The sequence below is a fragment of the Helianthus annuus genome, chromosome 2 (genome assembly GCF_002127325.2).
Source record: "Helianthus annuus cultivar XRQ/B chromosome 2, HanXRQr2.0-SUNRISE, whole genome shotgun sequence".
In the NCBI taxonomy this organism is placed as follows: Eukaryota; Viridiplantae; Streptophyta; class Magnoliopsida; order Asterales; family Asteraceae; genus Helianthus; species Helianthus annuus.
In genome coordinates this window covers 8,339,014-8,411,102 of record NC_035434.2, presented here as the reverse complement: position 1 = coordinate 8,411,102, position 72,089 = coordinate 8,339,014, and the positions used below count along the sequence as shown (strand labels likewise).

Genomic DNA, 72,089 nt, shown 5'->3' with positions numbered 1-72,089 from the left:
GCCTGATACCTCAGGCGGGCCGCCTGGACCTCATGTCTGCAGGAAGCTTGAACAGTCGCGACCAGCTTCGTTTCTGGGCGGGATTCTTTGGTTTAAACCGAGTTTTAGCACTAGTTAACCCCCCAAATCAACCCTAATCACTCTCCTATAAGTACCCAAGGTCCTCCAAGCACTTGGACACTTTCAACACACTCAAACCTCTCCTAAACACTCTCAAGTTCCAGCAAGAATCTGCATTTTCGGACTGATTCATACTCTTGCACTAAACTTGGTATAACTTGCTCATTTCTTAATGAAATTACTTGATTCTTCTTCCTACTTGCTTGGTTAATCATGGAGTTTGATTCCTTGACTTCTCCTTGGAGAAATCAGACCTGGAATTGCTCTGAAATTGACCAAAAACTTTCTGTTTTGTTACATACTTGTTTAAACTTCATCCAACTTGTGTCTAACACATCTCACACCAAGGTCCTAATGCTTACAACCCCTCTTATGGTTGGTTAAGCTTAAAAACATGGTTGATACACTTAAATCAGAGGATTAAACCTCATAAACTTTCTGTTTTGTTAGGGTATTTAACCCACAAGTCATGTCAAGCTTAGACTTTGATGAATGAGTGATTGTGGAACAACTTGGGTTGTTCCAACATAAAATCCTCACATGATTTGATGATTTCTTTTAGTTTAGATTATTTACATACTTGTATTAACCCTAGTTCGTGACCCTCCTTGGTTGTCTTTACATCAAGTGAAGTGGTGAACATTCAAGGGGTCCCTAAATGGAAGCATGTTCTTCCTACCCCATACATGACATTCATGAATAACTCGAGGTGCCTAAACGAAGATCTTAATCTTCTACCTCCTACTTGAATTATTGAACTTAATAATATGTAATACTTAACTTAAATATATATATATACTCATTCGAACCTTTAATATTGAACTTGTGTTTATATGTTAAGGTAGTAGAATACCATCTAAGACTTAACACTCCAAGTATGATTCTAATGGGCATACTACCCATGAAATACAATATAACCCTAGTGGTTACGTAGTGTCATATAAGAGTGTAAGTTAAAGATGATTGTTTTGATATCATACTTTATGTTATGTTAAACTCCAAATTTATAATCTTCCGTTGTACGCCAAACTCACACACCTACGTTTCCTTGGGTAGAAGGACTAGGTGCTCCAACTTAATCCATCCACCAAACTCGCTCACGGGATTTCAAGTGGGAAAGCTTGCAACCACCGTGAGTATACTCGATCCCTTTTTCCCCTTTACACTTTGGGATGCAACATGTATAATTATGCAAACGTCTTTAAACTAAACTAAACATACTCAATCCTTGTACAAACATGAAACTAATGTGCTTTACTTATGATTCTTGTATGCTCTATTTGAACGATTTGGAACGTATATGCTCATTAACTTTGCTAGCCCACCTTAACAATTATAGCGCTATAGGATTTACGCACCGCCCGTTAAACTTGGGGTATTGTTAAGTTAAACATTTACCATCCCGCTATCAATTGGGATTAGGCTATTTTATGCGTTGGATTCTTGGGTTTGATCATAGTGTACGCCAAAATTGCATACTAGTAATTCACATATTATGAATCATGTTGGATTTGAGCCTTTTATTCTATTATGCTATGTAAACAAACTTGTATACTCGCTCATTGCCTTTGCATTGAAACTCTATTTTAATACATGTTGCAGGTTGATTAATGAAGTATGGATGATTGATGAAACAAGTTTAGGGTGGACTAGATACACACCTTTAATCTATCTATCTTTTGATGTTATGTTGAAATTTGAACAATGTTGTTATTTCCATTTTATATGTTGTATGACAATTTAGCAATTGAAATGAAATTTGAGTTTAATTAAATATTGTCACATAGTGTTATGAAGTCTCTAGCAATCTATACACACTTCGTCTCATCCCGATGTTTTCGCCATCGGTTGGGGTGTGACAGTAACTTACACTAAGGGTAATATTGTCAAAAAAAAAACTCATGCACATGTCACTCACATATCAAAACCATGCACATGCAAGTCATATGCATATTCCACCATCTTTTTTAACTCTCATAACTTTTCTAAACATGATTATTTTTTTTAAATTACACCATAAAATCGAGTGTTTTATTATCTTTCCAATGAGTATACTATTGCTATACTTTTAAAATTAAAAAAATGACATGAACTGGGTGTTCAAATAAAAACGATATAAAACACCAAATTCAGAAAAACGCCATAAAAATACCTAGTTGAAAACGCAATAAAACACACAGTTCAGAAAAAGACCATGAAAAACTCAGTTGAAAACGCCATAAAAACACTCAGTTCAGAAAAACGCCATGAAAATACTCCGTTAAAAACGCCATAAAACACATAGTTCAGAAAAAAAACCCCCACGAAAACCCAGTTGAAAACTCTATAAAAACACCCACTTTAGAAAAACGTCATAAAAACACCCATTTCAGAAAAAACGCCATAAAAACCCAGTTGAAAACGCCATAAAGAAACAAAGTTCAAAACGCCATAAAAAACCCAATTCATTTTTTTTTGAAAAATATATCAATAGTATACTCGTTGGAAAGATAAAAAAACGCTGAGTTTTATAGTGTAATTTTTTTAGAAAAATAATCGCGTATAAAAAAGTTATTGACGTTTAAATATGATGGGGAAATGTCATGTGATTAGTATGTGCACAATTGTTTGGATATTCCAATTTTACCCCTCCTGGTAGTTCTAAGGTTCCCATTATTTACAAAAATGTCACCGCATCATCTTAGCCACAAATCACAAAGATCGTATGACTGAAAATCGTTCTCACCACTTCTAGTTGTTTTCTCTTAAACCCACTTCTATATATATAAACAATTAAGCTTTTATATCTTTTACTTTTTTAATATCAATAAAAAGACAAAGCAGATATATGGAAATTAATAATAGATGATTGAATACTTATATATGTAAAAGTACCGAAATACCCTTATTTTTAACTAGATTTTTGTGTTACCAAATCAGAGTAAAGTAGCAAACTTGCAATAAAATGTAAATCTAATGCAACATTTTGGTCATTTTCAAATCATTGGAGCAAAAACGCTTAAACTGTCAAATCACATAGAGCAAAAAAGAGGTTTGCTATTTTTTTAATTCTAAATTTTGTTACCAAATAATTTTGAGTATAGTTTGTTTTTCTCTTGTAACTTTTAAGATAACTAGCAGGATGCCCTCGTGATGTGGCGGGAGCGACATATCGCATTGCGATACTCGTTTATGGTAGTTTTCTTATTCATATAATATTTATTGTAGCATTATTCTGATAGATATACATCAAAAGCGAAGTGATCGGATAATCCATTTCATTATGTTGTACATGATTCGGTTAGTTCGGTTATTATCCTCAACCGAAACCAAAACCAAAGTCATCGGTTAGTCTATTTTATTAATCAATCGGTTTTCGGTTAATCACCTCGGTTTATTTAGATTAATTGACGGTTTTTGACTTAGTTCATTTAATTTTAGTTAATAGCAAAAACCAAACATGGGCTAAAACTTTTGCTTAGAAATATATGAAAGTTGAGGTATAAATACGTGAAATAGAGATACACAATATGAAATATATGAGATATGCTATGTACGCGTGTATAATCATGAATAATATGATATTGGAAGACAAGGAAAAGCAATATGCCAAAACTATGTACTGGAAGCAGTTCAGGAATATCCCCAAGCAACAATGGAAGACAGCGTGAAGAATGCACATGAAATGCGGTCTGAAACCGCACATACTGCGTTAGCGGTTGATTTGGTTCAACACACATGGTCGGTTCGGTATATTCCAAACGAGGGTAAGGAAGAAGCGGATGACGAGGAAGACAAAAATGACGAGAATGACGAAAGCGAAGACGAATATTAAGATGAGTAGTATTATGTGTTTGTGTTTTATTATTTATGTAATTTTTATCTAATTAATAAAATATTATTAGTTTTAATTTGAAAGAAAAAATAATAATTGGGTAATGATTGGTTGGAGCATTACGGGGCATTATACCACTACAGCCGTTTTAAGATAATGCCCCATAACGTCCATATGCTGATTGAACCGTCACATGACGCAAAACGCCCAAGGATGAGGACATTATCTTGCCCTCCCACTACACGTGGCCTAAAACATCTGCTCTAAAAAGTACGTGCCTCTGTCAAGTGGCTAACCTAGCCCTACATTGAAGGTTAGACCACCGGGTATGGGGCACGTCGCCGGCCCGTCCCCCTCGTCGTGGGTCGTCCCACACCGTCCCCTGGGGGCCGTCGCGGCTTCTCCGTCCTCTCCGAGACGTTGGAGACGGACCAAAGGGTTTGAAAATTGTGGCCCCCCTTCATTAATTATTCAGGTTTCTTTCTCTCCCCTTGAATAGTTTCTAAGGGGATGGTCCTCCTTCCGTAGTGATGTGACGCCTATGTAGCGGGTAGTCTCTTTGGAGACTATCCAAACCATACCCCATGATCTTAAACTAATTCATGATTTGTTAGTTTTCTAATCATTAAAAAAGAGAGGTTGTCCTAACATTTTGTCGGCAAAGGGTCTTGTCTATCTATATATTGGTATTAATGATTAAAGTTTCCCCTTCCACCCAACATTTCATATTTCATGGGAATAATGGAATACCAATCATAAAAGGAAGAATTAAGCATTTGCTAACTAGTTATGAATTCAAATACAACACTTATATACACTAGTCAATCTCATTTTAATGGTTTTACGTTTTTAATTGGTTGATATCTTTGTTAGATGCTTAGATGTGATGCTACGAAGCATATACATATCCTAAAATAACAAAATACGATGTCTCATTCGGATTTTTTTTCTTAAAATCACTAAAAATATCATGTTAGATGTTACTTGGTTACTAAAATCGGAAATGATGTATAAGTGTTTTTGTTTTACGTGTAATTAATGTTTGCTTACTAAAATAATAAAATAAACATAATAATTATTTTTATTTGGTATCATTTACCCAACCATTAGTCACGGAACCTCATTCTACTAGTTTTAGGGCACTAAAGGCATTTCCTTTGGGATGCATCATGCATGTAGATATTCGTGTGAGTAAGATATGCGTATTTTTTAACCGGCTAATACACAATCTCTAATTCTACTCGATTCTAAATCTACACATTTGTCCACTATAGGACTTCAACCCTAAAAGAAACGGGGAGAGATACCTTACATACATATCATGATACCGCTAAAACACATGCCCTTTAGTGAATACAATGCACACACATATGTATATATGCATATGGACAACGATCGAGACACGCACACACAAAAGGAAAAGTACTACAACCTCTTATCAACTTGTAACTTTATATATATATAATTTTATCGTATTTTTGTCTATTTGTGTCACTAGTTAGAGGATCTAACAGGGAATCAATGATGATGTTGGTTTCAACTTTTATAGTGAGCCATGAGCATCCACACGTATACTGTATACGTACATAAGTATATATACATATGGTTGTCGATTTGCGTCACTAGTTAGAGGATCTAAAAGAGAATCCATGATGATGTTGTTTTCAACTTTGAAGCATATTTTTTCCCACCATTGGATGCAACAATCTCTCCAAATCTATCTTGATCAACCCTTTGCTTTTGTTTGAAGGAGGATATTCTCTTTCATGTTTGGGCCACAAATTGATGTTGTCGGCATGTGTGTCGTTCACTTGGGGAGGGTCCTCCTACAAGGTGAAGACAAAAAGGACCCGATTTGTTTATATTCTTTGTGATGTAAAGATATAGCTTGATCCCCTCCTAGACTCCTTGTCCTTGACCACATGACCATTTTATATTATTTTGGTTTTAAGCCATAATTTTTTTAATGTTAATCCCGAAATTAATCTTAAAAGATCACAAAAAAAAAAAAAAAACGTATGTAGGGGGTTTTTAAAATCATTATAATTGTTTTTATGGTATACTGGATTTTGCTTATAGTTTTAAGATACAGTGTTTTATATGAATTCCGAGTATGTCGTTGTGATGTGCTTATTTTTATCTACTTCTAGATATAAACTTTGTTCAAAACCGAGTTATGAATAGTAAAATAGAAGTTAGGTAAGCACAAGTGTACATGCCATCAATACTACGTCACAGTTTAGTTTTTTTCTTTTATAAAATAACGTGTTTACCGTTTTCATTATTTTAGTAATAAAATATAACGTCTTATAAATTTTGATCTAAAGGGTCATATATATTTAATTTTTTGTTCTTTGCCATGAGAAACTAACTGATACCGTCTGAAAAACATCAGTACCGATATCGCATTTATTTTTTTATGGTTCTCTTAACATGGCTTATTTTAGTAATATAATATAATATAACGTTTATGATATCAAATACACCGTTGCAACGTATTTATTTTTATCTACGATTCGAGATATGGTTGATTTTTTTTCTTTACCATGAAAACTAAACAGATGTCGTCTGAACAACATGTGTACCAGTACCGCATTCTTTTTAAGCTATATTGATTGCTGGTATGATAACAGCAAGTAATGAATCTAATCGATACCGGCCAAACAACATTGGTGTCGGTACCAACATTTGTTTTTATAGTTTTTGATCGATGTAAAACATGTGTCAATATCCTCTCAGGCATATCTCTTTCAGTTATTATACCGAGCGACGGTATCAAACCAGTATAGTAAAAACCGAACTGATAACGTAATAAACCAAATTAATACTGACCGAAACCTCGCTGCAAAGCGTGAGAATTCCCACTTGTTTAATTTATTAAATATATAATAATGACTATCATAGACCAAACTATTTAATAAACAACTAATGTATATATTCATTTTTACGTTTACTAAATTCCGAAGTCAAAACATATTAAGTAATATTTAAAAAAGTCAAAACATACTTTATAAGGACTATTTAAATAAAACCCAAAGAAGCAAACGATTCTTTTTTTTTTTAAAAGTAAACTAAAAAAAAAAAATAAATAAAAAATAAAAAAAAAGAAGCAAACGATTCTATGTGAGTACAACTAGAGCGATTATGCTATTTTACAACATCCTAACATGTTTTTGAACATGTATATTTTAAACACAATAAATACTTCATGATTGATCTAAAGTTGTTTCATAAATGAGTGACTATAATAAAACAAAAAGTTAAGACATGATATATATTGCATAATAATATTGTTATTTAGAGAATAGATAACACACAAGTTCTTAGAGATATGTAAAACGCGGATAAAAATAGTGTGAGGGTCTAACTCAATACAACCCAACACATAATGTTTTAACCCGTACAAAAAAAAAACCCCTTTTTAGATTCTGTTAATGGATTTATTATCCAAAAAAAGATGCATTTAACTTATTCAACCAACAAGGACACTATTATGATCATTCACATCAACAAATCCATTCCTCCGTGCACACAATCGAACAAGCGAAAGCGCCTTATTGAAGTGTATCGCCTTGGTGCCAAGATATTCACTCCATGTAACGGGCCGATAAAGAGGAGGATGGCAACTATCGGTTAGTTTTGATAATGGTGAAATTCGAACATTAGATGGTGGCCCATAAAGATAAGCAACCGAGAGACGGTGTTGGGTCCTGTTAACCATGGCCCGATGGAGTACACTCGAATACAACCCGTTAGATAGTATGTGGAGCAAGTCACCCACATTTACCACAAGTGCACCTCGTATTGGTGGGACCGTCACCCACCCGGTTCCTTCTCTTTGAACCTGCAGCCCACTTGTGTTATTTTGATGCAAGATTGTTAAAAGGGTCGAGTCCGTATGAGCCGCCAAACCCATGGCTCGGTCCGGGTCCGGACATGCTGGGTAGGAGTTTAATTGTAACACAGGACATGCTTCTTTTAGCTCTCCTGTTGGGCCAGCCCATTTAATGTCTCCTTTTGTTATACCCAATGATCCAAGTATTAGCCACATTAGTTTATTGACTAATGTGTTCATCTCCTTCTTGTACTCTTCTATGACCTCACTGAAAATGATTAAAATAGAGCAATATTAGTTAGCGACGTATGTTTAGGCCCGTTTACTTATACGTGTGTGGGTTCGGGTTATGTTTTGTATCTAACTGGTCAAATGAGCCGGGCCAGAGGAAATAACAAAGAATGAAACGACTCAAACAGGTCAAACATGTTTGAAAGTTATCTCAAGTATTACCCAATTCCATACAAACTTCCTACATTGTTCTATGAAAAAAAAAAGTTGGATTATTTTGTTGATATTAAAGTTTCTTATAATAATTTTTAAGCACATAAAATACAAGAAAAGTGGATGGAAAAAAAAAAATGTGAGTAACACATCTATACACACGTGCATGAAATCTTAGGCCTATATAGAATAGTGGTAACTTTTGTGTACACTCTTTTCAAGAAAATAAATAAATATTATTTTGTATTAATATTTAATAGGTGGGTTGTCAATACCACCGTGATTTCAAGGTGGTTTTGCTAGTTACTATAGTACTAGGTAATTACTACATCCCCCCACCCCTCCCACACACACCCCTGACTTACCTAGTTCAACATGTAATAAGCAAAACCACCTAGAAATCAAGGTGGCATTGTTAAACCACATACAAATACCAAAAATTTCACTCAAACTCGTACTAAAAAAAAAGAACCCGTTTTGATCTGTTACCAAAACATTTGACCAACCCGTTTGGCCACCTCTAGTGACTTTATTTCCTCACAAACCCTAATATTCTTACCAAAAGTGTGTGTAACCATGGGGCCAAAGTTTTTGAGCATGTTCATATGGCGAACCTATGATGGTAAAACCCTCCGACCACATAAGTTTAGGGAAAAACGACGATATCCGAGCAACACCATAGCCCGAAACACCATCCACGGGCCGGGCTGCTTGTAGCTTTTGTTGAATAGGGAGAGAGAACAGCTTTCTTCCAGAAGCTTCCATTTCATCAAGAACCATCATAGGAACCCCATGGTTCATGACTTGAAACACACCCCATGTTTTGCATGCATGGCCAACTTGCATCATGGCATTAGGGTCTTCAAGATTGATCACTGGAACTGGCTCAGAACTGCACGAGGTTGGGCTATCGTCGTCTACCGAGGACCATGCGTACGAATCGGGTAGTTCCTTCATTGAGTTTAGGTCTAAATGATTCTCATATTTAAGTAGTTTCATAGACATGTTGATGAGATGAGAGTTTGTTTAGAAGATAGGGTATTGATATGGTGGAAAGTTGATGTGTATGGTGTATATATAAGGGGTTGAGGGTAAAGGTGATGAATATGGTGGGGTATATATTGTTCATGGGTTTATGGTAATTGTTAATATGAGTCACATCGAGTTGGTCCTGCCGTCGAAAACTTTTATACATAATTTAGAAAAATAATATGGAAAACAACATGATCATGTAGTTATATGTGGTGGTAGTTATACGGCCGTAAACATAGAGAATAATATTCTTATGTGTTAAGTTGACTAAAGAAACATTATGTATTATATAAGTAGGTTAACACGAATATAAGGGGGCGTTTGGTTCGTGGAATGGAATGGAATGGAATTAGGAAGTTTTTCTTTGTAAAATTGATCTTGGTTGAGGGAGGGAGGAATTTGAAATCCTTCACTCTAATGATATTTGTGACTATTTCAACATTCCTTAGAAATCCTTCACTCTAATGAAGGAATGGAATGGAATGTTGAAATAGTCACAAATTTCATTAGAGTGAAGGATTTCAAATTCCTCCCTCCCCCAACCAAGATCAATTTTACAAAGAAAAACTTCCTAATTCCAATTCCTACACATTCCACGAACCAAACGCCCCCTAACATGTTTGATAAAAGTAGGTTAACACGAATATAACATGTTTGATAAAAAAAAAGTTAAGCTGATCAAGGCTCGCTTGATAAACGAGTTGACCTGTCAATATGTTTATGTGGTTTTTTTTTTAAGTTCTTATTTTACATTTTAGAGGTGTTTGTTTAAAAATGTTATTATTTAAAGTTTTATACTTTTTAATTTTAAAATGAAAATTCATTTTTAGGTACTCATCAACTATTAATTTGGAGCAACATTATTAGTGTCAACTAGTCATATTTCCTTATTATTTTTTTCATCAAAATCTAAAAATCCAAGTTTATTAATTAACTAGTGGGTTATAGCCGCGCTTCGCGGCGGGACGACTCGATTTTTATTCGATATAGAAAACTTACAAAATAAAGTCGTGATAAGTACAAAAGTATGTCGACACGTGTTTTATATCGACCGGAAAACTCGATTACAAAAGTATTTAGAAAGATAAAGGGTTGTTAGTGTCAATGCTAAAAGTTGAGAAAATACAAAAAAAAATTATGTCGAAATATAAGTCAACTTAAGTTTATATCGACACGTAAATAAAAATAAAGACGTAAAAGTCGATTAAAAAATATTTAGAAAGTTAAGAGATTGTAAGAGTCAATGCTGAAAATTAAAGGTTAAAAGCAAAAAAAAAAAAAAAAAAAAAAAAAAAAAAAACAAAAAGACAAAAAAAAAAAAAAAAAAAACCCACCGACTACAAAAGTATTTAGAAAGTTAAAGGGTTGTCAGTGTGAATACTGAAAGTTGAGAAAAAAAAAAAAATTATGTCGAAACGTAAATCAACTTAAGTTTATATCGATACGTAAATAAAAACAAAGACGTAAAACTCGGTTAAAAAGTACTTAGAAAGTTAAGGGGTCGTAAGAGTTAATATTGAAAGTTAAAGGTTAAAAGTAAAAAAAAAAACAAAAAGACAAAGTCAAAGAACAAAAAAAGGAAAACTACTATAGCACTATTCATCCCATTATTTCAAATTAATACATATAGTATAAACGAGATATGGACGGATGACTTTTAAGGGATTTTTAAAACAAAGGAAAACTTAGTGGCCAAAATGAAAACAAACAAAAGTATACTATTCCTCAAGATGTTTTGAATTAATTTTTAAGGGATTTTTAAAACAAAGGAAAACTTAGTGGCCAAAATAAAAACAAACAAAAATATACTATTCCTCGGGATGTTTTGAATTAATACATATATATAGAATTGGGGATGAGAAGACAGAAAACCAAAACAATTAAAAAATTAACCTAAGTTATTGACTATTTAAATTGTTACTAACTTACCTGGAACACAACACAACTATAAGTATATTTGTGTTAGGGTTTATGTTTTTGATATGAATAAATTTATGGGTCATGTTTGGATTTACATAGTTAACATACCTGTCACCTGAAATCTTTCAACATGCTGTTAAACTAAAAAGATTGACACTACTAATATATATTAGATGAATTTCTTTTAGAAAAAATAAGTATCTAATAACGGGTTTAATACATTTTTCAATGATTTTCAGCATATTTGAAATCCTTGGTGTGTTTAACATATTTTCATTTAAGTTGAGGATAAAGGAACTTGATTTATTTATGTATCCAATTTAGGGGTGCGCAATAATCGAACCGTTAACTGAAACCGAACCGAAAACCGATAAAACCGAACCGAAATTAACCGAACTGAACCGAATCATTTATTTTTTTTATATATATTTCTAGCTTTTATACCTCTATTTCATGTTTTATACTTTCATTTCATGTAATAATACCTCTATTTCATTTATTTAAGCCTTCATTTCATTTATTTATACATCCATTTTATGTATTTAAACATCTATTCATGCATTTATACCAACATTTCATTTAATTATACATCCATTTCATGTATTTATACATCTATTTCATGTATTTATACCTCCATTATATGCATTTCCAAGCAAAAAATTAGCCCTTGTTTGAATTGATTATTAACCGAAAATTAACCGAACCGAACCGAAAACCGACAAATTAACCGAATTAACCGAACCGATTAACCGATAAGTTCGGTTACGGTTACGGATAATGCTAATAACTGAACCGAATCGAACCGTGCACACCCCTAATCCAATTCATGTGCCTTTGTCTTGTCTTGAAGCAAAAACACATCAGTATTGAGCATGTGGTCTATATTTGGCTTTTATATTGTTATAGACAAATGTGATTGATAATTAAGGAAAAAGGAACTTGTCTTTGCTAATCATTGAGGATCTATAATTCACCTATCCTGAACCTCACATGCCACGTTTTTTAAAGGAAAAAAGATATGTTATGGAAATGTACATTGTATTTCTCTAATCATTCGAATTCTGTCAGTTCATCAAGTATCATATATACATTCAAATGATTGCGACACATTCGACATCGTTCTTGGTTCAAATTATGCCACGAACACATAAACAACCTGTAAGAAGGAGTCCTGAAGAGGTTCGAGACCATTCTCCAATGATCAAGTTGATAATTTATGGTAGTGTTGTTATGTGTATGTAGGATGTATGTAGGCAAGAGGTATGTGTGTGTTTGTGTGTGTATATATATATATAGAGAGAGAGAGAAGTAGTGTGGCCAAGAGTTGTCCTCACTTATACGTTTTAAGCAATGTTTTAAAAACCGGCCAGTAGTACCGGTTGAATCGTCCAGTGGAACCAGTTAAACCACCCGATACACCCCGTTAAACCGTATCTGAGCCCAATCCAGTACGGTATAAAAACCAGATTTTAAAACATTGGTTTTAAGCATGGAATTGAGTCAAGCCCAATATGTTTGAGTGCAAGCTTAAATTAAATGGTAACAATGCCTGACCGTTTGACTCGTTTAAATACATGTGTTAAACAAGTTATTTTCAGGTTACACAAGCTTTAGAGTATTTAAGTTAGGGTTAACATTTTTTATGTAAATAAATAAATGCGTCTATTCAAGTCAAATGACTGAACCTTTTAACTTACACGATTTACACTCTAGTAAAGCAATTATCTTTTAACATTTTAGGAGTTGATTCCCATTTATTTGTACTGGTTATATTTCTCTAACTTTTCTTAGTTGTTGAAAATGGCATTTACATGTTGAACACACTAATTTCTAAGGTTGAACATGTATAAATATATGTTAAGAGTGGTTAACATCACTCTTTCTGAGTTGATTTGGGTAAAAAGAAATTACATGCGAGTTTATTGCGGACAACTTAAATTGTATAATGGGTTAATTTGTGTCCACTCAAATTCTACAACAGGTTAAAATGAACCACTCTTATAGAACTTTCTAACCTAAAGTTGGTCAAAATGGGTAAGCACCACCCACGATTATTGTTTATCACAACTACCACCGCCTGCCATCACTGGCTTCACCACCTTCACTACCGCCTCCATTATCGCTTAATTACACCACCGATACCACCACATGTTGCCACAACCACTAATACCACCTCGTTGTCACCTTCACACTCATCGACACCACCACAGTCGTTACTCCGCTATCTCATTTTAACTAGACACCATTTTTGTTAGCATACATGCAATTTACTTTTCATAAATCTTTAAAATTTTACCCCTTAACTTGTATTATGATATTTATTTTTTGTGCATGTGATGTCCACATAAGGCTATATGGTATACTTTACGCCCCTTAACTACACGTAGACGTCACATCACATCACCTATTTGACTCTCTTTCACTTCACCTCACAACAAGGAAATTGTTTAACCCCCATTAACGCCCCTTAAATTAATTAAAATACATATATATAGCATGTTGTGTGTGTGTGTGTAAATTTTACAATGTTTGATTCACTCCCTCTCTCTCCTAGTTAACTTCTTAACATATGAAGCTTTTAATGCCTCTTAACACTCTTCAAGAGCGGTATAACAAGTGTTAACGGATGCCAACTAGGATTAACACCTATGGATGTTAGAGTATACCAAGTGGCCTAATCGGAACTTTAAATATTGAATTCAGCCAATTGATTTTATCCGACATTAATACCAAATCTTCTTTAAATATATCATGAATATGGTAATTGGACAAGTTGACTAAAAGATGATGAGCCGTTGAGATTGTTTTGTTTACATGTCTAAATATGGAAATCAAAAAGTATTTTGTGTTGACATTTGAGGGTTGATATATTATTTATATAAATTCATGGTCTTTTTTTAGGCTATAGGGTGTGGTCATGACCCTTATGGTCACCATGATCCTGTACATCGGCGTCATGTCACTCACTTCTAATCCATTATTCAAAACCACTACCCTAAGGGTGTGGTCATGACCCAAACCACTATTTTCTTATTTTAATTTATTTTTGTGGAAAAGGAAAATGAAATATTGAAAAAGGAAAGTAGGCTCATGGTTGCCATGGTTTAATCCATGCCAACCATGGTGGATGAAACAAAGGGACGGTGTAGCATTCCATTAATGATCCTATGTGGCATTAATGACCCAACCCATGCTCTCCACACCCTTTAGCCTTATTGTTGGTGGTTTCTGTAATCATCATAAAGTTGTTTGTGATCGAGCAAGTGGCATTAATAGAATCAAAATTCTCAGTGGGAATCATAGATTGCTGGAATTCATATAAAGTTTTCGTGATCTTTGTTCATCATATTTCTTTTTCTTTATGTCCAATTAATTGTATTGTTTGTCATAAAGCTTTATAGATTAGTTTAGACTCACATGACAAATTAAGTTTGCTTTTATAACATTTTTTTTTTCAGAATTCTGCTCTTTTTTAGTTCGATTTCTCTTAGACCACCTGTCTCATAGGTGTTAGTTGATCGACGGTTGATTAGCCGGGAGAGAGAGAGGGAGAGGTGTCAAAAGGACAATGCAAGGTGGGGGGGGGGGGGGGGAGGGGGGGGGGCTTGTCCATAGGCGTCCTTTCTGCGCCCAACGTGGAGGTGTCTTCTTTGTGCGGATGCTCTTACATTGTGGATTCCTAACACCCTCCTCCCACCCTCTTCTTCCTTCATAATTAAACCCTAGTACGACATCACCTTTGCCATGATGGAAATGTGGTTAAAAATGGTCTATATGAATCAATATGACATTGACTCAATTCTCTCATCCTTTCCCATGATGGAAATGTGGTTAAAAATGGTCCATATGAATCAATATAGCATAGACACCATAACAAAAGGTTGATGATTAGGTTCTGACTAGTGATTAGGTTAAAGAAAGCATTGAGAATCTCTTCAGAGACCACAAAGGATGTGCATCGGATCCGTCTTGATGATAGACATTGCAACAATGAGATAGGAGACATGTCAATCACATATTTTTGGCAACGAATAAAGGACACGTATGGTCTCATCTTATATACTCTTTATTCCTCGAATAAGTTAATGCGGTGTTGAGCTTTGTATATGGGTTATAGATTATTTTAACGGAAGCAATTAAAGTATACAATAGTTTTAAAAACATTGATTCTATAGTTACGTTCGTTTGTCTATCTATCTATCTATCTATCCATCTGTCTGTCTATCGATATATCTATCAAAATCTAGATGATCAATTCAACGATGATTTTATTATGGACTCGTTACAACCCTTTCTAGAGTTCTGCAAAGACACCCTAATTAATCCATATGGTGAAGGGATTAATTTATAGGGTCTTATGCTCATTTGCAACTTTAGGCGTTACTATTTGTGGTAACTTGTATCACTTTCAACTATCGTCAGTGGAGTCCTTGTTTAGTGAGAAATGAATGTTAGAGGTTACATTTAGTGATAACATGCATTAGTCCCATCTTCTATTAGTGGCGTCTTCTTTTAAGAGGCACCTCTATGTCAATGGCAACTTATTGCTTGATATCAACCTTAAATTTATGGCCATACTTGATATGTTGTTCTTCATCAGTGTAAGCTTGTCTGAGCAGTGGCAAAGTTCATTAGTTGCAATTGAACGAGTTAACCACGAGGGTTTCCAGCATACTATAAAAACAAGCAGAGCTACAATTCTCTATTGACGCGCTTTATGTGCGCTACCAAGGGTGTTAAAGACTCGCTTTAACATAACTTCATAGTACGTATATAAAATTGATTGTAAATTTTGTATGTAATATGCGATCAATTTGTTTATTATTTTAATTTGTATGTTTTTTAGTTGTATATTTGTCGTTGTATTAATATATAACAACAATTTTGTAAATTTTGTGTTTTACATGCAATCAATGTGGTTATTATGAAACGTAATATAATACTTTGCATGTTCTTAAGTTGTAAAATTCTCATAATATTAATGTAAATGCAAGTTGTGTAACATTTAGTGACAACAATTTGGATACAAAAAATTACTCGTGTGACGTAGCTAGCGATTACAATAGTAATTTTTTTTAATTTCCATGAAAAATTGAAGACAACTTGGTTGGTATCATGTTGTTGATTAGTGTCACACCCAAGGTGGGCTCCTAACAATCATCCATTATAAAAAAACAACGGCCTTTTTAACTCATTATTTCTTTTTATGATTTTTATTTTGTGGGGCATTATATCCCTTCAATCAAATAAGACAAAAAAACGTAAACTTAATATGGTCTCCTTTGATCATCAGTTTATCCAAACATGTTTGGGATTCCTTGAAAATAATCTTAATTTATATGATTCAATTATACACAATAGTTTAGTGATTAATAGTGTTAATTGAGCTTGACTTCATTGTTAATGAGCAATTTTTTTTTTTTTTTTTTTTTTTGTATAAAATTCACCAAAAAAGAGAATGATCACTATTAGTTTAGGATAAAAACACCAAATTCAATTTCATCAAGTGGAGCTAGAAAATTTCAAACACTTCATATTGAAGAGATATGGATATGGACCCAGACTCGAAAGCGGAACCGGTCACACCACACACTTAAAGCCAAATGATACATGGGGACGTCCACTTAAATGCACGGTGCACTTAGGGAACCACACTGCCAGATCAGGAATGCTATGTATGGAGAGAAATACCCATGCACAGGGTGGGAACCACCAGGTTAGACACACAACAGTCACCACTCACCACTAACGTGTTCAACCTGGGGGATCACAAGAATATTCGGACAATAACATTCCACCACCGCGATTATAAATAGGAGTACCCTCCTCAGGTATCATCTTCTCCCAAAGTCTTACACTCACCCTCACTAATTTGTACTCTCAAACCAGGTACTTACTCTCACGTCGAAGGATTGTGGTACGAAGCCCACCCTTCTTGTGACAAGGCTAATGATGCCTGTTTTGCAGAGCACCAATTCTGAAAGAATTCAAGGTGATCGAAGAGCTTCAACCCGTGGGAACTGAAGTCAAAGCTGTCATAACCCAACCGATGGCGGAAACATTGGAGCGGGATGAAATAGATTGTTCGAGACATCATACCTTGCTATTTTATGACAATAATTAAGTAAAAACTTCATTTCATTGATAAACTAAATGTTACATGGTTCGAAATGAAAAACACGACAAGGAAGTTCACATACGACGAAACAAAAGTACATAAATTTAAAACATGTTTCTAAATCCATCCTACTAAATTTCTTGAAACGTCATGGCATCATTCTCCTTCAATATATATTAAAATATATGTCAACACATAAAGTATTGGTGAGCATACAAGTTTGTCTACTAGCATATACGTGAAAAAGTTGTTATCAATCCTACATGGCATAAATGTACACCAAGGCATGAAAAACATAACATACTAGCATGCATCAATATAGGTCAAACCTATTGTGTCCACATTTGCATCCCTTGTCACCGAAGTGTATAAGACCGTTAACATGTGTACTTAACAATGACCCCGACGGGCGGCGTGTTACTCCTATAGCGCTATACATGTTAAGGTAGGCTCATGAAGTTAATGACAAATATTGTGCAAGCAAGGCTTCTAGCATGTATGTATCCTAAGCATACCATTTAAACATGTATAACGGATTTGATTGAATTATGATATGTGATTTGAATAAGATATATATAGTGCACCAAAAGTGTATAAAGCAAAAGAGGGTCATGTATACTCACGATTTGCATAGAGGTTTTCCATGGAATTGAGTTGATGCGATTTGGAGTTGGGAGTCGCCGAGTTATCCTACAAGGATAAACGAGGTGTATAAGTTCGACGAATTTTGATTAGGAATGAGTATGCAAGTGCTTAACATGGTATGAAAAGTACATAAAAGTTAACTTACTAAAACACTCAAATTGGGCACCATGTTTATGTGTTTTTCAGGGGCGCAAGTTCACCCATTGGAAGTCCAATTACGAGGAATTCTAACTAAGATAATGTAAGCATAACCCTTAACATCAATCCATGAATTGGTTAGTGTTTAGGGTTCGGTTGTTATATTATAGATATATATTATATATAATAGTCCATTATCAAGTAATATAATGGAATAGTCAAGCAATGAGGTAGGATAATGTTCATCCATTAAACCTCATAATATAATTCCCCAAAGCACAAAATCATCAACTTAGTTGATGATTTTGGTTGGTCATGAATATGAACAAAATGGAAATATCTAATTCACCAAACAACCAAGTGGGCTTAACTAGACGAGTGCTTCCAAACATGGATAATGTTTGGAGACTTGGTGTTGTTTGTCCACTTTGATTTCTAGGAAGTTACTTGGTGAACTAGGTGGTGGAATCAAAGTTGGAGAGCCAAGGCTTCCATTGTTCACACCTAACCAAAACACAAGTCTTTCTGTGACAACTGGCACAAAACCGGTAATTTCCGTACACTGAAATTATTATTTAATGACTGCAATTATGTGCCTTAATGTCAACATTATCTGATTTCATACAATATTTCATGCACGTTTTATACTACAAGAATTTCATTATACATTAATGAACTGCGTTGCGTCAGAAATACTAGTAAACTCACCGTTAAGACACATTGTGTCAACAGAACTGCAGAAAGCAGTCAGACATTAGAATTAGGGCCTAGGTGTAGGTCCAACATCAAAAATACATTAAAACCCAAGAATACATACAAGGGTTTACATATATACCCTCCGGAAACTAAATTACGCACTAAAAAGCACCCGAAACGCACTTTAAGTGCAGAATTTTAATAAATTCAGCTCAAATCAGCTTTTTAACATCAAAATATTATGCAGAATTTACGTTTTATCATCCAGAATACTTCCCTAAGTGTCAGAAATTGAAAGTGTTACAAAAGGATACTTAAAAGACACTAAACAATGCAATTTAGCACTATAACGAATCGGTATCTAACCGAACAACCGGACTTTACCCGGAACACAAAAATAATGCCAAACACATTGTTTTTATTTTTGTAAGCTAGATAGGGTCCCCGAACACCCTAACACACTATATATTCCATAACACACATAAACCACTAATTATTTCACTTGTCTCCTAACTAGTTTAGTTATCCTCCATTACAACCCAACTAGAAACCAACCCCCCCCCCAAACCGGTTATGGAAGTAGGGGACACCCCCATGATTTATTTCATTTGTTTAATTGATATGATTGGACATCTTGGAGACACATGGACCAAAAGGTTTAGACTTGTTGGAAATTACTTATAAGAACCCACTAGGTAACTACACTTATCATCTTCACTTTAACAACATCAAACTACTCCTCCCTCCTCCTTCCTTTGCTCACGGCTTCAACCACACACACCCACACTTTCATTTTCCATCCATTTCCATCCATTCTAAGGTGATATTAAGGTGTAAAAAGGTCGCTAACAAAGCTCGGTGCAAGCGGATCTTGAAGGACCTTCTTCATTTGCTTTTATCCACTTCATTTACCCTCTTAAACTCCCCTAGCCTTGTGCTAGTAGTAAGTACTCTAAAACATCATCTTGTTCTTGTTTTTGATGGATAATAGATGATTGAATGGTTAAAAGTTAAGAAACACTAATGAACCAAATCTAAAGTCTTGAACATAGGTGTTAAAGGGTGGATAAAGAGAAGATATGTGTGTAAATCATGTGAATCTTGTGTAGTTATGATTATTTGATGTTGTTTGTTACTAAAAGTAGGATGGATCATCATCTAGACATACTAGATCATGTTCAAGAACATGAACTAGTAAGATGTTAGTGTTAGAAATAGGAAAGATGATGAAACCATCCACCATGAACTTGAAGCTTGAATGAACATAATTTTTCTTGTAAAATGAAGTTGTAAACTTGTAGATCTAAAGATCTACAAGTGGTTTTTCGGAAGAACCAAGTGGAAAATAGTAGATTGTTAAAAACCCGGATCTTGTATGAACTAAAATCATTTTTGGTAAGTAAACAAGTGTATAAACACATGTGTAACAAGAAAAATACAAGAAGTAGTATTTTTAGAAAATACGGTCACAAGTTGTAAAGAACTAGCTTCTTTAAAAATGAAGCTTTTAAAGAAACAAACACACTTTAAAGAGTAACAAGACTTACTAAATACCCTAGTAAGTTACTACACATTTTTATGAAATTTCAAGTTCATGAAATAGAAAAATTAGTGTATATTGTTGATGATTGTGGTTAATATTGTTGGTGATTTTTAAAAGAAAATAAATACATGTTTTGAAAACATGGGAAACCACAATTTTTAGGGGAAACTCTGCCAAAAGTTTTATAAATTTTGACACTTAGAAAAATATATAAGTTTTGAGGAACTTATTCCCTAAAAATGTATACCAAGGTATTTACCAAGGTTTCCCTAATTTTTGAGTTAAGAAACGATGAACTCGTCAAGGTTAAAAGTTTGACATTAAGTATGTATATTTTTTGGAGAAAAATATATATATTATTTTATCGCCAAACTTTGTGCTAAGTGTATGTAGTATGTATTATACGTGCTAGTGTATTAAGACTTGAAAATATACTAAATACTTTTGAGAATTAAAAATACAAAAATATATATAGAACATGCTTAGGCAAATACAAGAAAATATATTATTTGATAGAATAAATAACTTGGACAAGTTATGAACATAAAATGAAGTTTTGAACAAAGATACATAATTAGGGTGCAAAGTGCAAAATACAAGAAACTTATACTTATTTTTGAGAAAATAATATAAGTAAAATACGTAGTTAAAAATATAAAATATTGTTAACACAAGAATACATATACAAAAGATAGTGACTTGTGCTTGTGCGATACAAGTCTAGTGACTAACGATAATAAAACACGTTTAGGTCACGAAGCACTATAAGCAAATCCGGTGAAGTTTACGACGCAAGGAAACGCAAAGTTGTGAGTTCATGCTCCCCCTTTTTCTTTTAACTGTTTTCAGTTTTACAATGACGGGGGTGAAATACATGTTACAAATACTTCGATATTTGCAAAATGGTATGATGTGTACTAAAACGAGAAGTACTCTTGGTGAAAACTAGTGCCAAGAGTTGATACGAGAAATCGTGTCACGAATAGGGTACTGATGTGTGTAAAATGCAACATATGAATTACATCAAATGAGGCATAAAACTAACCCTTTTTAAGTACTAATGTTGGAAAAAGTGTGCTTTTGTCTTCCTTTTGTATTTTCAGGGTTAAAAGAGCTTAAATGAACAAAAGAAGCAAAAATGCAGCTAAATCCAACATAAATACAAAGAAAAGGAAGAAACGTGGCATGCCCGACTCCTCGACAGCATCTCCCAAAGCAAAAACAAGAAGAAAGCTGAGCATGGGGCTGTGCCCAGCTGAGCATGGGGCTGTGCCCAGCTGAACACGGGGTGTGCCCAGCTCAGCACGGGGCGTGTCCAGCTCAACACGGGGCGTGTCCACCTCAACACGGGGCCGTGTCCAGGATGGACAGCCCTGGCACAAAAGACAAAGTGGTAGAAACTTCTATTGCCCACCACGGGGCCGTGCCCAGCGGACACGGGGCCGTGGTCAGCTTCCTGCAGACGCATTTATTGTAATTGCGAATTACAATTAATGAAGAGAGAGTGTGTCAGATGGACACGGGGCCGTGCCCAGGCTTCTGTTCAGCCTATAAATAGGAGTGCTTGGAGCCATTTCAACTCATCCCTTGGCACACCACCTCTCTCACACTTCATCCACCACCCACCACCATCACAACACCATCATCCACCACCATCATCCATTGTCCATCATAGAGTGTGTGAGTCGTCTCGGGATCCAAGATTGATCGTAAGAGTTCTTGACAATCAAGGCCATGTTTGCCTAAGTCTCTTACATCACTTGGTGAAGACAAGTGTTTAGTATAATACTTTTTATTTTTAATCTTTTGCACTTCTTAATTGATTTTGTATTAATGACTTTAATAACTAGTTGCTTATGTTGAAGGTGATTCTTCCTTATCGTTTGTCCGTGGTGTCTTGGCATTATTTTACTGTCTATATAAAATAAAAGATTTTCACCATTCATATCTCCACGGTCTATATGGAGGTATGTTGGCTACCTGGTCGGGGGTTAAGGGAACGGTTGGTAAGGGTCTTGCCCTTGTTCAGTGTTTAGAGGTCCTGCAAGGGACCTGGGTCAAATTTAGTAGGACCTCCTTCAATACCCAAAGGTATTGGATGGCGGGGGTCCAAACTCTTTGATCCCCTCATAAGTTAACTACTATTAATACTATAACCCGGCTATTTAGGACTGTATCCCTGCTGACTCAGACTACTTATTCGAGGGTAACGTCACCTCCAAAAGAGGGGCCTACCATAATTTGCATTAATAACTTAATTAATTATCTTTCAATAATCCAACCCTTTAGGATTGTATCCTTGCTGACTCAAACTACTGGGTTGAGGATAACGTCGCCTTCAAAAGAGGGGCCAACTACAATAACTAAGATAATCTCTTAAACAAGTGCAAAAGTGCGAAAATATCAAAGGTTATACTAACACACGAGTCGGATCCAAGTGATTCATCTTGTCTATCTATTTTTTATTTTATTTTATTTTTCAGCATTTAGTTATTTTTAGTTTTATTTTCTTAGTTTAAAAATCTTTTTCTAACATTTTGATTTGATTAGACGTTGAGGATAAACCGGTACTAAAAGCTCTTGTGTCCTTGGACGACCTCGGTATCTTACCAACACTATACCACGTCCACGATGGGTGCACTTGCCCATATGTGTGTTTAGTTATAACAACCCTCGGTAAAACCGACACCCTCATAATATTTCTAACACCCTAATATATTTTAAATATCTCAATGTGTCTTTATATGTGCCCCGTATGTGAAAACCGAGCCCAAAATACAAAATAACATATAATATAAATAAAAACAATAAAAACTAAGTTGAGGCGGGCCGCATGGGACCTCACCTCAACTTAACGCGGGCCGCGCGAGAGTATAACAAGATTTCGTTTAAATCTTTAGTTCATGCGGGCCGCGTAGAAGTGCATCCAAGTTAATGCGGGCCGCGAGCGATCTGGAATGTGGCGCAGCCCTGGGCCGCCACGTGGCCCAACACACGGCGAAGCTATACGATGACCGGGCCAAGCTACGCGTTGACCCAGCTTTGACGCGGGCCGCGTAAGCTCAGCCCAAATGTCACGCGGGCCGCGAGGAAGTCCAATTTCAGCACTATAAATAGAAGGCAACGGGCCTTCAGTCTGCTCGTTCAATTTTCGCTTCTCAAATCACAATTTCTGTAGTAGTGTTATTATACCCGGGCATTATACCCCCTAAAATAGCGAGGTTCTGCTACGATGTAAGTATTATAACCCCTGGAGACGTATTAGATACGCTGCCCGATTGATCTAGGGTTCCGTAACGGCTGTCGTGGTTCTGCCCGACGTAGTCGTTGGAATGCCGTCTCGGGGAGGGTATTACTAATGTTAAAATGGGTTATTATACTAACACACGTGCATTTGTGTAAATTATAGATATTCACCAGGAAACCCTAAAGAATAACCTAAGACAGCAATGTGAGTAATCCTCTTTTTATGTAAACCTTTTTGTGAGTAATCTCCTTTTTGTTAACAGTTTTTACAAAACCTTAACCTTTTTACAATGCAAATTAGCAGTGATTGAGTCTTTGTAATTCTACAATTACTGCCGGTATGTTGGGGTTTTGTATACAAAATGTGAGTAACGTTACCATTGGACGAAGAGTTAGCCAATGTGTAATATGACCCTCAGTCAGACTTGACACTACTGAATGAGTAATTGGGTAGATATAAACATTGTAATCGCCCTCAATACTGTTTAAAGTAAATTAATATTTCTTGATTAAACTGGGATTCACTCACCAGTATTTCCCACTGACAAAACCTTTTTAAAACGCGTTTCAGGTAACAAAATGTTAAAGCCAAATAGAAGCCAGCTGGACAGCACTGAAGGCTTGGAAAAGTGGCTATAAAAGTTACCTAAATAAAAGAAAGCGTTTATTTCAATAAAGTGGGATTTATCCCTGTAAATCAGTTTGTAATAAAAACTTGGGTTTTACCCATTTGTTTAAGATTATAAAATATGGTGGTTTACTCTGATTTAATATTTCCTAACTACGGTCCTGATGAAAATTTCCGCTGCCAAATAAGTAATTAACGTGATACCACCGAAACTGGCTCACGGCCGCCCGTTCCCGGGAACTAGGGACCGGGGGTTGTGACAGAAGGTGGTATCAGAGCTATGCCACTGATTCAGCCACAGAAGTGTTCTGCTGATATCAAAATTCAAATTGTTAGGAAATAAACTATGGAAATACGTGTATAATTGTATTTCTTGCTATGTGTTATCTGACTATTTGTTAGTTTACAGTATGAGTGACGAAGGACCTTCTGACGCCTATCGTCAACTGTCTGGTTCGCCTAGGAGCGAAGGCACCTCCTCTTCTCAGCCTGCCCTCTCAGGGTATTCTGCTGACACAGAAGAAGGGATCTTTGTGTTTAAGGCTCAGTCTGAAGAGCCATTTCCTCAGAAAAAGAGGGGATGGTTCAGTAGGGGAGCGCACGAGCGTAGGAAAAGAATGAAAAAGTTGCAGGAACAGCGAGTGTTAGCCGCAGCAAAAAGAGAAACTGATGCTTATAATCAGGATATGCTCAATAGGGGTATTGCTAATATCCATATTTTAGCAACCACTGCTGCTGACCCAAACCTGGAACAAATGCTAGCACCACAACCACAAAATCCTGACCAACCCATGGAAATAGAAAACCAGATAGAAATGCCTGATTACAACCCGGAGGAGATACCTAGGGTGCCTGCACCTGATCCTCTAGACCCAAACAACTACGACCCCTGGTGGGACGATGTTAGGGACTACGTGCAACAAAACCCAATACAGGAAAATGTGCCAATGCCCAACTTAGGAGCTTATCCAGGGTTAGATCCTCAAGATCCCTACAACATTAGTGATGCATATGTTAGGGAAATTTTAGAGAATCCATACCCGTACCAGGCCCCTATGCCTCCGTATCAGGAACCCGTACCTCAGTTTCCAAACCCAGTCTTAGAACCTGCACCCCCAATGAGTGCAGAAAATGTCCAGGAACTTAGGACTTTTGGGGAGGAAATTTTAGAAAGCAGTGATCGTATGCGACAGGTGGGAGAACGCCTCGTATGAAAATACGATGAGCGTAATATGGATTTTTGGATGAATCCATATCAGTGAAGGTGATGGTTTGAAACAGTAATAATAATAATAATAATAAAATAATATATGTGTGTATGTGTTAGAAAAAAAAAAAAAACTACGGATGCTTATTATTAGTATTGTAGCTTTACATTTCAGCCGGTATTGTAATTTAAATTTCAGTACTAGTGTGTAATGATGCATACTATATAAATAGAGTAAAAGTCGCAATGCTCGACGTTTTTGGTTAAACGTGCATGTCATGTGATTGGCTATATTCAAATATTAATTGTGATATTAATATTTGGTAAATGTTTAAAATTCAGATGGCCGACGAGGGAAATCAAGATAATCTGAATAACGATAACCCGAGTAACATTAACGTGGTTAATGAGAATCCGGACAACAATAACAATGGAAACCAAATGGATAATAGTGTCGTTCAACATATAGTGGCACAAGGAATTATAGATGCAATGCCATTTATTATTCAAACGGTTCAAGAAGCGAATAATAAAAGTAAGCATAGCAGTAAACGACCAAGTGAACCGGAACACAGCGTGAACAATGGACCCGTACTTCAAGCGCCCATTCCCAAAAGAAGAAGAACCATGCCATATGGTTGTTCTTACAAGGAATTCTGGTCCTGTAAACCAATAGAATTCTCGGGCAATGAAGGACCCATTGCAGCTCTACGCTGGATGGAGAAAACTGAGGCTGTTTTAAAAATAAGCAAATGTGCTGAAGAAGATAAGATAATGTTTGCTTCAAATCTATTTAAAAACGCAGCCTTAGAATGGTGGAACACTATCCTCCAGTCAAGAGGAAGTGATAAGATTTATAACATGGAATGGGAGGAATTTAAAAATATGGTAGAAAGGAAATTCTGCCCTCCCAATGAAAAGGAACAGATAGCAAATAAGTTTCTGAATCTTAGAATGACCGGGGTAGACAGTAAGGGTTACACTACCACATTCTTTGAATATGCTAGGATAGTACCTACCCTTGCATCACCTGAACCGGTATTAATCTCCCGTTATATCTGGGGATTAATTGGAGAGATTAGACATGTAGTCAAGGCAGCTAGACCCCAAACCATAGAGGAAGCTGTAGAACTAGCCAATACCTTGACAGATGAGTTAATCCGTACTAGAGAAGAAGATCAGAGGAAAAACCTAACCCAAAGGCTTACCCAAGAATTCCGTTCTGGGAATTCCAACCTTAGGAATATAGGATCTACATCTGCACCTTATTGCAAGTATTGCAAAAGGAAGCATTCTGGAAAATGCTCCATTTATTGCAATTTTTGCAAAATATCAGGTCACAAAGAAGAAGACTGCAGGAAGAAAGCCAATAGCAGGGTGTGTTTCAACTGTGGGGAACAAGGTCACATCAAGACCAACTGTCCAAAGTTAGCCCCAGCTGCGAACAACAAGAACACTAAAAATGCTAGAGCATTCGTTCTAACTGCAGACGAAGCTAGGATGATTCCGGACGTCATTGCTGGTACGTTTTTAGTTAATGATATTTTTGCTAAAGTATTATTTGACTCTGGTGCCAACCAAAGTTTTATTAATACTTCATTTTGCAAACTTCTAAATTAATCATTAACTAAACTACCACAAGAATGTCTAGTAGAGACAACAAATGGAGAAACCATTAAGATTTCTGAAATCTTGCAAGGAGCAAGAATAGAAATTTTTAATCAAAAATTTATTGCAAACCTTTACCCAATGAATCTGGTAGGATTTGATGTCGTATTAGGAATGGATTGGTTAATAGCCAATAAAGCCAATATCTTATGTGAACAAAAGTCAATACAGATAAAATCACCAAGAGGTGAAAAGATCACAATTAAAGGAGATAAACCATCTAGATCCACTAAATTCATCTCTGTAATGAAAACTGCAAGTTGTATAAGGAAAGGATCTATAGTGTATTTGATTTCTATAATCACTAACACTAAAGGAAAAGAATTAAAAGACATTCCAGTAGTGTCCCAATTTTCAGATGTCTTTCCAGAAGAATTGCCAGGACTACCGCCAGACAGGGAAGTTGAATTCAGAATTCACCTGTTACCAGGAACAGCACCGATTGCCAAAGCACCTTACCGTTTGGCACCCGCTGAAATGCAAGAACTAAAGAAACAATTAGACGAATTGTTGGAGAAAGGATTTATACAGCCAAGTTCATCGCCATGGGGAGCGCCGATTTTATTTGTTAAAAAGAAGGACGGATCAATGCGTATGTGCATTGACTACCGTGAATTGAACAAAGTCACAATTAAGAATAGGTACCCATTACCGAGGATCGATGATTTGTTTGATCAACTTCAAGGAGCTCGATTTTTCTCTAAAATCGATTTAAGATCAGGATATCATCAATTAAAGGTACAGGAAGAGGATATTCCTAAAACCGCATTCAGAACAAGGTATGGTCATTATGAATTTACTGTCATGCCATTTGGTTTAACCAATGCCCCAGCCGCATTTATGGACATGATGAACCGAATATGTAAGCCATATTTGGATAAATTCATAATTGTTTTCATAGATGATATTCTAATTTACTCTAAAAGTAAAGAAGAGCATGCAAAGCACTTGCACTTACTTTTAAGTCTATTGAGAAAGGAAAAGCTTTATGCTAAATTTTCAAAGTGTGAGTTTTGGTTAGAACAGGTACAATTTCTCGGACATTTAGTTAACCATGAAGGAATTCATGTAGACCCAACAAAAATCGAGGCAATTACCAAATGGAAAACCCCAGAGTCACCAACTGAAGTTAGAAGTTTCTTAGGATTGGCCGGTTATTATAGAAGATTTATTCGAGATTTTTCTAGAATAGCCATTCCTTTAACTAAGTTAACCTGTAAATCTGTTAAGTTTGAATGGGGACCAAAACAAGAAGAAGCCTTTAGAATTCTTAAGCAAAGATTAACCCATACACCGATACTAGCGTTACCAGAAGGAACTGAAGACTTTGTAATCTTTTGTGATGCTTCTAAGTTAGGTTATGGATGCGTATTGATGCAACGTCAAAAGGTTATAGCTTATGCATCTAGACAGCTTAAGAGTCATGAAGGAAATTATTCGACCCATGATTTGGAATTAGGAGCCATAATTTTTGCCCTTAAGATTTGGAGACATTATCTTTATGGTAGTAAGTTTACCATATTCACATATCATAAGAGTTTAAGATATGTATTCGGGCAAAAAGAATTGAATATGAGACAGAGACGCTGGATGGAATTACTTAGTGATTATGATTGTGATATCCAGTATCATGCAGGAAAAGCCAATGTGGTGGCTGATGCTTTAAGTCGAAAGTATCATGAAAAGCCAAAAAGGGTACATTCTCTTAAATTAAATCTACAAGTAGATTTAAACAATCAGATTAGAAAAGCACAAGAATCAGTAATCAAGGAGGATACTGAAAAATTAAAAGGAATGATTAAGGAATTAGAACAAGGAACAGATGGAATTTGGAGGTTCCATAAAAAGAGAATGTGGATACCTAAATTAGGAAATTTACGTCACCGTATATTAGAAGAAGCCCATAAGTCTAAATATACGATGCATCCAGGAAGTGATAAAATGTACCAGGATTTAAGGAAAAATTTCTGGTGGATAGGAATGAAAAAGGATATAGCAGCTTATGTTTCTAAATGTTTAACTTGCTTACAAGTTAAAGCTGAACATCAGAAACCCTCAGGTTTGTTACAACAATTAGAAATACCAGTTTGGAAATGGGAATTGATAACAATGGATTTTGTTACCAAATTGCCTAAAACAAGGAAAGGAAATGATACAATCTGGGTGATTGTAGATAGGTTAACCAAGTCAGCTCATTTCTTACCAATGAAGGAAACCTTTAGTATGGAACAATTAGCCAAATTGTATGTAAATGAAATCGTTTCTTTACATGGCATTCCTTTATCAATTGTTTCTGATAGGGATAGCCGTTTTACCTCTCATTTTTAGTCAAGTTTCCAAAAAGCAATGGGAACCAGGATAAATCTAAGCACAGCTTATCATCCTCAAACGGACGGACAAAGCGAAAAGACAATTCAGACAATGGAGGACATGCTTAGAGCTTGTGTAATTGATTTTGGAGGTAATTGGGACGAACACTTACCTTTAATAGAATTTTCTTATAATAACAGTTATCACACAAGTATCAATGCTGCACCATTCGAAGCACTTTATGGACGAAAGTGCAGAACCCCAGTCTGTTGGGCAGAAATTGAGGAAAAACAATTATCTGGACCCGAGATAGTACAGGAAACAACTGATAAAATCATTCAAGTCAAGGAACGACTGAAAACAGCACGTGATCGCCAAAAGAGCTATGCTGATAACAGACGCAAACCATTAGAATTTCAAATGGGAGATAAAGTATTATTGAAAGTCTCTCCCTGGAAAGGAGTGGTAAGATTCATCAAAAGAGGAAAGCTTAGTCCCAGGTATATTGGACCTTTCAAAATTCTTGAAAGAGTAGGACCGGTTGCCTATCAGCTACAACTGCCAGAGGAAATGGCAGGAATACATGATGTGTTTCATGTATCTAATCTCAAAAAGTGTTTAGCCGATGAATCACTCGTAGTACCTCTCAAGGATATAGAGGTTAATGAACAACTCAAATTTTTAGAGAGGCTTCTACAGATTGAAGATAGAAAAATTAAGAATCTCAAGCATGAGAGATTAGTTCTGGTCAAAGTGAAATGGGACTCCAAAAGAGGACCTGAATACACATGGGAACTTGAATCAGAAATGCAAAAGAAATATCCACACTTGTTCCAGTAGATCTCGAGGACGAGCTCTAAAACAAGGTGGGGAGGATATAACAACCCTCGGTAAAACCGACACCCTCATAATATTTCTAACACCCTAATATATTTTAAATATCTCAATGTGTCTTTATATGTGCCCCGTATGTGAAAACCGAGCCCAAAATACAAAATAACATATAATATAAATAAAAACAATAAAAACTAAGTTGAGGCGGGCCACATGGGACCTCACCTCAACTTAACGCGGGCCGCGCGAGAGTATAACCAGATTTCGTTTAAATCTTTAGTTCATGCGGGCCGCGTAGAAGTGCATCCAAGTTAATGCGGGCCGCGAGCGATCTGGAATGTGGCGCAGCCCTGGGCCGCCACGTGGCCCAACACACGGCGAAGCTATACGATGACCGGGCCAAGCTACGCGTTGACCCAGCTTTGACGCGTGCCGCGTAAGCTCAGCCCAAATGTCACGCGGGCCGCGAGGAAGTCCAATTTCAGCACTATAAATAGAAGGCAACGGGCCTTCAGTCTGCTCGTTCAATTTTCGCTTCTCAAATCACAATTTCTGTAGTAGTGTTATTATACCCGGGCATTATACCCCCTAAAATAGCGAGGTTCTGCTACGATGTAAGTATTATAACCCCTGGAGACGTATTAGATACGCTGCCCGATTGATCTAGGGTTCCGTAACGGCTGTCGTGGTTCTGCCCGACGTGGTCGTTGGAATGCCGTCTCGGGGAGGGTATTACTAATGTTAAAATGGGTTATTATACTAACACACGTGCATTTGTGTAAATTATAGATATTCACCAGGAAACCCTAAAGAATAACCTAAGACAGCAATGTGAGTAATCCTCTTTTTATGTAAACCTTTTTGTGAGTAATCTCCTTTTTGTTAACAGTTTTTACAAAACCTTAACCTTTTTACAATGCAAATTAGCAGTGATTGAGTCTTTGTAATTCTACAATTACTGCCGGTATGTTGGGGTTTTGTATACAAAATGTGAGTAACGTTACCATTGGACGAAGAGTTAGCCAATGTGTAATATGACCCTCAGTCAGACTTGACACTACTGAATGAGTAATTGGGTAGATATAAACATTGTAATCACCCTCAATACTGTTTAAAGTAAATTAATATTTCTTGATTAAACTGGGATTCACTCACCAGTATTTCCCACTGACAAAACCTTTTTAAAACGCGTTTCAGGTAACAAAATGTGAAAGCCAAATAGAAGCCAGCTGGACAGCACTGAAGGCTTGGAAAAGTGGCTATAAAAGTTACCTAAATAAAAGAAAGCGTTTATTTCAATAAAGTGGGATTTATCCCTGTAAATCAGTTTGTAATAAAAACTTGGGTTTTACCCATTTGTTTAAGATTATAAAATATGGTGGTTTACTCTGATTTAATATTTCCTAACTATGGTCCTGATGAAAATTTCCGCTGCCAAATAAGTAATTAACGTGATACCACCGAAACTGGCTCACGGCCGCCCGTTCCCGGGAACTAGGGACCGGGGGTTGTGACATTAGTGTTAGTAAATATTGTGTTTTATAAATTTAAAACTTGACTAAAAAGTGTAAAAAGGGCTTAAAATTTATATCTAAAATATATACACACCAACGCACATCAAGTTTTTGGCGCCGTTGCCGGGGACACAAGGATTTTAAAAAAGCTTAAAATCGACGGCCTAATCAGTTTTTCAAAACCTTTTCAAAACGCGCGCACATTTTTCTGCATTTTAGTTTAGTTTGCATTTACAGTAGCCTGAACACGGGGCCGTGCTCACTAAACACGCCCCTGTGTTGCATATTTTTAGTTAGATACCCAGATACAGAGTCTAAACACGGGGCCGTGCTCACTGAACACGCCCCCGTGCTCAACGAGACCAGTAACTTTAATTAAAACGCCCAGATACAGACCCTGAACACGGGGCCGTGTCCACTGAACACGGGGCCGTGTCCAGCCTCTGTTTCCGTCTTTATTTTTGTTTTCTGGTCCCGAGACTCAGTTGTGGTCTGTTGAGTGATTCTTATGAATCAATACTCAGGAGGCTACAACTACACCTATGAGGAGGATATTATATGAGAGACTATTGCACTAATTGTGGAAACCCGCACTCGGTACAATATTGTAACTTATTTCAACCATCCGCTTCATACAACCATTATGAGGAACCCAGGTACGAGCCATCGACTTCATACACATCCTATGAAGGCCCAAGGTATGAACCTCCTCCCTCATACTCATATTTTGATGAACCAAGGTATGAGCCTTCATACTCATACTTTGAAGAGTCAAGATATGAGCCACCACCTTCATACACTTATTATGAGGAATCATGGCGTGAACAACCCACCTCATATGAGTATTATGAAGAACAAAATTACGACCCTTATCCATCATATGCTTACAATGAAGAACAATGGTATGAACCATCTACTTCATATGAGTACTATGAGGAACCAAGGATCGAACAACCGGATTCAAGCTTTGAGGATCCCGATCCTTATTCTATCACCGACATAGCCAATAGGATAATAGAAAAACTCAAATTTATCGAAAGCTGCATAAAAGAATCTCCCGCAAGGGAAGAGGAGTCCCGCGCAAGAGAAGAATTAAATAAAGAAACGATAGTTGAAGAGTTAAAAATAGAAGAACAAATAAGTGAAAAACCGACACATGAGCTAAACAACGAAAAAGGTGAGGACAATAGCGTTAAAATTCAAGAAGAGTCTAATTTTGAAAAAATTAATCTCTTGTCACCTTCTTTTGAAAATCATTGTTTAGTACCCACTCATGCAAAGTTTTTAAAAGAGTTAAACACTAACACTAAAATTGAAGAAATGGTAAGTGTTAAGTTAACTAATGATCAAACTTCGCTAATAAAAGAAGACCCTTTTGAAATTAACATTACACCGGTTCCATGTTTCTTTCAAAATTCCTTTATTAGTAATATCACCATTGATAAATATCTTTGTGTTAACATAATGCCTACCTACATTTTAGAAAAATTAAGTATTAGTGATTTTGCTCCACTTCAAATACCCATTTTTCTATCCGATCGGAAAGTAATAAAATCAATCGGTATAGTTGAGGATGTCTTGGTCCAAACAAATCAAACGGTAATCCCAACAGACTTTGTCATCCTTGATGACGCTCCTCTAGTGTTGGGAAGACCTTTTGTAAAAACTCATGAATCTTTGAAAAACCGGAAGTTTAATAATCTACCTCTTCAATTAGGGGCATTCAAAAGGAGCATAGATCTTGAGTGCTCAATGAAATATCCTTTTGGCAATAATGACCCCCTAATTGAAGATGAGCCAGAGCCACCCGATAAGGAGGGTCTAGCCAAGGACCCTTATAAACGTGGCGCACCACGGAGACATTCCGCGGAACTATCCTTAGTTTTAGATTAGTTTAACTTTTATGCTTTCTAGTTTAGTTTTAATTTGCAGGAATAAAACACACTCGGGATGGTGAAGGATACTAAGGGAAGCTTGAACCAACACCCCATGCACAAAAACAGAGCCTCTTGACAATTTTTCTTCATTACAGCAAGTTCAGCACGGGGTCGTGCTCAACCCAACACGCCCCCGTGCCCCAAAAATCTGGAGAAATGCCCAGTTCAGGTACCTGGACACGGGGCCGTGCTCATTGAACACGCCCCTGTGCCCAGCCTTCTGTTTACTTTTGGTACTGGCAGTCTGGACACAGGGCCGTGCTCAGCCAACACCACCCCGTGTTCAGCTACCCAGTAACATAAAATCTTGTTTTTAACCCACTTTTACACATTTTAATCAACCGAAATACTTATTTTTGGGACATATTGAGGACAATGTGTAATTTAAGTGTGGGGGGGGGATGCTAAAATCTTGAATTTTGCAAGTCCTAATAACAAGCCTTACACAAAACTCTATTGGAACCGCTAATCATCCAAAAATTTTCATTTTTTTTACTTGTCTAAGTTTAAGTTGGGAATTCAAATCTTAATAAGGTTATATTTTTATAAATTTACAACCGATAGCGTCGTGATAAAAAGAACCAAATAAGAAGATTATGAAAAGGCATGACAAGTCTAATTAAAATTTGATTATATATACCACATAAAAACCCATTCCCACAATAAGTGAGTTTTGAGCCTTTATTGAGCATACAAATACACATCTTTAGATTAAATGCTCATTTTTCGTTTCTTGTGTGAATAGCCGCTTGGTTTCTTACAACTCTAGAACTTGCCACGACGATACATTCCCGGTCCTTACCAACTTAAACCCGACTAAGTAAATGATGGAGGCATTAGGACTAACCCCTTTTTATTTCTACACCATTATTTTTCTTTTTTTTTACCACCTACCCAAAATCCCCCTAGTTAACCCCTTTGAGCCTAAACCTTTTCATTTCTTAACCCAAAACAAACACCCTTTTTCCCACCAAAACCCCTTTTTCATTTTAAACCCTTTATTTTAGTAACAAAGCGCGGTTTTTCTTATGACTTCCTTATCAAAAAAAAAAAAAAAAAGAGAAAAATGATGATAATAATGAAGCCAAAAGAAATAAACAAACAAGGTTATCAAAAAGAACGTTGTTTGAAAAATTGCTTCATTAAAATAAAAAGTAAAAAAAAAAAAAGTCTTACGAAAACCGACGCTTTTTACGCTTTTCGTCCTTTTACTAACCACTAACCCAACCACCCACCTTTAGCCCAAGCCTAACCCTTCACCCAAAAAAGTCCTCTTGATATTTACAAAGGTATATAGTTAAAAAGGAGAAGGATTGATTGCTTGGCAAGCCTATGGTAGGAGTAAGTTCCATGCTGCTCTCGAGTGATTCACTAAAAATACACCTTCGGCCGAGTGTTGAGTGATCCCTCGTGAGGTATGTGAACTTGTATATAAATGAAATTTTAAAAAGGTATGTTATGCCCTAATAAGTAATTTATCCTATGAAACGTTCTAAATAAATCATAACGAATAGGATTGTAAATAGTATAAAAATAAAACCCAATAAAGATCTTGGATTCCCGACACTCAAGACAAGCCCAAAACCTTCTCTTCTACCCATTCCATTTGGGAGTGTAAGCCACATATTAAAGAGTTTTGCTTGAGGACAAGCAAAGATTCAAGTGTGGGAGTATTTGATGTGTGTAAAATGCAACATATAAATTACATCAAATGAGGCATAAAACTAACCCTTTTTAAGTACTAATGTTGGAAAAAGTGTGCTTTTGTCTTCCTTTTGTATTTTCAGGGTTAAAAGAGCTTAAATGAACAAAAGAAGCAAAAATGCAGCCAAATCCAACATAAATACAAAGAAAAGGAAGAAACGTGGCATGCCCGACTCCTCGACAGCATCTCCCAAAGCAAAAACAAGAAGAAAGCTGAGCATGGGGCTGTGCCCAGCTGAGCATGGGGCTGTGCCCAGCTGAACACGGGGTGTGCCCAGCTGAACACGGGGTGTGCCCAGCTGAGCATGGGGCGTGTCCAGCTCAACACGGGGCGTGTCCAGCTCAACACGGGGTCGTGTCCAGGATGGTCAGCCCTGGCACAAAAGACAAAGTGGTAGAAGCTTCTATTGCCCACCACGGGGTCGTGCCCAACGGACACGGGGCCGTGGTCAGCTTCCTACAGGCGCATTTATTGTAATTGCGAATTACAATTAATGAAGAGAGAGAGTGTCAGATGGACATGGGGCCGTGCCCAGGCTTCTGTTCAGCCTATAAATAGGAGTGCTTGGAGCCATTTCAACTCATCCCTTGGCACACCACCTCTCTCACACTTCATCCACCACCCATCACAACACCATCATCCACCACCATCATCCATTGTCCATCATAGAGTGTGTGAGTCGTCTCGGGATCCAAGATTGATCATAAGAGTTCTTGACAATCAAGGCCATGTTTGCCTAAGTCTCTTACATCACTTGGTGAAGACAAGTGTTTAGTATAATACTTTTTATTTTTAATCTTTTGCACTTCTTAATTGGTTTTGTATTAAAGACTTTAATAACTAGTTGCTTATGTTGAAGGTGATTCTTCCTTATCGTTTGTCCATGGTGTCTTGGCATTATTTTACTATCTATATAAAATAAAAGATTTTCACCATTCATATCTCCACGGTCTATATGGAGGTATGTTGGCTACCTGGTCGGGGGTTAAGGGAACGGTTTGGTAAGGGTCTTGCCCTTGTTCAGTGTTTAGAGGTCCTGCAAGGGACCTAGGTCAAATTTAGTAGGACCTCCTTCAATACCCAAAGGTATTGGATGGCAGGGGTCCAAACTCTTTGATCCCCTCATAAGTTAACTACTATTAATACTATAACCCGGCTATTTAGGACTGTATCCCTGCTGACTCAGACTAATTAGTCGAGGGTAACGTCACCTCCAAAAGAGGGGCCTACCATAATTTGCATTAATAACTTAATTAATTATCTTTCAATAATCCAACTCTTTAGGATTGTATCCTTGCTGACTCAAACTACTGGGTTGAGGGTAACGTCGCCTTCAAAAGAGGGCGCGACTTTACCCATGAATTCAATACAAAAACTGCATGAATTCACACCAACATTATGTTGACGTTTTTCCAAAACTCACATGTATTTCAGGTAACAGAAGTGGATGTGCGCGCGACTTTACCCATGCTTGTGGATGTCGCTTATGTTTATCTTTAAATGAATTTGTAAACTTTTAAGACAATGTTTTATGCTACCTGGCGATGTAAACGCTAATTTATGTTTTTCAAATTATGAAATATTTGAAGTTATTTTATGAGCATGTAGTATGTTTGCCTTCCATATGCAATGAGAACTTTTCATGATCACACCTCGTGCTTCCGCTGTAGAAAGGGGTGTGACAGATTGGTATCAGAGCTGTGATTGTAGTGAACCAGGATTCCTTCTCGAGTCTATTCTACAATCTCTAGGATCCTTTCACGAAAATGATTTTTCCAAGAGTTTTCATTGCATAAAACTTCCCGCGATATCCACTGCCTGAAACTGGTTACACGAGTCTAGAAAAGACACTACGAGACATAGGGTGCACATGAGTAGCACTTGGCTTTAACTAAGACATTACTTGCAATTATGTGTGATAATTAGCATATACATGTACTAGATGTAGAATACCACTAGTATACATGACTTTACCTGAAAACAATGGCCTAACTGAAGGAAGAAATATGAGGATGAAACGAACTGTGCGGACTGTGCAAGGAGTTATGTAATTATGGATGCATACATAATTATGGAATTCAGTGCACAGAAACAACAACAAGTCTCGTCGCGTATAGATTCCCCCGGTGAAAAATAAAGGTCAAACGTGAATACCCCTTTCAGCCTACTAAATACTCTGCTAGAGTAATAATTGCTTGATGTCATTTTTGTGGTATATGCATGCGTACATATATACTACTATTATGACAATATCAAACGAATGTTTAACCCTGTTGTGTTATGTTCTGTCAGAACATGGCACCCAGGAAAGCTGTGAACGCTCGTGATCAACCTCCTCCTCCCCCACTACCAAGAACTGCTGAAGAGCTGAACGCTCTACTGGAAGAGAGGATCTCCGCTGCTATCGTCCAATACGAGGCAAACCGTACTCAAGACAGTGGAGGGCCAAGCAATGCCAGACGTAATGGACATGGAGATTCGTCCGGAGGGATCGCAGCTCAAGGCTGCACCTTCAAGCAGTTCCTCGACTGCAAACCAATGAACTACGATGGCACTGGAGGAGCAGTAGCGTTTGTGCGTTGGACGGAGAAGACTGAAGCTACTATCCGCATGAGCAAGTGTACCGCGGATCAACAAGTCACTTTTGCTACTGAGTTGTTTGTCGATGAAGCTCTGACATGGTGGAATTTGCAAGTTCAAACTTTGGGTGATGATGCCGCGTATAGCATGACTTGGGATGAACTGAAAGAGAAGATGAGAGAGAAGTACTGCTCTCGTGCCGAACTCCAAAGGTTAGAGACGGAGTTCTGGCACTTGACTATGGTAGGTGCTGACATCACTGGGTATACTCGTAGGTTCCATCACTTGTCTAGGGTGATTCCCTACATGGTGACTCCAGAATTTAAGCACGTTGAACGCTACATTTGGGGACTGGCCCCAGAGTTTTGCGGCATGGTAACTTCAGCCAAACCCCAAACAATCACTGAGGCTGTAACTCTGGCTGTCAGCCTTACTGAAGATTGTGTTCGTATGAATAAGCTATCCCTGAACCCAACAGAAAACACCGAGACGCATGCTGAGTCGTCTGGGGACAAGAAAAAGAAACATGCAAACCTGAATCAAGCAACTCGCAACAACAAGGGTTCCAACAAGAAACATGACCCCAACCCGCCTTAGGAGGCGAAATCGCTTGCAGCCATGAATGACACTCCAGCTAAGGGATACCTGGGCACCCTGCCTAAATGCAATCGGTGCAAGCGTCATCACGAAGGAGCTTGTCGCATTCCAAAGTGCGACAAGTGTGGAAAATTGGGTCACCGCACTGAAGACTGTTGGGGTAAGGGAAACAGAAACGGAAATGGAAACCGCACTGGTGCTAGAAACAACAGTGGGAACGGTAATGGCAATGGTAACCGGGTTGGGAATGAAGCCGGGCGAAACCAAGGATGCTTCAGTTGCGGAAGCAATGAACATTTCATGAAAGACTGCTCGAAGAGAAACAACGCTCAGGCTCGAGCATTTGTGATTGGAGCAAGGGACGCACGCGAGGACCCTAACGTGGTCACCGGTACGTTTCTCATTAACAATCACTTTGTATCCATATTATTTGACACTGGTTCCGACTATATCTTCATGTCTGTGGAATTTAAACGTACGCTTGGGTTAGAGTCTAGTAGATTGGATATTCCATACTCCATAGAGTTAGCCAATGGTAAACTTGTTGAATCGGCGAAGTTGTTAGAAACTGCACACTAGAACTTGGTGAACGAAGATTTAGCATCGACCTCTTACCTATTCAATTGGGTAGCTTCGATGTAGTGGTCGGAATGGACTGTCTGTCCAAGAACAAAGCTGAAGTCATTTGTCATGAGAAAATCATTCGCATCCCTTTGGCGAACGATGAAACTCTCATCGTGCATGGAGAAAAACAAGATGCGCCTCTAAGAATCATCAGCTGCATGAAGGCCAGAAGTGCTTAAGGAAAGGATGTGTCGCTTTCCTAGCACATGTTGTAGACAAGAAGGCTGAGGAGCCGAAACTCGAAGACATTCCTGTGGTGAAGGAATTTCCTGATGTTTTTCCCGAAGATCTACCAGGACTACCTCCGCAACAACAAGTCGAATTCCGTATGGACTTGGTCCCAGGAGCCGCTCCTGTAGCCAAGGCACCCTATCGACTTGCACCATCCGAGATGCAAGAATTATCTACACAACTCCAGGAGTTGTTGGATAAAGGATTCATAAGGCCAAGCTTCTCGCCCTGGGGAGCTCCAGTATTGTTCGTGAAGAAAAAGGATGGAACTCTGCAGATGTGTATCGATTACAGAGAACTGAACAAGCTCACAATCAAGAATCGGTACCCACTACCGAGGATTGATGACTTATTTGATCAATTACAAGGATCAAGCTACTATTCCAAGATCGATCTTCGATCTGGATACCACCAGCTAAGGATACAAGAAGAAAGCATACCAAAGACTGCATTCAGAACACGCTATGGGCACTACGAGTTTCATGTGATGCCATTCGGACTGACGAACGCGCCAGCGGTATTTATGGATCTGATGAACTGCATATGCAAACCCTATCTCGATAAATTCGTGATTGTATTTATCGATGATATCCTGATCTACTCACGGACGAAAGAAGAGCACGAGCAACACCTCAGAACCATACTGGAACTACTGAAGAAAGAGAAACTCTATGCAAAGTTCTCAAAGTGCGAATTCTGGATTCGCGAAGTTCAATTTCTTGGTCACGTGGTGAATGAGAAGGGCATTCACGTAGACCCATCCAAGATTGAAGCAATAAAGAATTGCGAAGCCCCCAAAACCCCAACTGAAGTTCGTCAATTTTTGGGCTTAGCAGGCTATTATCGACGATTCATCGAGAATTTCTCAAAGATGGCTCATCCGCTAACTGCCCTTACGCAGAAAGACAAGAAGTATGACTGGGGTGTTAAACAGGAGGAAGCCTTCCAACTACTCAAGAACAAGCTATGCGATGCACCAATACTATCATTACCCGAAGGCACAGAAGACTTCGTGGTATACTGCGACGCTTCCCGACAAGGTTTGGGTTGTGTGCTCATGCAACGCTAAAAGGTCATCGCTTACGCTTCAAGACAATTGAAAGTACATGAAAGGAACTACACCACGCACGACTTGGAACTGGGCGCGGAGGTATTCGCCTTGAAGATCTGGCGACACTATCTGTATGGTACTCGATGTACAATCTTCACAGATCACAAAAGTCTTCAACACATACTTGATCAGAAGGAACTGAACATGCGCCAGCGGCGATGGGTCGAGTTGCTAAACGATTACGACTGTGAGATTAAGTACCATCCTGGAAAGGCAAACGTTGTAGCAGACGCTTTAAGTCGAAAAGAAAGGGGTAAGACCCTAAGGGTTCGAGCATTGGAGATGACTATTCGAACGAACCTCACTTCACGTATCCGTGATGCACAACAATAAGCCCTTAAGGTAGAAAACCGCAAAGCTGAATACCTCCGGGGTGCGTTGAAGTATATGGCACCAAATGAAGAGGGAGCCTTATACTTTAAGAAGCGTATTTGGGTTCCGCTCTATGGTGGCCTACGAGAAGTCATCCTTGATGAAGCGCATAAATCGAGATACTCGATCTATCCAGGATCGGACAAGATGTATCAAGACTTGAAAGAATACTATTGGTGGCCGAGACTCAAGAGCGACGTTGCTGTTTACGTTGGTAAATGCCTAACCTGTGCTAAGGTTAAGGCTGAATATCAGAAACCGTCCGGCCTACTACAACAACCAGAGATTCCCATGTGGAAGTGGGAACAAATCTCGATGGACTTCATAACGAAATTACCTAGGACCCCTAGAGGGCATGATTTGATATGGGTGATAGTTGATCGACTAACGAAGTCTGCGCATTTCCTACCAATCCGAGAAAAGGATAGCAATGGGAAACTTGCTGAGATATACCTAAAAGAAATTGTGACGCGTCATGGAGTGCCCATCTCAATCATTTCAGACAGAGATGGATGCTTTGTCTCAAGAATCTGGCGGTCCTTTCAGAAAGCCTTTGGATCTCAGCTAGACCTGAGCACGGCATTCCATCCACAAACAGACGGCCAGAGCGAACGAACCATACAAACGTCAGAAGATATGCTTCGCGCATGTGTCATGGATCTAGGCGGCAGCAGGGATACTCATCTACCTTTAGTTGAGTTTTCATACAATAACAGTTATCATACAAGCATAAAAGTCGCAGCGTTCGAAGCTATGTATGGCCGCAAATGCCGATCGCCCTTATGTTGGGCAGACGCCGGAGATAAACGTATGGTTGGTCCTGAACTTGTACAAGAGACAACCGACAAGATTGCGCAGATCCGAGAGCGCATTAAGGCGGCTCGAGATCGACAAAAGAGCTACGCTGATCAAAGACGAAAGCCATTAGAATTCGAGGTAGGAGACAGGGTTTTGTTGAAAGTCTCACCTTGGAAGGGCGTAGTCAGATTTGGAAAACATGGAAAGATGAACCCACGATACATCAGACCATTCAAGATTTTGGAAAGAATTGGTACCGTGGCATACAAATTGGAAGTACCGGAAGAACTGAATGGAGTATATGACACATTCCACGTATCCAATCTCAAGAAGAGTCCAACACAAGAAAACGTGATCATCCCTGCGGATGAAGTGCATATTGACGACACCCTCCGATTTACAGAACAACCCGTTGAGGTTACCGACTGGAAAGTCAACAAGACCTGAAGGAGTAGTGTCAAACTTGTCAAAGTACGTTGGAACTCTAAACACGGACCCGAGTACACGTGGGAACGTGAAGACCAGTTCAAAGAGAAGTATCTCCACCTGTTCAAGAAGACTCCTACCAGAGCTAGTTCAGCATGAATTTCGGGACGAAATTCTTTTAACGGGGGGAGACTGTGACAACTGGCACAAAACCGGTAATTTCCGTACACTTAAATTATTATTTAATGACTGCAATTATGTGCCTTAATGTCAACATTATCTGATTTCATGCAATACAAGTGAATTCATGCACGTTTTATACTACAAGAATTTCATTATACATTAATGAACTGCGTTGCGTCAGAAATACTAGTAAACTCACCGGTAAGACACATTGTGTCAACAGAACTGCAGAAAGCAGTCAGACGTTAGAATTAGGGCCAAGGTGTAGGTCCAACGTCAAAAATACATTAAAACCCAAGAATACATTCAAGGGTTTACATATATACCCTCCGGAAACTAAATTACGCACTAAAAAGCACCCGAAACGCACTTTAAGTGCAGAATTTTAATAAATTCAGCTCAAATAAGCTTTTTAACATCAAAATATTATGCAGAACTTACGTTTTATCATCCAGAATACTTCCCTAAGTGTTGGAAATTGAAAGTGTTACAAAAGGATACTTAAAAGGCACTAAACGGTGCAATTTAGCACTTTAACGAATCGGTATCTAACCGAACAATTGGACTTTACCCGGAACACAAAAATAATGTCAAACACATTGTTTTTATTTTTGTAAGCTAGATAGGGTCCCCGAACACCCTAACACACTATATATTCCATAACACACATAAACCACTAATTATTTCATTTGTCTCCTAACTAGTTTAGTTATCCTCCATTACAACCCAACTAGAAACCAACCCCCCCCCCCAAACCGGTTATGGAAGTAGGGAACACCCCCATGATTTATTTCATTTGTTTAATTGATATGGTTGGATATCTTGGAGACACATGGACCAAAAGGTTTAGACTTGTTGGAAATTACTTATAAGAACCCACTAGGTAACTACACTTATCATCTTCGCTTCAACAACATCAAACTACTCCTCCCTCCTCCTTCCTTTACTCACGGCTTCAACCACACACACCCACACTTTCATTTTCAATCCATTTCCATCCATTCTAAGGTGATATTAAGGTGTAAGAAGGTCGCTAACGAAGCTCGGTGCAAGCGGATCTTGAAGGACCTTCTTCATTTGCTTTTATCCACTTCATTTACCCTCTTGAACTCCCCTAGCATTGTGCTAGTAGTAAGTACTCTAAAACATCATCTTGTTCTTGTTTTTTATGGATAATAGATATTGAATGGTTAAAAGTTAAGAAACACTAATGAACCAAATCTAAAGTCTTGAACATAAGTGTTAAAGGGTGGATAAAGAGAAGATATGTGTGTAAATCATGTGATTCTTGTATAGTTATGATTATTTGATGTTGTTTGTTACTAAAAGTAGGATGGATCATCATCTAGACATACTAGATCATGTTCAAGAACATGAACTAGTAAGATGTTAGTGTTAGAAATAGGAAAGATGATGAAACCATCCACCATGAACTTGAAGCTTGAATGAACATAATTTTTCTTGTAAAATGAAGTTGTAAACTTGTAGATCTAAAGATCTACAAGTGGTTTTTCGGAAGAACCAAGTAGAAAATACTAGATTGTTAAAAACTCGGATCTTGTATGAACTAAAATCATTTTTGGTAAGTAAACAAGTGTATAAACACATGTGTAACAAGAAAAATACAAGAAGTAGTATTTTTAGAAAATACGGTCACAAGTTGTAAAGAACTAGATTCTTTAAAAATGAAGCTTTTAAAGAAACAAACACACTTTAAAGAGTAACAAGACTTACTAAATACCCTAGTAAGTTACTACACATTTTTATGAAATTTCAAGTTCATGAAATAGAAAAATTAATGTATATTGTTGATGATTGTGGTTAATATTGTTGGTGATTTTTAAAAGAAAATAAACACATGTTTTGAAAACATGGGAAACCACCATTTTTAGGGGAAACTCTGCCAAAATTTTTATAAATTTTGACACTTAGAAAATAATATAAGTTTTGAGGAACTTATTCCCTAAAAATGTATACCAAGGTATTTACCAAGGTTTCCCTAATTTTTGAGTTAAGAAACGATGAACTCGTCAAGGTTAAAAATTTGACATTAAGTATGTATATTTTTTGGAGAAAATATATATATTATTTTATCACCAAACTTTGTGCTAAGTGTATGTAGTATGTATTATACGTGCTAATGTATTAAGACTTGAAAATATACTACATACTTTTGAGAATTAAAAATACAAAAATACATATACAACATGCTTAGGCAAATAGAAAATATATTTTTGAAAATATATTATTTGATAGAATAAATAACTTGGACAAGTTATGAACATAAAATGAAGTTTTGAACAAAGATACATAATTAGGGTGCAAAGTGCAAAATACAAGAAACTTATACTTATTTTTGAGAAAATAATATAAGTAAAATAGGTAGTTAAAAATATAAAATATTTTTAACACAAGAATACATATACAAAAGATAGTGACTTGTGCTTGTGCGATACAAGTCTAGTGACTAACGATAATAAAACACGTTTAGGTCACGACGCACTATAAGCAAATCCGGTGAAGTTTACGACGCAAGGAAACGCAAAGTTGTGAGTTCATGCTCCCCCTTTTTCTTTTAACTTTTTTCACTTTTACAATGAAGGGGGTGAAATACATGTTACGAATACTTCGATATTTACAAAATGGTATGATGTGTACTAAAACGAGAAGTACTCTTGGTGAAAACTAGTGCCAAGAATTGATACGAGAAATCGTGTGATACGTGGTCGAAAACTTGTTATCGTTTGTGCTTAATTTGATGTTTTTACATAGCTTTTAATCTTGAATAGCCTACTTTTAATGGGATTTGTGTTTTACAGGTCTAAAAGAGTTTAAGGAGCTAATCGGGAGCTAAACGGAGCACCGGGACGTGAATCGGGTCAACCGGGGATGTGAAATGAACAAAACCGGGTTAATCATGAAGATTGGATGTGTTTTGGGAATTTTAATGGATTTAAAATGAATATATTGGAAGATGGCAGGATAGAGGGCTGAATTACGAGTACATGGGCGAAAACGGTGAGTAAAACGGAGCTATAACGAAGAAGTTATGAAGAAAACAGTTTCGGACGAAACAGGAAAAACTAGAGGGCGTCGGGGACGGGCTCTAGGCCGTCGCCGACGAGCTCTAGAAAGTTCCGTCGTGAAAAAATGCTCGTAAGCAGCCAAACAAGCCGTCAGGTGATTTTAGCAAATGGGGAGGCCGTCGCCGACGGGTCCCAGGCCGTCGGCGACGGGTTGTGGTTTCCTGAAACGCGAAAAATTGGGTATCTTTGATATAGGAACGATTCTAATTGGTCTTGGGGCATTCAACTCGGGAGTTACACTCCTTGGAAGGTTTGAATCTTGTTCTTGGAGCCACAATCAAAAAACCATCACTTACCATTCCATCTTCATCATCAAGAATCATCACCATCATCACAATTAATCCATCATCCACAAACCCTAATCCTTCCACCATCATCATCTTTCACCAAACCTCATCATTCACCATTCTCAAGGCTTCAAGATGACTCCATCCGCATTCCAAGCATCCGGTGATAAAGTTGCATCAACCATGAGCGGCTAATCATCTCGGTTTCACCCCGGTGTAGGTAGTTGTTAATTGTAGGGTTTCAATTTGTTCTTGTTTCATCTTAGTGACAATTTGTATTTGGTTTTTGAAACTTTTGACAATAGTATTACATTTGTTACGAATTCGTGAATTGTCGAACGATGTTAAAAGTTATGACTTTGCGAAACGGTGATATGTAATTGTACGTTGTCGTTGTTAGGATTTACTTGTGTTGATTACAAAGTGTCTTTTTGTCCGTTCTTCGGGACATTGATAGCTAGTAGCACCTAAGTCACGGTACACTAAATCCGTTAATCGAATGCATTTGAGTTGAAACTAAAACTTGTAGAAATCCTAGATTAATAATTGCCGAAACCGGGTGTGATTCCTTTTTATTATTATTGATCTAGTAATCATTTTTCTTGCAATTGTTAATTAGTAGTTGTTACTCATTTTCATCAAATCATCTAGTTAAGAATCATATCTTTCAATTAAACGAAAACACAAAAAATACTTTAGCAAGCTTCATAAATTGTGACAATTGTTCTAATTCATTTGAATTCACACACAAACCACATACTCTTCGTGGTTCGACCCCTTACTACCACTAACACATTGTTAAGGGTAATTTGGGCTTATAAATATTATCTTTGACCGGAGCACGACACTTCGATCAAATTTTGGCGCCGTTGCCGGGGAGTGCGTGCGCTTTGTGTTTGGATATTGTTTGAATTTTTGTGATTAATTGTTTAATTTGTTTAGCTTTCTTTTTGTACTTTGTCTTTTTCTTTGTTACGCGGGGTGTGTTACTTGTGCAGGTTACAGGTAGTGCATGCATACGCGGAATTCCGGAAGGACTTCACCGTTAGTCTACGAACCGGAAATCGAAAGAGTTGCAAGAAGGAACCTAGCAAGCCGGTTAGAAGCAACTCTTGCTTCTAATCAAATCAACCAAACACCACCACTCACACCGACCGTTGAAACCGACTCAATGGCGAACCAAAATTCCAACCAAAACCTCAATGCAAATCAATTTCAATCCCGAGGAACCTTTTATCCCGCCCAAAATGTTCAACCTATACCTCAAGAACAACAGGGTGGTAACACCAACGCTAGACCATCCACTCCACCTTTCCGAAACCAAAATCCCAATAACACCCAACGAACACCCCAACAACAAACCCTTCATCGACAAGCGTCGTTACCCATCAACCTTGATGATAGGAATGTCAATTCCGATCATAGAGGTAATCGTGATCGCGGCAATCCCTTGAATGAAGACCCATTTTTCAACATCGATGACTTGAGGAATGCAATCCCCGATGACGAACCTTATAGTGTTCCCGGTTATCAATCGCTGGAACATGTAAGCATTCATACAGAAAACTCGGATGATGGGGGTTACTATGATGATCGAGTGGACGATGATGAAGATTGGGGATACATAAATCGGGGTAATGGCCATAATGCAAGAAGATATGAAGATGAAGAATTTGGCTATCAAAATGCCAACTACGTTGGGGATGACGATTATGGTTACGGGAATAGAAGGAATGACGGTTACGGAAATAACCGCCAACCACGAAACAACCACCAACGGAACCGGAATGATAGGTTTTACAACAACAACAATGCTAACCCTAACTGGATTCCTCGTTTCGTGGGAGGTGGTCATCAAGGGGGTAATCGAGGTGGAAATCAGAGAGACGATAGAAGAGATGTTGGAAGGGGTGAGAGAAGGGATGAGAGACGAGATGAAAGAAGAAATGATCGAAGAGATGATAGAAGGGATAACCGGAGAATGGATGATCAAGAAGTTAACGGCCCTTATCGTCGTCAACAACGTCCACGGGGAGTAAATGACCGTTTCAGGCCCATTGTTACTGAAAACGATTCACCAATCGTTTGTGAGCGAAGGATGTTTGATTGTAAACCTCATTACATCAACATACTTCCTCATTTCAACGGGAGATCCAACGATGAACCGTACACACATTTGGCAGAATTTTCTTCTATTTGTAGCACTATTGGGGGGGCACAACTTTGCGTTAGAAGAAGTCAAACTTCGCTTGTTCCAATTCTCGTTGAAAGACAAAGCGAAGCAATGGTTCCTTACCCTCCCGGCCAATAGCATCCGCACATGGGGAGAAATGCAACAAGCATTTTTAGATGAGTACTACTCTATGGCAAAGACCGATGATGCTTGTGATGAAATTAGGTCTTTTCGCCAATTTTCGGGCGAACCGTTGCATGAAGCCTTCACAAGATTTAGGGAGTTGATGCGAAAGTGCCCACATCATCAAATAGAAAAGTGGGAATTGGTCAAATGCTTTGTACGAGGTTTGGATGACAACACATGGAACCGACTTGAATCAACGAGCAATGGGACCCTTCTAAGCAACCATGAAGATGATGATTGGGAGTTTTTGGAGCGGATGAGCAAACGGTCAAAGGAAAAGGAATCGGCCGACCGAGCCAAAAAGCACCCTACCTCAAGGTCATGGCCCGATCGTGATGCAAGTTCTAAGGATCGGATTGATACGTTGGAGCAGGAATTGGCCCGCATGAAGAAGAAGGAAGTGGGTGCGGTACAATATAGCGTATGTGAAGAATGTGGTGACATCGGTCACCGGACCGAGAATTGTCAAGCCACCGTGGAGGTGAATCAAGTGTATGGGGACCGAAGGCAATATGATATGAACTCTAACACTTACCACCCCGGGTTGAGGAACCATCCTAACTTTAGGTATGGTAATGCCTCTAACCAAATGAATCCGAATTTCCAATCTGGAAATCAAGGCGGGTATTCGCACCAAACTCGCCAAAGAGGTTACAACCAAGATGGTCACGGGTTGACGAATAATCAAGGAGGTGGTGGTGATTTGAATGCAAAGATGGATGCAATGCTTTCGATGATGCAAGAGTCCAAGAAAGAGAATGAAATTCGGGACAAATCGCATGAAGCATTAGCAAAACAAGTGGGCCAACTTGCGGAGGAAATGGCACAAATGAGGGGGAGCATGGGAAAGCTCCCAAGTGACACCACGGTGAACCCTAAGCATCAAAGTTCAAGCACGGGCAATGTGAGGAATGTGCACATTAGCGCGGTAAGTCTTCTTTCAAATGATGAGGTTTGTAGTAGTGTTGAAAGCATTCCACCACAATGCGTTGATGGTGTAGTGGGAAATACAAGAGATGAGTTGGAAAGTAAAAATGAACAAGAAACGATTTCACAAATTAAAATTGAAAAAATGAATAAAAATTCTTTTTGTGAAAATTGTTTAAATCAAATTAAACCGATTAATGCATCAAAAGTTGAGGAACGGTACCCACTGAAGGATGAGAGGTGGGAAAATTTTAAACAAGCAAAAATTAATTTACCGTTACTTGATGACATTAAAAAGGTTCCGGCTCATGCGGAATGCTTAACGGAGTTAAGCATCGAAAAACGGCACAACAAATTACCCGAACCGGTTGATTTGATATCACATGTTAGTGCCGTTCTATCGAGTGCCATTCCTCAAAAAGCTCAAGATCCGGGAGATCCTCTTATTCCAATTCAAATTGGAACCTTCAAAATTGAGAGGGCGCTCCTCGATCTTGGAGCTTGTGTGAGCATTTTACCCGGGAGTTTGTATGACCAATACGATTTTGGTCCATTAAAAAATTTTGATACTCCCGTGGTATTGGCCGATCAGACTCCCACGCATCCAAGGGGGATGGTGGAGGATGTGATTGTTAAGGTGGATGATTGCTACTACCCAGTTGACTTTTTGGTAGTAGACTATGTTGGGTGTGTTGAGGATACCCAACCGGTAGTTATCTTGGGTAGACTGTCACACCACTAAATTCCACGTGTCACCGGTGGGCCCAGTGGGGGATTCCGTGACGTAGTTGATATCACCATATGTCAAACAACACAAATTATAATGCACAGCGGAAGCAAATGAAAATAGATTTATTTCAACTATTAATTGTAATATCAAGTATCACAACCAGTCAAAATAGATCCACAGGCGGATCGAAGTAAAAAGAAAGAAATTGTTCAACAGATTATGCATCCCAAAAGCTTGCGAGACTCTACGATGCTAAGGAGAAACCAGCCTATTCCGTATAGCACCTGCACTTAATCTTTTTGGGGAAAATACGTCAGTTTGCACTGGTAAATACAATTTAACTGACTCATTTTGAAAATGTTTTAAAAAAATTTGGTTTTAAATGCACAAGGCACAAAACTCTTTATAACTTGGGAATAATTAATCAGAGTTAAACTTGTAAAAGATTTACATGTTTGTTGACCGTTCAGTCGCCCGAGTCGTGTCGGGTTTAAGGTTAAATGACACACCACATGGTATAAGTCCGCGGCGGGAAGCCAACGTTAATACCTTAAAATAATAGACATAAAACCGGGTGTACGCCTACACCCGACTGTCGAGGTCGTGGCCAAAAATGATGCCAAGGATATCCGGGACATGGTCATTAAGCTCCCAAAGGTACAAGAAACAAACAACACCAGATTTTCAAACGGGTCCCATTGGTAATACCCATCTACTAATGAGATGGAACCGACCGCCCGACCAAGCGGTATATTACATACCGTACCCCCAAGTCCGTATAGGGAAAATAAGTTAAATGTATTTACCTGAGCAAGTATAACCACAATTTCAAAAATGCACGTGTCTTTTACTGGGCTCCTATTCTGGAACGAAGGTTATAATAACCTATTAGAATCCTAACGGGTCTTTTAACATAGCCTAAGCTTAGACCGGTTAGTTTCAAAGAGTAATTATGGTTTAATCGCGAGGAATGCGAAAACCGGGGAGGAATGTGATTTAGACCCTACAAGCTTGGATACTTGTATAATATGGGTAAACTAAATACATTCTGAATTTTGAGACTTAGATGTTATGGTTTGACCCGTTTCGGCTAATATGCGCGAACTAGTCACATAAGCCGATCCGAACGCGAAAGTGCGTAACGAGTAACCATATAAGTCATATGCAAGTTTCCTGAGATTATATGCACAAAATATGTTGTAACATCAAAAAGGTATGCCCACCTATGCCCCAAATGTTTTTATACGCCAATTACGCCTAAAAAGGGCATTTTAGTAATCTTACATAGGCTAAAAAGGATAAAATGGGAAATCTGAGTTTCCAACTTTAGGCTACTGTTATAAGGTATATTTTCATAAAATATATCAGTAGGTATTAGGCCTTTTATATAAAATCTCATTTTGACATATACTATGTCGTAAAAATGCCTAAAAAGGCGATTTGGAGCCATTTACGGGTTTTTATAGAAAAGCTGATATTTTTATATTTCCAGAAGGTTCAATATATCATTTTTAATATAACAAATCAGTAGAAAAAGGTTTCGGGTCAAAAGGATTTGTAAAACTCATTTTATGACCGAAAAGGGTAAAACCGGCATAAGCCGAAATAAGCTTAAAACACTAGGTTAAGCTCAGCCTAAAAATAAATAAAAATCTCCAAAAATCCTAAAATATTATTTTATAACAGAGGGTATAAAGTTTTGGTAAAAATTTCGGGTTTAAATAGGCTATGTGTTAATTACGCTAATTAATTAGTAAAGAAGCTCTTAATTACGCTAATGGGCATAACTCAGGATCTAGACCTCAAATTGATACCAAATTTTGGGGACAACTTTATATTTCAGTAACTAAGGTTTCAACCCTTTTAAATTATCAAAAATTATGATTTTTGGACATTCGGGCATAATGGTCAACATATGGCATTTTAACGGAAACATGCATACGAACTAGATGTCTAATGAACCACATTGTATAATCACAGGAGGATATACTAACATGTTAATAGGTTCAAAAGAGGCTCTAAGGTATAAACAAACTTGACTAAAACGGGTCAGAACTGAAAGTCAAAACGAAAGTCAAACTATGCGACTTTCGGTTCCGAACCGGGTCTAAACAGAAAATTGTCGAGTTGAACATGTTGGAACATGTTCTTACACTTATTACCAAGTTATATAAATTTTCAAACAGGTTACATACAACCTACATTGCTAATTATGCATTAATCTAAAGATAAGCATTCTGTTGACTTTTTCTAATTAGCTTTGACTCGACAATTAACATGCTTAGAGTGGGAATCTGGAAATACCCTTTTAAGGGTTTGTTACCCACTTAATCACCTTCCTAAAGGTACTTTTAATTCGTGATTAGACAAAGCACATTATGCTTAATCACGAAGTCAAACCTTAATTACGACGGTTTGACTTTTGCTTAATTAACTAAGCTAGAAAGGATTAGAGAGGGTTAAGGACACTTACAAGAGTCCTAAGGTGATTTAGAGAGCTTAAGAAATTGCCTTGATGACCAGAGGATTTCCAGAAGTGCCTAGCCAAACTTCCCAAGTGAGCAAAGCTCAAATGTTCAAGGTCAAGTTCCTTATATAGGGAACCCAAGACTCTTGGATCAAGCCAAGCAAGTCTAATGTTGATACCAGATCATTACATTTGTCCCTAAGGGTCTAAAAACAGCCTAGGAAGCCCATGGAATTCAAATTTTACGTTTTAAGTCGGTTACATGCTTTGGACAGGCAGCTGTCCTGAAGTTACTGTCGGCGACGGTCTTACGGACCGTAAGCTTCGGGCCTTACGGTCCGTAAGGACCCATGCGGACCAGAACCTTAAGCGCCCTGCTTACGGACCGTAAACCATGAGCCTTGCGGTCCGTAAGCGATGGTCAGAAGACAAAAACTTACACATTTTTAAGTCTTGACCATGCATTCCACAAAAACCGAAACATGCCTTCACTTTTACAGATGTGGGGCCTTCAAGATCAGCCATTGCATGGTGAGAAGTCTCTTACATGTCCCCCATTTCAATTCTCATATAAGTCTTGGCATTTGACGGATATTTCAAGAATGGGTCTTGCAATTTTATATGACTTGGTTAATTATACAACTAATATTAACCATGAGGATTTTATTAGATTTAGGAGTAGTAACAACCTTCACTTCCATTGTCCTATATAAAGATGAACTTTATTTATCGAGAACAACCGGTTATTAAATGAGACGATCATAGATCGGTTTAAGGATCTTGGGATTTATAAAACGTCGGGTCGCTCAGAGGTGATTTAATAACATGTCGCCCTTGGGTCGTTCAGCGGTAATTAAAATACATGACGCCCTTTTTTTTTTAAATAAATCCACCACATATCTCTTTATTTAACCCGGTTTCTCTGACACGTCTGTCGCAGAGGACACGTGTCTTTATTTAATTGGACAGGAATTTCCGAGGTGTCACATCCTCACCCCCTTAAAAGAAATCTCGACCTCGAGATTTATTGGAATAATTGAGGGTATTTCTCCTTCATCGTGGATTCTAACTCCCACGTATAATCGGGACCTCTACGGCCCTCCCATTTGACCTTGACAATGGGCACATACTTCCTCCGAAGTTTCTTTACCTGTCGGTCCTCAATTGACACAGGTTTTTCTATAAATTTCAAACTCTCATCAATATGCACATCTGTATGGGGTATGACTAGCGATTCATCAGCCAGACATTTCTTTAAATTGCAGATGTGGAACACATTGTGAATGCCACTAAGCTCTTCTGGTAAGTTTAACTTATAAGCCACTGATCCTACACATTCGATGATTTCGAATGGTCCAATGTATCTTGGGCTTAGCTTACCTTTCTTCCCAAATCTCATTACTCCCTTCCAAGGAGACACTTTGAGCAAAACTTTATCGCCGACCTCAAATTTGAGGGATTTTCGCTTACCATCGGCATAGCTTTTCTGCCTGTCACGGGCAGCTTTTAGGTGCTCAATGATTTGGGTAACTTTGTCAGTCGTATCCAGGACTAACTCCGGTCCTGATACTTGAACGTCTCCTACCTCGGCCCAGCAAATGGGCGTTCTGCATCTTCTACCATATAGAGCCTCAAAAGGCGCAGCCTTAATGCTGGTGTGGTAGCTATTATTGTATGAGAACTCTATTAGAGGAAGGTGTCTATCCCAACTTCCTCCTAGGTCTATCACACATGCACGAAGCATGTCCTCTAGGGTTTGAATAGTACGCTCACTTTGCCCATCCGTCTGAGGATGATAAGCCGTACTAAAATTTAGCTGCGACCCTAGAGACTTTTGGAAACTTTTCCAGAAGTGAGATGTATATCTGGTATCTCGATCAGAGATGATGGATACCGGTACGCCATGCAGAGCTACTATCTTATCCATATATAATTGGGCTAACATGTCAGAACTGAAAGTTTCTCTAATGGGTAGGAAATGAGCTGACTTAGTCAGTCGATCCACTATCACCCAAATAGTATCATTTCCCTTTGGTGTTTTAGGCAACTTGGTTATAAAATCCATCGTTACCATTGTGACAACCGGTAATTAACGGCTTCTAATTACGCGATTAACAAATGTTTAGGCGATAAAAAAATAGTGTTTAAGACACGAATTAACTCAATTAGACTATTGGAATGCCTAGGAACGCTTATCTGACGATGCGGTGCGCGTATGAGGATTTTCGGGTGATATGTTGAGCACTAAGCGATAACGAACTGAAACCGAACAAAATACTGACAACGCCGACAAATACGTATTTTTCACGAGTAATTTATACCTATAATTTTAGTTTCGCGAATTTATCTTGCTTTCGAACGGCACAGAACGCAAACGTGAGCGAAAACGCGACTGCAGGAACGCACCGACAACGAAACGAAGGCATCGGACACGTGTATTACCTACTAAACAACTGGCAGAGATCGCTATACATGTTCAACAACTGAAAAGAGTCATGCTACCTGTTCAATAACTAGTAGTAGTAGTGGTAACTTGCCCAACAATTAGTAGATGTCGTGATGCATGTTCAACAATTGGTAGTGAATTATGTAACCTGCTCAACAATTGACGGAGTTCGTGACAATGGCACATTAAGGAATAAAGATAAACTGAATTTCGGGACAAAATTCTTTCGACGGGGGGGAAGAATGTGACAACCGACCAATTCAAAAGCTAACTTCTGTACAGACCCGAATCTCGCACTCATCGTGATTTTACATTTTAGACTTTAAGTTTTTTTCTAAATTGGGTCGTCATATGCATAGCAATCTCTACTCGTGTCACAATTTTCATTTGGTAATTTTTAGAAATTACGGGATCACTCACGAGTTAACCTGACACACGAATACTGGTGATAAATTTGATAATTCCATAAAAGTGTATACAAATTCAATGTGTTTGAATTTTAAATTTATACTTTTATTTTTAAGAATTAAAGCGATTTTAGTTTTGTTTTTTTTTTCTCTGAAATCATTTATATATTGTATATCAAGATTTTGTTTTGCCACATGTGTGTATAGGTAAACATATATAAAATGGATAAACACATGGGTGTAGTTTACATAATAGTGAGCCTATTTTAATAGAACAAAACTTTTATGTAAAACCAAGTTTTTAGTTGAGACTTTCTAGTTGGTTTTCAATATTGTCCAAACCATCACTCCAACTCCTCACCAACTTTAGAGTAAACAAATCCCAAACCCATAACAACTCTCTGAAGCTCCATGACAAAAAAAAAAAAAAAATAAAAAAAAAAATTATCATTTACCCACACCATTACGTAACGTTTGTGTATGAAATTGGTGCAACTCATGTACGACTACTTTGGGAATTGTATTAGTCAACATCCCAATCCACTCATTATCCTCATGGTTTGTTTTTTTTAAATAAACCCACCATCCATACTGGATATATTGCATTCAAGAACCCTATTGCAATTGGATTAATCTTGAAAAAAAAAAAATCTATATCAACCACTTATCCCCACAACTTATGGCTACAACTCAGAATGTATAACATCCCAAATCCCTCTTTCTCTACATCTTGGTCGTAGTCCCCCATACCACCCTCATATGTTTTTTTTTTTTTTTCAATAACAAATCTATACAAGTGTTGGATTTCAAGTGAGTTCTCAAGTTCAAGCCATCCAAGTTTTCTTTATCCTTAATCATCCATTCTTACTCGATCTTTGTAAGTTTTCTTAGTAAAACTCTTTCTTTTTTTTTTTTTACTAATTAAACACCATGTATAGGATTCACCCAAGTAGTAATGTTAGTTTGTCTAAAGCTTGTGATTTGGCAAAGATCATCTCCTAAGCATGGTTTTATGGAAATAACTGGTGCTATTCTAAGGTTTATACATGAGTTTTGCAGAGTTCATGCATTGGTGTTTTATGTATTTTCCATGGTAGTGTTAAAAATAGACAAAGATATATTGGTCATCTTGACCCAGGTTGGGAAATAAATTTATGTTTCTTGAAGTTTTATGACTAGATATATTTTGGAATAAATATTATCTAGAAAATGACATACCATTTGAATATCCTGTAGTAATAAAATAATATTTTGTATATAGAAATGTGAATTATAAGCCCTAAAAAGACGATTGGTGATGAAAACTAAATCTTTTGACAAGTTTCATGACATTTTACGTCAAAAAGGTAATTACTAAATGTTTTGGAAAATATATATTTTGGGGTGGTTGTTCACAAGAAAAAAAAAACAAATATAGTCTGTAATAGACTAGAATATATATTTTGGGGTTTGTTTCTAAAATATATAAATATTATGCTTGGTCGTCACCATATAAATATATATATTTGAATAAATTATGTGTTGGGTGAAATTAAAGGTTTTATGTTCAAAGAATCGTTTACGAAAAAAAGGGGCTGTCCAAGAAGCAAAATGTCCATTTTTGTACAAGTATAACATATTTGGGAACTTATATTTATGTAGAAATAGATATTTTATCTACATGGATATGTATGGTATTTGAAATTATACTTTTCCTAAAATAAATATATGATATATATTTATTCATTTGTTGAGACAAAACAATGTCGTATACTACTTTGGTCATATCTACATCTATATTTATTTATAAGTCTAAATAAATATATTTGGGTAGTCGGGTAACACATCACCAACGCTTGTCGGGTCCGTGAGTTGAACTTTTTTTTAGAAGTGAAATATATTAACACGTCGAGTCGTGTTGGGTGAATCAAATACATGCCAGAAATGAATGTCATGAACATAGAATAGACTTTAAATGTGTCTTTATATCATTTAGGGCACGGTTAGGTCGCCGCACGTGCACATGGACATTGCTATTTATTAGTTGTTATTTGGAGCTTACGCTTTTCCGATAAGGTGAGTTCATAACCCCCACTTTTTACTGTTTTACATTTTTTTTATAAATGTTTTCGGGGGTGGAAAGACATGCAAGTTTTTGCAAAAGTAAACAATATTTCGATGAACGAAAACTCATACTTTTAAATCGTTTTGCGAATGGATTTCAAGGAACTTAAACGGTTTACGAACGCCTTATACTAAACATACCGGTTTTACAAAACGTGCATGATTTTCATGACTAGTGACGAGAATGTCCTAGTTACAACAACGGGACTGGGTTGGCCTACGTACGAAAAACGAGACAACTCAGTGAGATCATGTCCCCCTTTTTCTTTCAACGTTTCGGTTTACAACTTTCGGGGGAAATACATGTCAAACTTAGGTATGATTAAGTTATGGAATGAACTCTTAGATCATGTGAGCATAGGCTGTAACTGAGGTGCCATTAATCCTTTTGAGGACCAAGGAACAAAGGTTAGATCTAATGGGTACGGGCGAGCCCCACTCACGGTCCATGGGTGACCACTTAGAGTGCTGTTGTGTCCCAGTCGAAGTGATTCGACACTAAAAATTGCCTACGCGGGTTGAGTACCTCCTATGTCGTCGCATATATTAATGTCCTCGCGAAACATTAATGATCAACATGTTCATAGACGCTTTACATACCAACTTACAACACTATAGCTTTCATATGTTTTTAATATTCATTTGACGCAAACTCATACTACATGTATTTACAAACTTTGATAACGTTTTCAACTTATGTACAACTAAGAGGACGTGTTAGTCCTGCTTACAAAGACTCTCGTGGGCTAGACTCACAACTTTTATATATCATGCCGAGAAAATGATTTTTCTATATTTTCTCAACAACTTTTAAACCGGTTATCAAAAAGATTTGTTTTAAATCTTTTCAAAACAAACTATGAACTCGCTCAACTTTATGTTGATTTTTCGCATGTTCTTTCTCAGGTTGCATTTTCAAAACTATGGAACGGTTGGAATAGGAGAACCTATGGAAATTCGAGTACTTAGCGGCGTTCTTTTTTCTAGAAGTCTTAGCTTATTTGCTTCCGCTGTGCAATGAAGATACCGGTCCAGTCACGCCAGCTCTGATATTTCGGGGTGTGACAGATTGGTATCAGAGCTATAGGTTACAGCGAATTAGGTTTCTATAGAGATACCTAGGCTTTAACCTCACTTTCTTTTGGGGGCTTAGATTATTAAGACTTAAACAGATACAGAAAGCCTAAGACTCGAATATGGGTTCCAACCGTTGCCGAAAACAATGACCCAACTGTTTTGATTTTAAACATACACAAGTGTTGTGTTGATACACAGTGCATGAAACAATTACACACAGAAAGCAAAACTTTGAGAGTTTTGATAACACGCATTTAGGACCTTTGGAAAACTTATGTCGAAATTAATTAAAGGTCCTCACTTAGAAACCGTGACAAACAACTCGCGCAAACGCCATTATCTATATTGTCTATGTTATCTTACTTACCCGAGCAGGTAACCTACGCAGAACGAAACGCTAGGGCGCGAATACACGTGAAACATAAACTAGACGTCAGTGGACGTCGAAGTACATCACACACGACTTTCGAAGCAAGCCCGTGGGGAAAACATAAATGGTCACGACAACAATAATGCTAACCCCATCAGCGGGAGTAACAACAACCGAATGCTGTACTTTGCCACGTAATCCGGCAAATGACACGAGTCACGCTGAGGTACGTTACAACAAGATTTCACAACAGTCGATACTTAGTCTGAAGAAACTCACAATGTTTGGCGCTGCAAATAAGTCACATGTCTTCGCATTCTCCCTACTTCATTAATGGCGACTACGCTATGTTCGACATTCCATGGTAATGTCACCTAATAACCGACCATCACTCGAAGTTCTAGGTAAAGTCCTTAAACTTCTTTTGTTGAAATTCTGACTTTTGCATATAGCGAGTAGACTTTCATATTTCTACTCCCCCTAATGATCCTTGCATCACCAAAATTTTCTTTCATAATATCGAATATTCATTTGCTTCATTCTTGACGAATTCATATGTTACACATGCGTTGTTTGTTAAGCATGTGGCTTCACTTGAAATTGTTGGTTTATCAAGTTCAAATATTATTTCGCTACCTTCACTCTTTGCATTGTGATCTAGATGACCCGCATTATTTCAAAGTGTTGACTTCTTGATATCGAGTCAACGAACCCGATGAAACTTATTTCTTTTGAGTACATTACATGGTTTGTTCATTGTAACCATGTCAAAATTCTCTTGTCAACACATGCATCCATTGTTGGACTATGTTTAAACCAAGTTCAATTGTTTGAACTTGCTCGTAATATACATTCAATTCAAGGTTCCATTTGATGGATTGAGGCCATCATATTCAACTTAATCCCAACAAGCACTTCATTTGTTTTGAACTGTACCATGCTTGTTTGGTCTTTGACTTTATTGAATCGTTTCCTTGATCACGATCACCTTGTGGTGACGTTTTCACAAATTTGAAGCTTGCGCTGACTTCGTTTACACACATCATGTACGGATTTAATTATTTATCTATTTGTTTATTAATATTAAGTCCGCTTTGTTGATTTATCATATTAAAGCAATCTTAATACAATCGTGTGTTAAGATGATGGTACACAAATTCATTTCGTATTTCGGTGTACCTCTTAACGGTTCTTTCAACATCGATCGAACATTTTGTGATATTCATTGATTTTTCATTTACGATCGAAAACATTATTTCCTTGCTTCATTTTCAATTGAAAATCCTATGAGATTTGTTTGAAACAAACATTCAGATTTACTTCGTTGAACCTTCATCTGATTTCCTACATGGTGAAACTTGTTCGGTCACCGCTATTATTGAATTGTTTCACTCAATACGACACCTTGAGGCGTCGGTATAAAGTTGTAGCTTGTGCTAGTCATGATCAGTTGTTTCATGCGAAACTATTTATGCTTTTCGTTTGACAGATCATTTAAATAGTCCTAATGCAATTATGTATTAAGACGACGATACACGAGGTTCGGTTGTATTTCGTTTCGGTGTATCCTTGCAGCTCAATAATGTCAACACGTTGATTTTATTCATTTAACGGTTTGATTGTTGATAAATCATTTTTATGACTCTATTTATTTGAACTTGTTAAATTCGAGTTTCCATCATACAACAACCAATGCTAGATTCCGTTGGTAGTAAATTCTATTGTTTCAAAAATTGATTTGCAGTTAGTAAACGTTCATTTGGAATTCCACTGCTTGAATTTCCTCTTTTTGTTGAACCCAGTAAACCTAGTCACATTGGTGATAGTATCACAACATCTCGTTCACTTGACATCGATTTCTAGAACAAATACAGTTAAACCGTTGGGTTCATATTGATACAGAATGTATTTACACTCACGTAATCTGAACAAGTTTTGGTTCGATTACACGCTCATTCACTTTGATATTATTCGGACTTACCTAGGAACGACATAACTCTGACGAGATAACATAGACTAAATTTCGAGGACGAAATTTCTGCAACAGGGGGAGAATGTGACAACCGGTAATTAACGGCTTCTAATTACGCGATTAACAAATGTTTAGGCGATAAAAAATAGTGTTTAAGACACGAATTAACTCAATTAGACTATTGGAATGCCTAGGAACGCTTATCTGACGATGCGGTGCGCGTATGAGGATTTTCGGGTGATATGTTGAGCACTAAGCGATAACGAACTGAAACCGAACAAAATACTGACAACGCCGACAAATACGTATTTTTCACGAGTAATTTATACCTATAATTTTAGTTTCGCGAATTTATCTTGCTTTCGAACGGCACAGAACGCAAACGTGAGCGAAAACGCGACTGCAGGAACGCACCGACAACGAAACGAAGGCATCGGACACGTGTATTACCTACTAAACAACTGGCAGAGATCGCTATACATGTTCAACAACTGAAAAGAGTCGTGCTACCTGTTCAATAACTAGTAGTAGTAGTGGTAACTTGCCCAACAATTAGTAGATGTCGTGATGCATGTTCAACAATTGATAGTGAATTATGTAACCTGCTCAACAATTGACGGAGTTCGTGACAATGGCACATTAAGGAATAAAGATAAACTGAATTTCGGGACAAAATTCTTTCGACGGGGGGGAAGAATGTGACAACCGACCAATTCAAAAGCTAACTTCTGTACAGACCCGAATCTCGCACTCATCGTGATTTTACATTTTAGACTTTAAGTTTTTTTCTAAATTGGGTCGTCATATGCATAGCAATCTCTACTCGTGTCACAATTTTCATTTGGTAATTTTTAGAAATTACGGGATCACTCACGAGTTAACCTGACACACGAATACTGGTGATAAATTTGATAATTCCATAAAAGTGTATACAAATTCAATGTGTTTGAATTTTAAATTTATACTTTTATTTTTAAGAATTAAAGCGATTTTAGTTTTGTTTTTTTTTTCTCTGAAATCATTTATATATTGTATATCAAGATTTTGTTTTGCCACATGTGTGTATAGGTAAACATATATAAAATGGATAAACACATGGGTGTAGTTTACATAATAGTGAGCCTATTTTAATAGAACGAAACTTTTATGTAAAACCAAGTTTTTAGTTGAGACTTTCTAGTTGGTTTTCAATATTGTCCAAACCATCACTCCAACTCCTCACCAACTTTAGAGTAAACAAATCCCAAACCCATAACAACTCTCTGAAGCTCCATGACAAAAAAAAAAAAAAAAAAAAATTATCATTTACCCACACCATTACGTAACGTTTGTGTATGAAATTGGTGCAACTCATGTACGACTACTTTGGGAATTGTATTAGTCAACATCCCAATCCACTCATTATCCTCATGGTTTGTTTTTTTTAAATAAACCCACCATCCATACTGGATATATTGCATTCAAGAACCCTATTGCAATTGGATTAATCTTGAAAAAAAAAATCTATATCAACCACTTATCCCCACAACTTATGGCTACAACTCAGAATGTATAACATCCCAAATCCCTCTTTCTCTACATCTTGGTCGTAGTCCCCCATACCACCCTCATATGTTTTTTTTTTTTTTCAATAACAAATCTATACAAGTGTTGGATTTCAAGTGAGTTCTCAAGTTCAAGCCATCCAAGTTTTCTTTATCCTTAATCATCCATTCTTACTCGATCTTTGTAAGTTTTCTTAGTAAAACTCTTTCTTTTTTTTTTTTACTAATTAAACACCATGTATAGGATTCACCCAAGTAGTAATGTTAGTTTGTCTAAAGCTTGTGATTTGGCAAAGATCATCTCCTAAGCATGGTTTTATGGAAATAACTGGTGCTATTCTAAGGTTTATACATGAGTTTTGCAGAGTTCATGCATTGGTGTTTTATGTATTTTCCATGGTAGTGTTAAAAATAGACAAAGATATATTGGTCATCTTGACCCAGGTTGGGAAATAAATTTATGTTTCTTGAAGTTTTATGACTAGATATATTTTGGAATAAATATTATCTAGAAAATGACATACCATTTGAATATCCTGTAGTAATAAAATAATATTTTGTATATAGAAATGTGAATTATAAGCCCTAAAAAGACGATTGGTGATGAAAACTAAATCTTTTGACAAGTTTCATGACATTTTACGTCAAAAAGGTAATTACTAAATGTTTTGGAAAATATATATTTTGGGGTGGTTGTTCACAAGAAAAAAAAACAAATATAGTCTGTAATAGACTAGAATATATATTTTGGGGTTTGTTTCTAAAATATATAAATATTATGCTTGGTCGTCACCATATAAATATATATATTTGAATAAATTATGTGTTGGGTGAAATTAAAGGTTTTATGTTCAAAGAATCGTTTACGAAAAAAAGGGGTTGTCCAAGAAGCAAAATGTCCATTTTTGTACAAGTATAACATATTTGGGAACTTATATTTATGTAGAAATAGATATTTTATCTACATGGATATGTATGGTATTTGAAATTATACTTTTCCTAAAATAAATATATGATATATATTTATTCATTTGTTGAGACAAAACAATGTGGTATACTACTTTGGTCATATCTACATCTATATTTATTTATAAGTCTAAATAAATATATTTGGGTAGTCGGGTAACACATCACCAACGCTTGTCGGGTCCGTGAGTTGAACTTTTTTTTAGAAGTGAAATATATTAACACGTCGAGTCGTGTTGGGTGAATCAAATACATGCCAGAAATGAATGTCATGAACATAGAATAGACTTTAAATGTGTCTTTATATCATTTAGGGCACGGTTAGGTCGCCGCACGTGCACATGGACATTGCTATTTATTAGTTGTTATTTGGAGCTTACGCTTTTCCGATAAGGTGAGTTCATAACCCCCACTTTTTACTGTTTTACATTTTTTTTATAAATGTTTTCGGGGGTGGAAAGACATGCAAGTTTTTGCAAAAGTAAACAATATTTCGATGAACGAAAACTCATACTTTTAAATCGTTTTGCGAATGGATTTCAAGGAACTTAAACGGTTTACGAACGCCTTATACTAAACATACCGGTTTTACAAAACGTGCATGATTTTCATGACTAGTGACGAGAATGTCCTAGTTACAACAACGGGACTGGGTTGGCCTACGTACGAAAAACGAGACAACCCAGTGAGATCATGTCCCCCTTTTTCTTTCAACGTTTCGGTTTACAACTTTCGGGGGAAATACATGTCAAACTTAGGTATGATTAAGTTATGGAATGAACTCTTAGATCATGTGAGCATAGGCTGTAACTGAGGTGCCATTAATCCTTTTGAGGACCAAGGAACAAAGGTTAGATCTAATGGGTACGGGCGAGCCCCACTCACGGTCCATGGGTGACCACTTAGAGTGCTGTTGTGTCCCAGTCGAAGTGATTCGACACTAAAAATTGCCTACGCGGGTTGAGTACCTCCTATGTCGTCGCATATATTAATGTCCTCGCGAAACATTAATGATCAACATGTTCATAGACGCTTTACATACCAACTTACAACACTATAGCTTTCATATGTTTTTAATATTCATTTGACGCAAACTCATACTACATGTATTTACAAACTTTGATAACGTTTTCAACTTATGTACAACTAAGAGGACGTGTTAGTCCTGCTTACAAAGACTCTCGTGGGCTAGACTCACAACTTTTATATATCATGCCGAGAAAATGATTTTTCTATATTTTCTCAACAACTTTTAAACCGGTTATCAAAAAGATTTGTTTTAAATCTTTTCAAAACAAACTATGAACTCGCTCAACTTTATGTTGATTTTTCGCATGTTCTTTCTCAGGTTGCATTTTCAAAACTATGGAACGGTTGGAATAGGAGAACCTATGGAAATTCGAGTACTTAGCGGCGTTCTTTTTTCTAGAAGTCTTAGCTTATTTGCTTCCGTTGTGCAATGAAGATACCGGTCCAGTCACGCCAGCTCTGATATTTCGGGGTGTGACAACCATCTCCCATTTCCAGGTGGGAATCTCAGGCTGTTGCAACAAACCTGATGGTTTCTGATGCTCAGCTTTAACTTGAGCGCACGTCAGACATTTAGCCACGTGGGTGGCTATAGACTTCTTCAAGCCTATCCACCAATAATTTGCCTTCACATCCTGGTACATCTTATCCGCTCCAGGATGGACGGAATATTTAGAACTGTGGGCTTCCTTAAGGATGACGTCACGAAGACCTCCATAAATAGGAACCCATATTCTTCCATTCAATCTCAAGATTCCGTCCTTGCCATATAACTGTTCTTCAGTCACTCCTAGGTTCTCATTGGGGTAATTAGCTTCTAGCACTGCTTCCTTCTGTGCAGCTAACAACCTTTCATGCAGACCATTCCTGACCTCAATGCTTTTGGCGTTGATTCGGATTGGCTTTATCCTTTCTTTTCTACTGAGGGCATCTGCGACTACATTGGCCTTGCCTGGATGGTATCTTATTTCACAATCATAGTCATTTAGAGTTTCCATCCATCGTCGCTGCCTCATATTCAATTCTTTCTGGTTGAACAGGTGTTGCAGGCTTTTGTGATCAGAGTAGATCACACACTTCGTGCCATACAGGTAGTGCCTCCACAACTTTAGTGCAAATACAACAGCACCCAATTCTAAATCATGAGTGGTGTAATTTTTCTCATGCACTTTCAATTGTCGTGACGCGTAGGCGATGACCTTGCCTTTTTGCATTAACACACAACCCATCCCGGTGTGTGATGCATCACAATAGACTACGAATTCATCAATACCATCAGGTAACGTCAACACAGGAGCGTTACTTAATTTCTGCTTCAAAGTATCGAATGACTCTTGCTGCTTAGGCCCCCAATTGAATTTACTATTCTTGCGAGTCAACAAAGTTAGGGGTGCTGCAATTCTTGAGAAATTCTCGATGAATCTCCTGTAGTATCCAGCTAAACCTAGGAAACTGCGAATTTCCGTGGGTGTCTTTGGTTCTTGCCAATTCATGACGGCTTCAACTTTAGCGGGATCCACTTGAATACCACGCTCACTGACCACGTGTCCAAGAAATTGGACTTCTCTCAACCAAAACTCACATTTGGAAAACTTGGCATACAGCTTTTCTTGGTGAAGCAGCTTTAGAATACTGCGGAGGTGTTTCTCGTGATCAGCTTTACTCTTGGAATATATGAGAATGTCGTCAATGAAGACTATGACGAATTTATCCAAGTAAGGTTTGCAAACGCGATTCATGAGATCCATGAATGCGGCAGGTGCGTTTGTGAGCCCGAAAGGCATCACTAGGAACTCGTAGTGGCCATAACGAGTCCTAAACGTAGTCTTATGAACGTCTTCTTCTTTGACCTTCAACTGATGATATCCTGATCTCAGATCTATCTTGGAGAAGTAGCTTGCCCCTTGAAGTTGATCGAATAGATCGTCGATCCTGGGTAGAGGATACCTATTTTTAATGGTAACCTTGTTGAGTTCTCGATAGTCGATACATAGACGCATCGAACCATCTTTCTTTTTGACGAATAGAATTGGTGCTCCCCAAGGAGATGAACTAGGTCTAATGAAACCTTTAGCCAATAATTCATCTAACTGTGTTCTCAATTCCTTCATCTCCGTTGGCGCTAGTCTATACGGTGCCCTAGCAATCGGTGCGGCTCCAGGAATAATATCGATTCTAAACTCCACTTGTCGGTCTGGTGGCAAACCAGGCAGTTCTTCTGGAAATACTTCAGAGTATTCAGATATAACGGGGATATCTTCAATCTTCGGCTTTTGTTCATCAATGGTTACCTGTGCCATATAGATGACACAACCATTCTTCAAACATTGGGATGCCTTGAGCATAGACAACTGCTTAGGCAATCCATGACGAGTATCTCCCTGAATGGTGAGTGATTCACCAGATGGAGTCTTGATTATTACTTGCCTTTTACTGCATACAATCTGGGCTTGGTTATGTGATAACCAATCCATACCCAATACTACATCGAAACCAGCTAACTTGAAGGGTAGCAAGGATAGAGGAAAAGAGTGGTTCCTAATGGATATGGCACATCCATCCAACACAGTCGAGACTGTTTCTAAGGTACCATCTGCCAACTCTACCTCATACTTAGCACTAAGGGTTTTAACAGGCAATCTTAACAGCTCACAGAATTTACTATCCACAAAAGATTTATCCGCGCCCGAATCAAATAATACTCTTGCGAAAACGTCATTAATGAGAAACGTACCAGTTATGACGTTATCGTTCTGGATGGCTTCTTGGACATTCATTTGAAAGACCCTAGCGTTGGTCTTCATTCCATCCTCAGCCTTCTTGGCGTTCTTTGGGCAGTTAGTCTTGATATGCCCCTTCTCATTGCAACTAAAACAAGTTGCATCCTTTAACTTTTTGCATTCAAGAGTCCTATGCTCAGAGGACTTGCATATCCCACACTTTTTGGACTGGGATCCTTGCTCAAACCTGCACCTCCCAAAATGGTGCTTTTGACAAGTCTTGCACTTGGGCCTATCGCCCGATTGGTTCTCATTTTTCCTGGCCTCAGAGCCCTTCTTACCATCACGGTTTCCCTTATGCCTCTTGTTGGATCTATGAGAGTTATCATCTTCCCGTTTCCTTTTGTCAGATTCCGAACTTTTTAGAGCTCTCTGTCTTGCTGCATCTTGGGTGAGTGACAGAGATAAATCGGTGACAGATCGAAACGTAACTGGTCGCGAGGCCTTCACACTGGCCTTGATCTCAGGGGCCAAACCCCCAATAAAACGCGCGATCCTTTTTGGTTCAGGGGTTACCAGGTAAGGTACTAATCTGGATAAGGTGTTAAAACTGGTGAGGTATGCTTGACAATCAAGGTTCTTCATAACCAAGGATAGGAATTCAGATTCAATACGCTCAACCTCATGTTGAGGGCAGTAGTTTTCCTTGATAAGAGCAACAAACTGCTCCCATGACATACTATACAAGGTAGCTTTCCCAGATGCCTGGATCAATGCTCCCCACCAAGCCAACGCCTCACCTTTGAAGGATTGTGATGCAAACTTCACCATGTCCCTCTCAGCACATCCACTAATGTCTACCACCGTCTCAATCTCATCGAGCCATGTCATACAATCAACTGCCCCTTTCTCCCCTGTAAACTCTCGAGGTTTACATGACACAAAATACTTATACGTGCAGCCTTTAGCACGTGGGGTTTCATCAACCACAAGCTTTTTAGGGTGAACACTGTTTTCATTGGAGGAATGACGATCCTCATCTTTCTTAGGTTTGGGAGAAGCAGGTGGCGGCTTGTTGCGAACCTCAGAATGGTTCTTTGGCTTAGCATGAGGTGCAGACAGGGTTCTACTGTGGGTTTCACTGCATTCACTATACTGTCGCGCTAAGGCTTTGTCAACTGCTTCATGTACAATTGCTTTTAATTCGGCACTGGTTACTAGGAACTTTACATCATCACGGTTCTCAACCGGATGGCTATTGGCTTCCTCTGATCTAGTCATGTAGCTTCAACACTACATATAATTAGTAGACAAGGTTTTACTTAAAGGCTCTTTTATAGTATTTTATGTTCTATTAACCAAGGTTTTAAATTGCCATTTTAGGTTAATTTATTGAAACATTAGGATGTTATTATCCTACAATACTTTAATCATTAGCACATAGGCCTAGTCACAAGGACAATAAAGATATTTTAATAACCAAGATTTTACAATATCTAGGTGTTTTAGGTCGAATCATAGTTCTATACCATTAATTAACAGGGAGTCATGAGCTACCACTGTCCTTAGTCACGGAGGACATTTAATTATTGCCCGCAGGCACTTCACTTTCAAAGAAGTGGTTAATTAATTTAAGGGAATTTTAAAATTAACCCAAATATACATGGCCTGTGTGACTTTACTGATTCACAGTTTGCCAAGAGCTTTAACATACTAGATGTTAATAATTGGAATCTATTATGTGGGTTATACCATCTTGGCCAGGTTTTAATAACACAAGGGCTAGGTTTTACCTCTAAGATTCTTTTAATAATTAACGCAGAGCAGTCCTAAATTGAGATGTTAATTATGGATCTTAATCTAATTATGGAACTACCATCTTGGCTTTGTTTTACAAAGCTAGGTCTTGGTTCACTTTAGATTTTACCAATTAATTATAATGGCAGATCCTTTTAAATATTTCATTTATTTTCATAATTTATGCATGCAATAATAAAGGAAAACTTAATTAAAACATCTCACACATAGTTTTAAGACAGTACTACAATTGCCCAAACAGGACTTCTACTAAAATAAATAAAAATGCCCACGCAGGGGCGGGAAACAAGAACAAACCCACGCAGGGGTTAACTAACCAAACTTGCTCACGCAGGAGCGGAATACAAACCACAAGCTCACGCAGGAGCTGAATACTGGAATAACAAGTCCACGCAGGGACTGAATTACAACACAATTAAGTAACAAGGGTTTTCAATGACCCCTCCTCTTCGATTTCCCTTTAAGCAAGTCTGACAGCCCCTTGAAGAATCCTTGCCGCTCTTTGCGGTCTTCACGAACTTCTTGCTCAACTTGGCTCAGCCTTTCAAGGACTTCCTGTTGAATCGGTGGCTGAGGCGGCTGATACACCGGTGGAGGAGGTGGCTGATGCTGGTACCCATAAGTCGGGTAACCAGTAGTCCATGGCCCTCCATATGGTCCTTCAGGATGAAGAGCATTGTAATCCCGAGCTACTAGGTATGGATCTACCTCTGCATAACCGTAGTTGTAGTTGTAGTGGGTGTGTGCCGGCTGCTCAAATGGGTTGTATGCCGCTGACCCAGCATATGCAGGAATCGGGTTATCGAAACCCAGAGGTGGTACCACAGGTACTGAGTTGACATCTGGTATGGGGCTTGACGGACCACCATCATATGGGTCTTCTTCCTCCTGAAGTGGGGGATAGTGGCTGCCACTAGATGGCTGGGGAGTAGCAATCCGAACTCCACCTCGCACGGACATCCGTGCATTAGACCTTCTTCGCCTCGGTGGCTCCGGAGGCGGCTGCTGCGGCTCTACTGGCGGTGGCGGCGGTGGCGTGACTGCCACAAATTGATGACCCACTGAAGGATCCTGTTGCTGCTCATGATGCGAGTGTTCAGACGGTGTGAAGTACCAGTCAACGTTTCGGAACCTTTCCTCGTAGCTGTCTGGACCACGATATGGCGATCCATGAAATGATGACCCATCTGATATTTCGATGGGATGGTTCGGCGTTCCAGATGCTGGCTCCACGGGGTCAGTATCCTCATCCATGTCGTTCTCCTCTGGAAAGTGGTCTCCCGGTCCGAGTGGGTTAAAACCCATGGGTTCAGGCAAAAGGTTAGCCGGGTTAAACCGGCTTTGGAAGACGGGTGTTGGGCTGCCAAAAGAATGGTGAGAATTTGATCTTTGGAGAGGTATGAAAGCTGGAGGCTGGTTATTGGGCTCGTTTTCAGAATTGGGCCCAAACGAATGTTGGTACGAAGGAGAGGAGCTAAGGGATACTGATCTCCTGGTTCGACATAGAGTCTCCAGGGCTCTTGCGGGCTGGTGCTCATAGTAATGGATGGGGTTCGCCGGTGCGAAGGCCCGGCTTCGTGATCATGACCTGTCACGGGTCCTTTGCCTCTACCTCGAAGGAATCTGGGTGGCATGATGGCCTGCATACAATATTTAGATAACCACAATAATATAATTTTAAAAGACTCAAAATAAAACAAAGCAGAGTTTGTCCTATGTTCAATGTCTAGACTTGGAACTCGAAGAATGTGCAAATTTGTGCACTGAGATTAAACACAAAAGGCTAGTGTTTAATTCACTCAGTGTTGGCTCTGATACCAACCTGTCACACCCCTAAATTCCACGTGTCACCGGTGGGCCCAGTGGGGGATTCCGTGACGTAGTTGATATCACCATATGTCAAACAACACAAATTATAATGCACAGCGGAAGCAAATGAAAATAGATTTATTTCAACTATTAATTGTAATATCAAGTATCACAACCAGTCAAAATAGATCCACAGGCGGATCGAAGTAAAAAGAAAGAAATTGTTCAACAGATTATGCATCCCAAAAGCTTGCGAGACTCTACGATGCTAAGGAGAAACCAGCCTATTCCGTATAGCACCTGCACTTAATCTTTTTGGGGAAAATACGTCAGTTTGCACTGGTAAATACAATTTAACTGACTCATTTTGAAAATGTTTTAAAAAAATTTGGTTTTAAATGCACAAGGCACAAAACTCTTTATAACTTGGGAATAATTAATCAGAGTTAAACTTGTAAAAGATTTACATGTTTGTTGACCGTTCAGTCGCCCGAGTCGTGTCGGGTTTAAGGTTAAATGACACACCACATGGTATAAGTCCGCGGCGGGAAGCCAACGTTAATACCTTAAAATAATAGACATAAAACCGGGTGTACGCCTACACCCGACTGTCGAGGTCGTGGCAAAAAATGATGCCAAGGATATCCGGGACATGGTCATTAAGCTCCCAAAGGTACAAGAAACAAACAACACCATATTTTCAAACGGGTCCCATTGGTAATACCCATCTACTAATGAGATGGAACCGACCGCCCGACCAAGCGGTATATTACATACCGTACCCCCAAGCCCGTATAGGGAAAATAAGTTAAATGTATTTACCTGAGCAAGTATAACCACAATTTCAAAAATGCACGTGTCTTTTACTGGGCTCCTATTCTGGAACGAAGGTTATAATAACCTATTAGAATCCTAACGGGTCTTTTAACATAGCCTAAGCTTAGACCGGTTAGTTTCAAAGAGTAATTATGGTTTAATCGCGAGGAATGCGAAAACCGGGGAGGAATGTGATTTAGACCCTACAAGCTTGGATACTTGTATAATATGGGTAAACTAAATACATTCTGAATTTTGAGACTTAGATGTTATGGTTTGACCCGTTTCGGCTAATATGCGCGAACTAGTCACATAAGCCGATCCGAACGCGAAAGTGCGTAACGAGTAACCATATAAGTCATATGCAAGTTTCCTGAGATTATATGCACAAAATATGTTGTAACATCAAAAAGGTATGCCCACCTATGCCCCAAATGTTTTTATACGCCAATTACGCCTAAAAAGGGCATTTTAGTAATCTTACATAGGCTAAAAAGGATAAAATGGGAAATCTGAGTTTCCAACTTTAGGCTACTGTTATAAGGTATATTTTCATAAAATATATCAGTAGGTATTAGGCCTTTTATATAAAATCTCATTTTGACATATACTATGTCGTAAAAATGCCTAAAAAGGCGATTTGGAGCCATTTACGGGTTTTTATAGAAAAGCTGATATTTTTATATTTCCAGAAGGTTCAATATATCATTTTTAATATAACAAATCAGTAGAAAAAGGTTTCGGGTCAAAAGGATTTGTAAAACTCATTTTATGACCGAAAAGGGTAAAACCGGCATAAGCCGAAATAAGCTTAAAACACTAGGTTAAGCTCAGCCTAAAAATAAATAAAAATCTCCAAAAATCCTAAAATATTATTTTA

The 72,089-nt window shown here is 37.8% G+C and overlaps 2 protein-coding genes across 2 annotated transcripts; one reads left to right on the top strand and one right to left on the bottom strand.

The window, feature by feature from the left end:
* Positions 1-7,209: 7,209 nt before the first annotated feature.
* Positions 7,210-9,467, bottom strand: LOC110909508 (gibberellin 3-beta-dioxygenase 1). The gene is made up of 2 exons (XM_022154428.2): positions 8,773-9,467; positions 7,210-8,037 (listed from the first exon to the last, which is right to left on the bottom strand). Exons 1-2 carry the CDS (start codon positions 9,216-9,218, stop codon positions 7,407-7,409), a joined length of 1,077 nt encoding a protein of 358 aa, XP_022010120.1. The 5' UTR covers positions 9,219-9,467; the 3' UTR covers positions 7,210-7,406.
* Positions 9,468-47,286: 37,819 nt separating this feature from the next.
* Positions 47,287-49,677, top strand: LOC110885395. Its single transcript, XM_022133085.2, has 3 exons — positions 47,287-47,443; positions 47,852-49,036; positions 49,145-49,677. Exons 1-3 carry the CDS (start codon positions 47,287-47,289, stop codon positions 49,675-49,677), a joined length of 1,875 nt encoding a protein of 624 aa, XP_021988777.2.
* The last annotated feature ends 22,412 nt before the right edge of the window (positions 49,678-72,089 follow it).

Coding starts and splice junctions, on each gene's coding strand:
- LOC110885395 (XM_022133085.2), top strand. CDS start 47,287: ATGGCCATAATGCAAGAAGATATGAAGATGAAGAATTTGGCTATCAAA. Junction 47,444..47,851: donor CAACGGAACCGGAATGATAG/GTTTTACAACAA, acceptor TTCTATTTGTAG/CACTATTGGGGGGGCACAAC. Junction 49,037..49,144: donor TACAAGAGATGAGTTGGAAA/GTAAAAATGAAC, acceptor ATGCATCAAAAG/TTGAGGAACGGTACCCACTG.
- LOC110909508 (XM_022154428.2), bottom strand. CDS start 9,218: ATGTCTATGAAACTACTTAAATATGAGAATCATTTAGACCTAAACTCA. Junction 8,038..8,772: donor CATGGTTACACACACTTTTG/GTAAGAATATTA, acceptor AATCATTTTCAG/TGAGGTCATAGAAGAGTACA.